General features: G+C 45.2%; 1 protein-coding gene across 2 annotated transcripts; it reads right to left on the bottom strand.

Annotated features, from left to right (window-relative positions):
- Window positions 1-19,050: 19,050 nt before the first annotated feature.
- abhd5a (abhydrolase domain containing 5a) lies at window positions 19,051-65,913 on the bottom strand. Of its 2 annotated transcripts, none has more exons than XM_068032577.1 (7): window positions 65,542-65,913; window positions 49,607-49,692; window positions 45,221-45,593; window positions 31,514-31,668; window positions 28,909-29,023; window positions 27,497-27,683; window positions 19,051-23,048 (listed from the first exon to the last, which is right to left on the bottom strand). In XM_068032577.1, the coding sequence occupies exons 1-7, from the start codon at window positions 65,613-65,615 to the stop codon at window positions 22,959-22,961; spliced, it is 1,080 nt and encodes a 359-aa protein (XP_067888678.1). In that variant the 5' UTR covers window positions 65,616-65,913; the 3' UTR covers window positions 19,051-22,958. The 2 variants fall into 2 exon arrangements, with proteins under 2 accessions (XP_067888678.1, XP_067888679.1); XM_068032578.1 differs by having other exon boundaries at window positions 49,607-49,687; window positions 65,542-65,593.
- Between the last annotated feature and the right edge of the window lie 6,176 nt (window positions 65,914-72,089).

The following is a 72,089-nucleotide window of genomic DNA, read 5'->3' as shown; positions in this document are numbered from 1 at the left end:
CTCGAATGAAATGCACCGTTTTTCTTCAAATTACATTTCATTCCCCTGGGTGTGGAGGTGTCAGGCAAACCCCTCCCCCCCACCCCCCCACCTGCCGTGACTGAGGCACACATGATTTCACCACATGAACATTAAAACTTAAAATTTCAAGCCCCTGAGTAGAAAGACATTTGCATAATAACCAACAGTGTTGGAACAATGGGGATCCAGTCGTTGCTTCCCCAATACACAGAAGTGGTCAGACCAGTTTTAGTGACATGACTCACTGACTGTTGGAGTTTTTGAATTTGAACTCAGAAAGCTGTGTTCTCCCGGGTGGAACAGATCCTCCTTTCCAGTCCTGCCTGCCTCTATCTTTTTCCCACAGAACTGAATCTTGTGAAAACACGTGAACCTCAAAGAGAGAAAAGTCTCCTAAGTGAACAAGGTTTAAGAAGAACACTGGGCCCCGACGAACAGTAAGACTACCTACAATCAAGTGAGCTCGAAGCACTCTTCTGATATTGCCTCAAACCCCTCTCTACTATATTTTCCTCTGCTCTTTTCTGCCCTTATTTGCATGTGTGTGTCGCGTGTGCGTGCTAGCGTGGGTGTGTCATATATCCATGGAAATGAATCATATTAGAGTTTAAGTTTAAGTTTTAATAAAATTTCATCTTTCTTCTTTAAACCTCAGAAAGCCTGTGTGAATTGGTTTCTTTGTCTTATAATTGGAAAGCTGTGAACAAGGATTCACAAAGGGGGAGCTCAAAACACAGTGTGTTTAAAATTAAACCCTGTTACAATAAGACCAGGTAAAGACAGCAAAAGACCCCGAGACACATTTCTCACCTGGTCGTAACAAGAAGAAAGAAGAGAACAAACAGAACAAGAACACAAGGCTGACCAGGAGACAGATAAATTGGCTGCACTGTAGGTTTCTCAGACTACCAGTCATCAGGCAATATCAAATTGATCAAGCCTTTAAGTAAATGCCTTAGACACCGTGAATAACAGTTGCTTTTGTATGTGCTTCATCGCCTTGCCAAATTAAACGTCGCCTAACCATCTCCTTGAATGCCATAGTTTCTCTCCCCAACAATATTAATCTGTCTCATACAAAAAGGACTTCTGGTATCAATCAATCAAAATTTTATTAACCCTCATAGTGCACAATATGGGTGCAATCATTGTGCTTTTAGCCCTGGCACACCCTTGGGAACAGTGCATGGTGTATCCTCTCCTTTCTAACTCTGTGCATCTTCCAAATGAGAAACTGTTCATTCTCACTATTCTTCTTACACCCATGTTCCAAAGCTGACAGCAGGCAACGCAGAGGTTTTTGATGACCTTTCAAATGGTCTCTAGCCATGCTGAGAGATAACAGATAGCTCTTTGCTGTCCTGAGGATTTTCACCCTGTAACTGTAAGTAGTCTGACATTTCAGCAAAGCGTCTATTTTTATTAATCTAACACTTTGTGTAGGTGAGATATTACAACTTAGAAAACAGACTGGAGGCTCTTTCATCAGTCCTATCAAGAATTCACTGACAAAAAAATACATAAATAAGAGAGAACATTTCAGCCAACAATATTACAACGTTGGCCTCATGAATCTGCCTCTTGTTATTTCCACAGAGCATCACACTCTCCGCTTCATTGCTCAGTTATTATATTCCATTTCAATTTCAATTTGGATGATTCTTTGCACTTTTGGAATGTCATTCCCATCGCTGAATCCCTCACTATCAACATCCTGGGGGGTTACCATTGACCAGAAACTGAACTGGAGTAGCCATATAAATACTGTGGCAACAAGAGCAGGTCAGAAGCTAGGAATCCTGCGGCGAGTAACTCACCTCCTGACTCCCCAAAGCCTGTCCACCATCTGCAAGGCACAAGTCAGGAGTGTGATAGAATATTCTCCACTTGCCTGGATGGGTGCAGCTCCAACAACACTCAAGAAGCTCGACACCATCCAGGACAAAGCAGCCCACTTGATTTGCATCCCATCCACAAACATTCACTCCCTCCACCACCGGCGCACAGTGGCAGCAGTGTGTACAAGATACATTGCAGCAACTCACCAAGGTTCCTTCGACAACACCTTCCAAACCCACAACCTCTACCACCTAGAAGGACAAGGGCAGCAGATGCATGGGAACATCACCACCTGCAAGTTCCCCTCCAAGTCACACACCATCCTGACTTGGAACTATATCGCCGTTCCTTCACTGTCGCTGGGTCAAAATCCTGGAACTCCCTTCCTAACAGCACTGGGGGTGTACCTGCACCACATGGACTGCAGCGGTTCAAAGAGGCAGCTCACCACCACCTTCTCAAGGGCAATTAGGGATGGGCAATAAATGCCGGCCTGGCCAGCGACGCCCACATCCCATGAAAGCATAAATTAACAAAAAGCCCGAGCCTCAGTGGTTAGCGCTCCTGCCTCAGATTTAGATAAGCCATGGGCTTGAGACCCGCTCCAAAGATTTAAGCACAAAAATCCGGGCTGACACTCCCAGGGCAGTACTTAGGGAGTGCTGCACTGTCGGAGATGCTGTCTTTCGGGTGAGGCGTTGAACCGAAGCATCATCTGACCTCTTAGGTGGACATAAAAGATCCAGCGGACACAATTTTGATGGAAGAGCAGGGAAGTTCTCCCCGGTGTCCTGAGTCAATATTTATCCCTCATCCAACCCCTAACAAACAGATTATCTGGTCCTTTCTATGTTACTGTTCGTGGATATTTGTTTTGTGGTGCAATTCTGCCCTGTGTGAGGAATTAACCTTCTGCTACCTCTCCAAGTTCCTTGGCACCACAATTTACATTCTTATTCATGGTAAATGCTGGTTTCCATGGTAATTACAAAATTGCATCAACACATATAAACCTTGAGATTATAAGAAGTATTTAGGCACCAGCAAGGGCCGATAAAAATGTGTTTATTGACAGAATCCTGTTAAAAAGATGCCTGCGAAATAATTTCCATCTGCTCCACTTAATGATTTTATTTTTGCAATTTATTCCACTTAAGAGACTCCCAAATCAGGGCGAATATACCAAGTGAAACTCTCTATTAGTATTCGGCACAAAGTGCAGTTCTGTCTTTAATAGAGTTTCCTACACTGTTTTTATTTAATTCTTTACACTGTTGTCGGGTTTGTCTTAAGGTGACAAGAAATTGGAGGGGGTGATGCATAGATTCAGTAGAAAGATACCAGGGCTGAAAGGATTAAAATGAAAGAAGGTTGCATAGACCAGGCATGTATTCCCTCAAGTAGAGAAGATTAAGAAGCTGAAGGGAGTCAGTATTGGATGGTTTCTAGCTCATGTTTAAAGATAATTAAAGGATTTGATAGGGTGGGTAGAGAGAAACAATTTTTTCTGATGGGAGAGTCCAGAATAAGGAGCCCTAACTTTAAAGTTAGAGCCAGGCCGTTCAGGGGGTGATGTCAGGAAGCACTTCTTCACACAAAGGCTAGTGGAAATCTGGAACACTCTCCCCACAAAGCTGTAGAGGTTAATTGTTGGGTCATAAAACTGCCCCGACCATTTTTGTAGTGGCCTGAACTCCAGGGCAGATCAGACACAGGCTTTAGCTCTGCTAAACTGATCTTCCTTGAGTCTTCTTTAGGCCTATAAAATGGGCACAGCGATGTTAAATGTAGACCCACCCCCCCTACCCCTCACTGAACCCTGTCTTTAAAAACCTCATAGTGCCGCTGGCTCGTGTGAGTCCGTGCCAGTGTTAAAAAGGTTACCTCCATCCTGGCAGCTCACACCCCTAACTTCACTGTTCCAAAGATAGTGGCCTCCCCTTGGTGCATTTCTTGTAGAGGAGCCTCCAAGGCATCACCATCAAAAGAGGGGGTTATATACAATTTACAGCACAGAAACAGGCCATGCAGCCCATCTGGTCTGTGCTGGTGTTTGTGTTCCAAATGAGCCTCCTCCCAGCCCTCTTTATCTCACCCTATCAACACATCCTTCTATTCCTTTCTCCCTCGTGTACTATCGAGCTTCCCCTTAAATGCATCAATGTTAGTCACTCAACCGCTCCTTGTGTTAGTGAGTTCCATGCTCTAACCACTCTGTGGAAGGAAGTTTCTCCTGAATTCCCTATTGGATTTATTAACGATGACTTTATATTTATGGACCCTAGTTCTAGTCTCCCCACAAGTGGAAACATCTTCTCTACATCTACCCTATCAAACCCTTGCATTATTTTAAAGACCTCCATTAGCTCACCCCGCAGTCTTCTCTTTTCTGGAAGTTCAGTCTTTCCTGCTAGCTATAGCATCTCAATTCCGATATCATTCTAGTAAATCTTTTTTGCATCTTCTCCAGTGCAGCTATATCCTTTTTTTAATAATATGGAGACCAGAAATGTTCACAATACATTTGTTAAGTGTAATCTAACTAAGCTTCAATACAAGTTTAACATAACTTTTCTGCTTTTCTGTGCTATCCCTTCAGAAATGAACCCCAATGTTTGGTTTACTTTTTTTATGGTCTTGTTAACCTGCATCACTACTTTTCGGGATTTTCATATGTACTCCTAGATCCCTCCACTCCTTTGCCCATTATAGACATCTAATCTCTATATCTCTGCTTGCAGACCTTATTTGGCACCGCACACTTCTCAAATCTTTTACCCAGCAAGCTCTGCTTATTCCATTGCAAAGAAAACTTCAAAAAAAATGTCTTCCTCTTCCTTCAAGTGCTGGTGCTACACCAGATTTCCCACCCGTTTGCCTTAACTGTGCCACCTGGTCTCCCTGAACTCATTAACAATTGTTGGGGAGCGTGTTAAAATTAGGAGGTGGAGCTAATCTTAAAAGATTAGACAAGGCCAGTCCTGTGTACTCACAGCTAGAATATGATGGAAACTGTAGCATAGAGATTATGTTACTGGACTCATCGTCTAGAGGCCTGGACTAATAATCCAGTGATACGAGTTCAAATTCCAACATGGGAAGCTGGGGAATTTAAATTCAGTTCATAAATAAATTTGGAATGAAAAGCTAGTATCAGTAATGATGAACATGAAACTACCAGGTTGTTGTAAAAACCTATTTAATTCAGTAGTGTTCTTTAGGGAAGGAAATCTGCCATCCTTACCTGGTCTGGCCTACATTTGAGTCCATACCCTCAGCAATGTGATTGACTCTTCTCTGCAAAGACCTAGCAAGCCACTCAGTTGTATTCAAAAAGGCAGCTCATCACCATCTTCTCAAGGGCAATTAGGGATGGGTAATAAATGCTGGCCTTGCCAGTGACGCCCACATCCAATGAATAAAGATTTGTAACTGATCGTTACCCAATCACACCCAAACGGATGCTGCTTTTCGGGCCAAAATGCAAAATAAATAATTTACAGTAATTGGAAAGCGTTGAACACTTTTGCATCAGTACAGTGCACAATGACTATGACTTGTCCCTCTTTACCTCCGTTTCATCATCTGAGCACTGCTTATCCAACTGTGTGGTCAGCCAGTTTGTTATTTGGCTTGAGTTCCACAGTATTATCTCTGGATGCAGAGGGAGAAACGTTCTGCACTTTGCTGCAGTAGAATTTAGGAACTACACCTCCTTGCTTGCAATATTCTGAAAGGCAGCTGAGAAAATCTCCAACCATTAAGTGTCTGCTGTGGTGCAATGGGTAGCACTCTTGTCTCAGAGTCCAGAAGGTTGTGGGTTTGAGCCCTAGGCTAGGGTTGTGTGGATATAATCCAGGCTGACACACCCAGTGCAGTAGTGAAAGAATGCTGCTCTCTTTTTTTTTGATGAGACCTTAAACTAGTTGGGTATAAAAGATCCCATGGCCCTATTTTGAGAGGGGAGTTCTCTCCGGTGTCCTGGCCAGTAATTATCACACAACCAATAGCACAAAAACAGATTATCTGGTCATTATCACATTGCTACTTGTAGGAGGTTGCTGTGCACAAATTGCCTGTCATATTTCCTGATGATGTGAAAGGTGCTATGTAAATATAAGTCTTTATTTGCTGAAGTAGAACTCAGGAATCACAATTCGGATCAAACTGGATATTGGTGGGGGAATGACTAGGCGGAGCACTGTTTCTTAAAATTCATTCTCGGGATGTTGGTGTCGCTGGCAAGGCCAGCACTTTATTGTCCATCTGCCTGTTGCCCCTGGATAGTGGACCTTCTTCTTAAACCTCTGCAGTCCAGTGTGGAGATGCTGCCCATCCCATCAGCATCTGTTCCAATATCTTTACCCATCAAACAGGCTGACAACCATCAGGTGAGCTTTAGTGACATTCATTGAGTGGAATGGGACTATATTCTCTGGAGTTTAGAAGAATGAGAGGTGGTCTCACTGAAGAGTATAACATTCTTAGAAGGCTTTACAGGGTAGATGCTGGATTCTCCTGGCTGGAGAATCGAGAACATGGGGGTCACAGTCTCAGGATAAAGGGTTGGCCATTTAGGACTGAGAAGAGGAGAAATTTCTTCACTCAGAGGCAATATTCCCTCTGTGCTGTGTGGCCGAAAGTTCCGGCACAGGCCGTGCCCAAGTGGGCCTCTTTAAGTTACTGTGTGTGTGCAGCCACGGAATAAAACTTAAAGGGCCACACACTTAAATCACCCACACGCTCCCAAAAAGAGTTAGAGGGCACGTTGTTCAGAGGGTTGCGAATCTTTGGAGGTTTCTGCCCCAGAGAGGCGTGGGTGCTCAGTCCTTGAGTATATTCAAAACTGAGATTGATAGAACTTTGGACACTAAGTGAATCAAGGGATATTGGGGATAGGGCTGGAAGGTGGAGTTGCATTGGAAGTCCAGCCATTATCTTATTGAATGGGAGTGCAGGCTCAAACAGTCATAAGGCCTATTGCTCCTATTTCTTACGTTCCTTAAAACAATCAGTAAATAGTTACTTGCTACTACCAAAGATCAGATAGCCTGGTTTCTGCTTCTCCCTTTCAGGCAGTAATCTTTATGTGTTCCATCCCATAAATGATATTTTAGCTTCCCTGCCAGCAGAGGCTAATAACCTAATACTTCCTGCGGAGACTCTCAGCTGCATTAGTTGCAGATGTCTGATTGATTTTTAAACAAAGAGCCAGATCTCCCTAGACAGCCTCCTGGCCTGTCACTTACGTGAAGGATTATCTTGGAACTGAAAAAGTGCTCCGCACTGCATTTTGAGGATTACTAATGGGCCACAGCTATTACCCAGAGCTACTAGGAGTAACATACATGACTGCAAAAGAAAGAACTTGCATTTCTATAGCGGCTTTCACAACCTCAGGATGTCCCAAGATCCTTTCAAAAATGGTGCCGACCACAATGCAGGTGTTAACAGGTCAGTGATACTCCTGACTCCTATTTTGAGGCTGTTACACGACCCCATTTGTGCCAAGTGAAGGGGAGTCAAAATCTGGGCATGGTGTAAAGTTACCAGCAATGTACACCAATTTTTTTTTTTGGAGATTGCAGGTGCTTTGTTTAAGCGCGTGGCCCCTTTAATTTGTTTTTGCACAGCCGCACACGCATGGTCACTTGTGGGGCTGACTTGTGCATGCCCTTTGCGGGGACTTTTGGGATGCTGTGCGGCCGTGCAGCTGACAGGGAACATTAGTTGCCAGCTGCGGTTGGACATAATCATGGAGAGTTCATTACATAACCTCCTCTCCCCAAATGCCTCATCCCCACTCTCTCGTCATTGGTCATCTATTGTGGCATTACATGACCTTCCCAATTGGAAGACTGTCCTGTTAGCCGATTGGACAGTTCTTGACTGTAGGTCAATCAGCCTTTTTTATAACTACTAAATGAAAGTGTCAAAAGAAAACGTTTTTTGAAATACCCTTATTATTTTTCTCCTGGGTTGTCTAGGCGATTAATCTTCAATTCCTGGGTATTGCTGGAGAGTTGGCAAGTTTAATGTGGAGCTAGAGAGGAGGGAGTGAGTGGGTGATGGTGTGTGCAGTGAGGATGATGGCAGCAGGCTACCCATCTCCTTCTGGTAGAGCCTTCAGCTGTTCGGAAAATGCTTGGGCAGGAGGAAGTTAGTGCAGAGTACATCAGCTGTGGCTCAGTTGGTAACCTTTGGGGCCAATGGTTCTGGGTTTAGGTCCCACTCCAGGGCTTGGCCACAAAAATCCAGGCTAATGCTTGCAGTGCAGTACTGAGGGAGTGCTGCACGGTCGGAGGTGCTGTCTTTCAAATGAGATGTTAAACAAAGGCCCTGTCTTCGCTCTTGGTTGGATGTAAAAGATCCCATGGCACTATTCTGACGAAGAGCAGGGAGGTACTCCCCAGTGGCCTGGCCACTATATATCCCTCAGTCAACATCGCAAAAAACAAAGGAGCTGGTCATTATCACATTGCTGTTTGTGGTATCTTGCTGCGCACAAAATTGGCTGCCACATTTCCTACAAAAAGTACTTCATTGGTACGTTCAGTGGTCGTGAAAGGTGCTATATAAATGCAGCACTTTCTTTTCTTCGAGTCTTCTTGCTCAGTCCTGATGCCCAATCAGTGCCTGCACCTGCAGATGACCCTGAAAATGCACCCTTTACATTTCCAAAAGTAAAAGTCAGATGCAACAGAGAAGGTGGTTTGGGGTGTGGGGGAGGGGGAGAAGTTGACAGCAAGAAACAGTAATGTAAAAGAGCAGAAAACTATGAGTGAAACTGGAATTGAATAAATGAGGACAACTGAAATGATAGCAGATAAAGCATAACTGCATTACAGTATGATTGGGTAAAGTGGGAATGGGGAATGATATTAAGTCAATGTGGTTTCGATTTGAGAGGCAGTAATCTTTATTACAGGGAATCATCTTTATGGGAAACAATAGCAATCTCAGAAGCTAATGCAGATAGCCACAAATGAACTAAAATGATATGAATATACAATTTGCAGCACAACTATCCAATAAAGATGGAAGTGGATTCATATGGCTCTTTTGTTGGTCTATGAATGCGTTTTGAAATTTCTAATATTAATCTGTGTATAATATTTTATTGATCATATTACTATTTAAATAAGAAAAAAATAGCTTTGCCTTTTAGTTGTGAAGGATATGACATTTTTGTAAGCCATTGAAGCATAACTTCATTTTATTCCCAAACTCATTATTTTTGCCACATCAAAAATATTTAATCAGAGTCGAGCTTTTCCATAAGTGGCTCTGTTCCGGGCCACACATTTAGGCTTGGCACAATTAGACCAAATGCTCTTTCTTCCTGAGCACTAAACATACCCTGGAACCTGGCTCCAGATCAAATGGTAGTTTGGCTCCAGCACAGGTTCCAATACCCTTTCACTTTCTTAAAAATCTTCAATGGGGCTGGCATTCTGATGAGCAGCAGAGTGAAGATAGACAGGGTTTACTTCAAGGGGGCTGGAATGCAAAGGGGTGGAATTTATAGTACAGTCGCATGGAGCTCTGGTTAGATCCCCATCTGGAGAGTAACTGCATCAGTTCTGGGCACGGCAACTCAGGAAGGATATATTGGAGGGGGAGCAGCACAGATTCACCAGAATGATACTGGGTTAAAATGGTTACATTAAGAGACAGGTTGCATAGACTTGTATTCCATTGAGTTTAGAAGATTAAGGGGAGATCTAATTGAGGTGTTTAAGTTGATTAAAGGAGTAGATAGAGAGAAACTATTTCCTCTGGCGGGGGGGGGGGTGGAGGGAGTCCAGAACAAGGGGGCCCAACTTCAAAATCAGAGTTAGAGCGTTCAAGGGGTGATATCAGGAAGCACTTCTTCACACAAAGGGGAGTGGAAATCTGGAACTCTCCCCAAAAAAGCCACTGAGGTTGGGGATCAATTGAAAATGTGAATACTGAGATTGAAAGATTTTTGTTTGGTAAGGATACTAAGAGCTATGAAACCAAGGTGAGTAAATGGAGTTGAGATATAAATCAGCCATGATGAAATTCAATGGTGGAACAGGCTGAAGGGGATGAATGGCCTGTTCCTGTTTCTATGGGGGGGTGGGGGGGGGGGGCATGGCCAGCCACTTTATTCTAGGTTCCATAGTTTGTAACCAAAAGGTCAACTGAATAAATACCAGTTCCAGTTAGCACTAGTGATAATATTAACAATGAGGGAGGTCTTGTGCTCAAAACATTCACAGGCACAGAACTACCCACACAGTGATTTAAATACAAATATTGTATTGAACTGCCTAAAAAAGCTGGAGTGCTTAACATGCTGGCTCCTATGGTACTGGTAAAAAGAAAATAAAGGCTTGCAATTGTATAACGCCTGTCACAACCTCTGGACATTCCAAAGCATTTTACAGCCAATGAATTATTTTTGAAGTATATAGTCACCATTGTAATGTAGGAAACACGGCAGCCTATTTGCACACAGCAAGCTCCCACAAATAGCAGCATGGTAATGACCAGATAATTTCTTTTTTAGTAATGCTGGTTGAGAGATAAATATTGGCCAGGGCACCAGGGAGAACTCCCCTGCCTTGCTTGGAAATAGTGGCCATGGGATCTTTTACAGCCACCTGAGAGGGCAGACATGACCTGGGTTAAATATCTTATCTGAAAGACGGCAGCTCTGACAGTGCAGCACACCCTCAGTAATGTACTGATGTGTCGGCCTTGATTTTGTGCATAATTATCTGGAATGGGATTAGAATGCACAATCATCTGACTCAGGCAAGAGTGTTAACATGGCTGAAGAAGGGTCACTGACCTGAAACGTCAACTCTGCTTCTCGCTCCACAGATGCTGCCAGACCTGCTGAGTATTTCCAGCATTTCTTGTTTTTATTTCAGAGTTCCAGCATCCGCAGTGTTTTGCTTTTATGTTAACATGGCTGGCACTGGTATATGGTTAATGCTATTTGCCTGATATAGAGTGGGTGCCTGCAATAAGCATGGATGATATGAGTAGTGCAGACTATATTAGCACTAGGCAGCAGTGAGCATTCTGTTGGGTTTTTTGCTTCCTTTATAAGTCTTCCATTAAAAGAGGCTTCTCCTGCATTAAATATTCTATGATTTTAAAAAAGCCTATGATTGACACATATGTTCAAGTCTTTGTTAGCTGTGATGCATGATATAAGATAAGAAATAAGAGCTGGAGTAGGCCATTCAGCCCTTCAAGTCTACTGCACCAGTCAATAAGATTATGGTTGATCTTCTACCTTTCCATACTATCCCCATCAAGATTGGCGCAGGCTTGGAGGGCTGAATGGCCTGTTCCTGTGCTGTACTGTTCTTTGTTCATATCCTGTGATTCCTTGACTACACAAGAATCTATCAATCTCAGTCTTGAATATACTCAACGATGGAGCATCCACAACCCTCTGGGGTAGAGAATTCCAAAGGTTCACAACCCTTTAAATGAAGAAATTTCTCCTCATCTCAGTCCGAAGTGGCCAACCCCTTATTCTGTGACTAGATTTCCCAGCCAGTGGAACCATCCTCCCAGCATCTTATGAATCGTACCAGTCTTGAAAGCTCAAATTGTCCCAATGGTTCTGAGCGTGCCCATTTCCAGAGGGGCCCAGAGACAGACGAGAAGTCAATTTTCAAAGCCTGACTAAGCATTTATAAGTCACTGAAGTGGCATCCTTACTGAAAGACGTACAAGTAATGCAGAATGCTCTTATTCTCAAATCCCACGTCCGACTTGGGGATTTCAGTTTAAAGTTTCTCGAGTCGGTTTCATTTTTTAAAAGAAGTTGAGGTTATTAAAATGACAGAACAATGAAAAGAAAAAAGCGCTGGTTATAATTATTTGTGGCATCATGAAAGTACAGAAATCTTGTCATTTGGGAAGAATTTTCAATGTGATATGTCATTCCCAAATCAACTTGCACAGTTGTTAAAGCTACAGAGAGGAGAAATTCGATTGTCTCTTATGGATTTTTTTTTTCCCTTGAAAGGTTTGTGTTCTGCAATGTTCTAATGGATTGTTTGTGCCTAACATCATGGGTGCAATAGCAATGTTCAAAATTCAGAGTCCAAATCTTCTACTGGGACTTGGTAAAAGCAAATTCAGATATCAACCTTCAAATTCAGGCATAGAACTCCATATTGTAGGTTCTGCTGATGGGGTTAGATGAAGAACATAGGGATGAGGCTCATGTGGACATAAACACCAGCATGGCCTATTTGGGCTGAACAGCCTGTTACTGTGCTCTACAATCAATGTAATATTTAGGATTGGTTCTGCAAATTAAGGCATGGTAAACTACTTCTTTATATTCCCTATGACCCACAGCCTCCTACCCGCATCCAACCCCATTTCTTTGGCATCTGGATAAAGCTCTCTCCAAAATCCCTTCAGCTGCACATTCAAACTACCAACTGCCCAGACTTCAGGTTTCCATTTGCCACAATAGTCCTGCAGCCGTCAATTGACTCAACCATTCCCTCACCTCCACTTTGTCTCCAGTAAAATCATTATGCTTTCCCACCTTGGTCATGCTCCCTGGCAACGCCCTCATCTTCGCCCCCTCAATTCCAAGTAGCCACCGACTTCAGCATCACTTGTACACAGCTGGTTTAGCCATCTGTGGGTGGATCTGCTGGACCATCTCAAGTATTATCAGGGCTCACCCACCTTTGCTAAAATCATCCACTGCTCCAGGCTCATCCTGGACAGCAAAGAAATCTCTGTGTCTTTCGGGTTTATTTTGCTCCTATCATCCCTCATGCCCCCTTCCAGCTCATCTTGTCCATGAGACCTACCTCCTTTCCCTTGATTCTATTCAGTGCAGACTGCCCAACTTCCCTTCCTGGCATCCATGCTAGCTGACATTAGAAATGGTTCCCTTCCCTTTCAGAACTGCTGTCATCACACCTTTTTTTTTAGAACATTCTCTCTTCAAACACCCATCCTCAACCCCTCTGTCCTTGAAAACTGCAGCATCATCTCCAGTGTCCACCCATCTTCCCCACAACTCCATATTTGGATCTGTCCAATCAGGATTCCGCCCTTGCCTCAGCACTAAAACAGTCCTGATCAAAGCCTCAAATGACATCCTCATGCGACTTGTGGTGCATGTATTTTGTTTTCATGGGTTGTGGGCATCAATGGTAAGGACAGCATTTGATGGCCATCCATCATTGCCCTTAACAACTGAGTGGCTTGCCATGCCATTTCAGAGGAAAGTTAAGAGTCAACCACATCGCTGTGGATCTGGAGTCACATGTCGGCCAGACCAGGTAAGGATGGTCGATTTCCTTACCTAAGGTACATTAGTGAACCAGATGGGTTTTTACAACGATCGATGATTGTTTCATGGCATCATTACCGAGACTAGCTTCCAATTCCAGATTTTTATTAATGAATTGAATTTATTAATTATTTGTATTTAAATTCCACCAGCTGCTGTGGTGGGATTTGAACCCATGTTCCCAGGGTATTAGCCTGGGTCTCTGAATTATTAGTTCAGTGAGATTACTACTACACCACCGTCTCCTCTCACACCACTGTTTTCCCTCCTCAATGTCTGCAGCCTTTGACACAGTCAACCACATCATTCTCCAATGCCTCTCCTCTATTGGCCATCTCTATGGGGCTTCCTTAAAGCACTGGAGAAGTACCACCAGAAGTGCCTCCTCAAGATCCCCCAAATACAATGGCAAGAAAGGCAGTCAAACAGTAGCGTCCTCTCCCAAGCCAACCTGCCAGGATCAGGGCACTAATCACTCAAAACCAGCTCCGCTGGGCGGGACTTGTCGTTCACATGCCTGACATGAGACTTCTAAGCCAGCTGTTCTACTCAAAACTTAGTCACAGCGGGAGACTCCCAGGAGGACAGTGGAAATGCTTTAGAGATATCCTCAAAGCATCCCTGAAGAAATCAAACATCCCCGTTGACTTTTGGAAGTCCCTGGCTCGTAACCATCCTAGTTGAAGAAAGCTTATTCGGGAAGACGTCGGACACCTCCAGGGTCTTCGTCAGGAACATGCAGAGGCCCTCGAGGTATCAGAGGGAGCGCACAAACCTTCAAACTACTCATTTACCTGACCCTTCAAATGCCTCCTGCCCCTCGTGTGGCAGAATCTGCTGATCACACATTGGACTTATCAGCCATCTCAGAACCCACCAAACAGGAGTGGAAGCAAGTCATCCTTGATGCTGAGGGACTGCCTAATTAGAAGAAGCTTCCTTGCTTCCACTACCTATCCAATCACAGCCACAGCATCTGCAGCAATGGTTTCTCTTCCCACTCCCTGTTACCTCCGGAATCCCCAAGGGTTTTTCCTTGGTCCCCTCCTCTTTCTCATTTACAGGCTGTCACTTGGCAGCATCATCCAAATACATGGGGTCAGGATCTACATTTACCTCTCTCGAACCCTCTACCGCCTCTGTACTGTCCACATATCCACTCTTTGCCCCACTATTGGTGGCTGTGCCTACGTCCATCCAGGCCCTGTGTTCTGGAATTCCCTTCCTAAGCCTCCCCACCTCTCTCCTCCTTTAAGATGCTCCTTAAAACCTACTTCTTTGACCAAGCTCTTGGTCACCGCTCCTAACATCTCCTTCTGTGACTCAGCATCCATTTCTATCTGATTATGTCTCTGTGAGATGCCTTGGGATGTTTTTCTTAGTTAAAAGCATTATCAAAACTCAAGTAGATGCAGCTGGAGCTGCAAATTTGAAGTGGATTCGAAAATTCAGGCATAGAACTGTGAATTCCACTGCCAGTATTCCCAGTAGGAATCACATGAACAAAATAATGATCAGTAATTTCAACGTACAAGTACCCCCATACTTATTAAAACTAGCACTACTGTGATAGTTCAGAAATTACAAAACATCAATCATCCTGTGATTTTTCCCTGCTCAGAAATGGAAGACCTCTTTAACCAGGGTTAAGCAGGAAGCAGGGATGTCTTACTGCAATTATACACGGCCTTGGTGAGGCCACACCTGGAATATTGTGTGCAGTTTTGGTCTCCTTATCTGAGGAAGGATGTTCTTGCTATAGAGGGAGTGCAGCGAAGGTTTACCAGACTGATTCCTGGGATAGCGGGACTGACGTATAAGGAGAGATTGAGTCGGTTAGGACTATATTCGCTGGAGTTCAGAAGAGTGAGGGGGGGATCTCATAGAAACCTATACAATTCTAACAGGACTTGACAGGGTAGATGCAGGAAGGATGTTCCCTATGGTGGGGTAGTCCAGAACCAGGGGTCATAGTGTAAGGATATGGGGCAAACCTTTCAGGACTGAGATGAGGAGAAATTTCTTCACCCAGAGAGTGGTGAGCCTGTGGAATCCGCTACCACAGAAAGCAGTTGAGGCAAAAACATTGTATGTTTTCAAGAAGGAGTTAGATATAGCTCTTGGGTCTAAAGGGATCAAAGGATATGATCATAATGAATGGCAGAGCAGGCCTGAAGGACTGAATGGCCTACTCCTGCTCCTACTTTCTATGTTCCTATGTAACCAATAATATGACATTGCTTCAGTCTGTTGGGGAGAATAATCAAAGACGGATAGAGTGTAGGTGCTAAGAGGCGATAATGAATTTGTACATTGATCTAGTGGGATGGCCTACATCTAATCCGCGCAGGTGTTGGCCCCACTGCTAAACTCTTGTGGAACCATAAAACTGGCTTTCGGCCACTATATACATTCATATGGCTGGGGAAGCAGTTATAGTTCGATGTCAAAGTTAACAATCCATTCAATGGCTTCAGCTGATGCAGTGCGAATGGTTGTGATGTGACCAGGAATGGATCTCTCAGGGAAAAGAGTTCAATATGTGGGCGCTGGTCTGACTGGGATGGCCAGTCACAATTTGAGCTGGTCACAAGTGGCCACATCCTCCCTGGCCTGTCCTCAGGCAGTTGAGGGTTGTCCAGATTTTTCACGGGAGGTCAAAACCTGGTACTTCGCCACTTCGGTCAGTTACCAGGTTGTGGTTAGTAATGTTAGCAGTCAACCAGGAGGTGCACCATCGAGAGGTGGGGCTATCATTGGTTTGGAGGGCATGGAGTGTGTTCCAGTAGGGGCTATGAGATTTCCGGCGAGCGCGTGGAGTTTTTTTTGAGGTCCAGTATCAATGGGAGTGCTTCGCTAACTGTCAGACAGTGGTATTCTTTGAGGAGAATGTTTTCCCTGCAGACATCAGGAGGTTCAATGTGTGCTAGCACAGGAAGACACTGGAGCTGTGTTGGTCTCAACATTCCAGAAATAATCCCCATGATTTTAGGCCACTTAAATATGCTAATACAATGCCCAACGCCCGATGAAGGAGCCCTCGACAAAATGCGTTGCAGATGAGCAGGGCAGTGGTCAGACCTGCGCTGAAGGTTCTGTAGCAGTCCCTGTGGACGCCAAACAAAGGTGAGGTTTTAAAATTTAAAACAAAATAAACCTTTCTGTGGAACCAGGAGAAGCAGATTCCCCCTCTCCCCCAGCCTGACTACAGAGTCCTGGTGATTAGCCCCACATTGTCTGATCCAGCACCCCCTCCTGAAACTTAATCATGATACAGATGAGGCTCAATTGTGGGCCTGCCTCAGGCCTCTCTGTAAGGGTTGAACACAGGCCCAAGTTAATTTTTACAGTGTGCATGTCTTTGGAAGAGGGTACAGCAAAAGACACTGAGGTGAGGCACCTGATCTACAAGGCAAAGTAAGACAGCTGATCGATAAGACTAACTGCTCACTTTGTCAGCTAGGAAAGAAAGAGAGAGAGCTTATTTAAGTACTCAGGGACAACCTAATAACGGGCGAAAGGTTTCCTCTGTGCTGGATGAATAAAAATAAATTATGAAGCAATTTACAACGGATGTGGGTTACTGCATGTAATGTTCTGCAGAAATCTTCACTCAAAATATGTTTGATATTCTCACTGACTCTACAAAGTGGCACAAATTCAAGGTAAACATAGAACGGGCCTATTGGCCTGCATTATAGAGTCTTAAAAAAAGTGGTTGCAGAGATAGTGGATGCATTCTTTATAATCTTCCAAAATTCCATAGATTCTGGAAAACCGTGAATGTAACACCTCTATTCAAGATAGGCGGGAGGCAGAAGACAGGAAACTAACAACCAGTTAACCTAGTATGTCATTGGGAAAATGCCAAAATCCATTATTAAGGAGGTAGTAGCAGGACATTTAGAAAATTATAAAGCAATCAAGCAGAGTCAATATGGTTTCATGAAAGGGAAATCATATTTGACAAATTTATTAGAGTTCTTTGAGGATGTAACAAGCAGGGTGGATAAAGAGGAACCAGTAGATGCAGTGTATTTGGATTTCCAAAAGGCATTCAATAAGGTGTCACATTTAAGGTGACTACACAAAAGGTCATGGTATAATATATTAGCGTGGATAGAGGATTGGCTAACCAACAGGAAACAGAGAGTTGGGATAAATGGGGCATTTTCATATTGGCAAATTGTAACTAGTGGAGTGCTGCAGGGATCAGTGCTGGGGTCTCAACTATTTACAATCTACATTAATGACTGGGATGATGAGACTGAGTGTATTGTAGCCAAATATGCGAACGATACAAAGATAGGTAGGAAAGCAACTTGTGAGGAGGACATAAAGAGTCTGCATTGAGATATAGATAGGTTACATGAGTGGGTAAAAATTTGGCAGAAGGAGTATAATATGGGAAAATGTGAGGTTGTCCACTTTGGCAGGAAGAATAGAAAAAGCAGAATATATTTACATGGACAGAGACTGCGGAATGCTGTGGTATAGAAGGATCTGGGTGTCCTTGTACATGAATCACAAAAAGTTAGCATGCAGGTACAGCAAGTAATTAGGAAGGCAAATGGGAAGGAGCATAAAAGTAGGGGAGTCTTGCTACAACTGTACAGGGCATTGGTGAGACCACACCTAGAGTACTATGTACAGTTTGGATCCCTTAGGGAGGGATATACTTGTATTGGAAGCAGTTCAGAGAAGTTTCACTAGGCTGGATCCTGGGATGAAGGGGTTGTCTTATGAAAAAAGGTTGAGCATGTTGGGCCTATACTTATTGGAGTTTAAAAGAATGACAGGTGAACTATAAAAGATTCTAAGGGTACTCTACAAGCTGAGAGGATGTTTCCCTTCATGGGAAAATCTAGAACTGGGAGCACAGTTCCAAAATAAGGGTCTCCCTTTTAATACAGAGATGAGGAATTTCTTCTCTCAGAGGGTCATTAATCTTTAGAAAGCTGTTCCCCTGAGACCAGTGGAGTCTGGGTCATTGAATATATTCAAGGCTGAGTTAGACAGATTTTTGATCGACAGGGGAGTCAAGGGTTATTGGGCGGCAGGCAGGAAAGTGGAGTTAAGGCCGCAATCAGATCAGCCATGATCTTATTGAATGGCAGAGCAGTCTTGAGGGGCCTCTTCCTGCTCCTACTTCTTATGTTCTTAGAGAGCAGGAAGTCATTCGGCTCAATGTGCCTATGCCAGCTCTTTGAAAAAGCTTTCCAATTAATCTCATTCCCCGCAGCCCCACAATCTTTTTCCTTTTTAAGTATTTATCCAATTTCTTATTGAAAGTTACTACTGAATCTGCTTCCATCACCCTTTCGGGCAGCACATTCAAAATCACAACTCGCTCCGTAAAAAAATGTTTCTTCATTTCCCCCTCTGGTTCTTTTGCCAATTAGCTTAAATCTGTGTCCTTTGGTTACTGACCCTCCTGCCAGTGGAAACCGTTTATATAGCTCAGATTTAATTATTTTACACACAGGGTGATGAATGTGTATAATGGACTGCCCAGGAACTGGATAATGGAAAATTCAACAGGCAACTGTAAGACTACTTGGCAAGGCAAGTGATCGAGAGATACAGTACACAATATTTTCTGGACTTGATTGGGCTGAAGGATCGCCAATAGTTCTTTCCAGATCTGGACATTCCTATGTCTAAGTCATTCTAGGAAGAGCAACTGCTGGCAGTAGTAGAGCTTAATAAGAGTATGTGTATTATTCAAAGTAACTTGCAGATAGGAATTACCCACTTGTTATTGCACCAACAGTGGCTACAAAACAAGTGGAACAACTTGGGTGGAACATGGGGAATCAATTCACGAGACGGTAAGGGACAGCTAATCATTTAGTGAAATACTGCTCCATAAGACATTATTGATCATTGAATCTTTTATTATCAACATCCTGGGGGTTACCACTGTCAAAAAACTTAACTGGAACAGCCACATAAATATTGTGGCTACAAGAGCAGGTCACAGGCTAGGAATTCTACAGCAAGTCATCTCCTGACTCCCCAAAGCATGCCCACCATCTACAAGGCACATGTCAGGAGTATGATGGAATATTCCCCACTTGCCTGGATGAGTGCAGCTACAACAACACTCAAGAAGCTCGACACCGTCCAGGACAAAGCAGTCTGCTTGATCAGCACCCCATTCACTCCCTTCACCACCATGCACTATGGCTGCAGTGTGTGCCATATACAAGATACACTGTGGCAACTCACCAAGGCTCCTTCAACAGCACCTTCCAAACCCACGACCTCTGCCACCTAGAACAAGGACAGCAGGCATACGGGAACACCAGCACCTGCAAGTTTCCCTCCAAGTCACACACCATGCTGACTTGGAACTACATAGCCGATCCTTCACTGTAGCTGGGTCAAAATCTTGGAAATCCCTCCCACCAGCACTGTGAGTGTACCTACATCACATGGAGAGCAGAGTTTCAAGAAGGCAGCTCACCACCACCTTCTCAAAGGCAATTAGGATGGGCAATAAATGTCGGCCTTGCCAACAACGCCCACATCCCATGAATACATAAAGAAATGCGTTCAAACATCAGCCGTTTCCAAAAGAGTTGCCCAGATTGGTGAATGTTTTAAGCTCATCCTAAACAGAAGACCCAGGCCTAGAAATTGCTCCCATTTCAAACCCATGAGACGGGCACAGAAAGGGCCAATAGTAATGCGCCATACCTTGATACGCTTCAAAAATGTATCAGATTGAATGATTTTTCAGGTGTCCTTGGCAGCAGCCTAAAAATGGCTTTACGATTTTTACATATTTAATGAGGGGCTTAACACCTGTTTGAGGACCCCTTTCCTGCAACTGGGCTGCCCTGAGCACAGCCGATGGCAGGCTTTTTTATTCGTTTGGGGGAAGTGGGCGTCGCTGGATAGGCCAGCATTTATTGCCCTTCCCTAATTGCCCTTGAGAAGGTGGTGGTGAGCTGCCTTCTTGAACCACTGCAGCCTTTGGGGATTAGGTACACCAACAGTGCTGTTAGGAAGGAAGTTCCAGGATTTTGGCCCAGCGACAGTGAAGGAACAGTGATATAGTTCCAAGTGGTGTTCCCATGCATCTGCTGCCCTTGTTCGAGGTGGTAGAGGTCATGGGTTTGGAAGGTGCTATCGAAGGAGCCTTGGTGAGTTGCTGCAGTGGAGGGAGTGAATGTTGAAGATGGTGGATGGGGTGCCAATCAGGTGTACATACGACCTGATTGGTGCTCCTTAAAGGGGCCACTGGAAGTCACTGCCAACAAAAAAGGTAAACTTTTTTTTTAAACTCTTACAGGAATATATATAGTCAGAATGTTGCTCCCAGCTCCATAGCAGCTCCCAAAGGCCATTCCCACTCCTTCCCAGGATCTACCTGAGAGCAGCTGCTGGGCTGACAATGGCCTGAAACTAACAGCTGGTCACCATCGCAATGCCTGGCGGATGTGCAGCAGCCGCCCACGGATCACATCATCTGGTTTCAATGAAACCTGAGTTCCAAGTTCGATTCTGATGCAGGGATCTTTCCCCGTGACTGGTTCACTCTCAAATCTCCACTCCATCTCCACCCCAGGTTTTAGGAACACGTGCAAAATGATACTTAATCTTAAAAAAGGAAGCACAAAGTGGCAGATAACATATTAATGCTACAACCTCTTGAAAATATAACTGCAACAATATGAGGTAACTATTTCAATGTGAAGGCTCGATCCTAAGCAGGTTAATAAGGAATTGGGGATTTCCTGCAATCGGTTGAACAAACATCTTTGAAGGTTTAATAAGGAATATGTCTAAAACAGCTGTCTAAGCATATGTAGACATGATGGTTCTGCAACGGAATGAAGTCTCTGCCCTTGAAGTTTCATTCTCTTTCACTGAATCTCAATTTGGGGTGTGACCCCTCTATGACAGCACACGTACCTACAAGGGTTAGAATAAAAATCTTTGCACTCAAAATAACACAAAACATTTTGCATAATGCATTACTTTTTGAAGTGACTATTACTCACCCAACACAAAAATCATACCATGAACCCTTTTGTAAAATTTAAGAGTTGGCTTACAATCTACAGGGTTTATTTGGTGCATGTGTGTCTCTTTCCAGCCCTCCTTGTCACGCCCACACTATAGCAATATCCTCTCCTAGTCCCAATTAGCTAACAGCAATGAGTGTAAGAAAGCAGAGTTAACCACTGATCATTGCCTATGGATTAGCTTGCAGCAATATGAGTGCTGCTACTGAAAATGTCAGTTGCTTGAACTATCTTCATTTCCCATTTTATACTAAGGTGATGTGCATTGCTGCAATCCTTGTATAATTGAATGCTCTGTTCTGATTACTGATCCAGTGCTAAAGTGTCGATAATGTCAATTACAGTAACAACTAATCAAAGTATTGATACAACCTGATTCTTGCTGTGACTTCTCTGAGGGAGGGGACTGAGCAGCAATGGGTAACTACAATTTTAAACTAAAGGTAGAAAGATATACAATGACAGAGCAATTTATCAGAATGTTTCACATATTAAATTACTTTCTGGAGTGCAGTGACTAATTATGTGAGCAAACAATGGAGAAAATTAATAGAACACTAGTGTGAAACATCTTTAAAAATAATCTGTCTTATAAGGTGTATTTAAGTGTCAATTTAAATAATAAAATTCGTTCAACAGCTTTTACATTTTCAATCAAAACAAAAATCTTTGTTCATAATCACTGTGCTAAAATCTTACAAGCACCTTATTAAATAGTTATGACAGATCAGGATTAATATTGCACAATTAAATACTTTCATGGTAATCAAAAATAAAACTTGGCACAGCAATACTAAAAAGGTTCAAAGAGTTTTTTTTAAGAAAGACAGAAGGTATTGACATAAATCTTAACTTAAATTTCTAAGTTTCAGAAAGGATTCTTCATTAAATTTGGCTTCTGGTGCTAAACTAATGTAGTTTATATTGACTTTCCTGTTTGTATTTATTACATTAAAATTCAGAGGTTAGTTAACAGTACTGCAGAAATTCAACATTGAATGGCTGTTAATATACAGTACTGATTGTTAACGTACAGTATTGCAGATTCCATGTACTGAATGTTAATGTACAGTACTGTCTGATTGTTAAATGTACAGTACTGCAGATTCCCAGTATTGTGATTGTTAATGTACAGTACTGCAGATTCCCAGTGCTGTCTCATTGTTAATGTAGAGTACTGCAGATTCCCAGTATAGTGATTGTTAATGTACAGTACTGCAGATTCCCAGTGCTGTTTGATTGTTAATGCACAATACTGCAGATTCCCAGTGCTGTCAGATTGTTAATGTAGAGTATTGCAGATTCCCAGTATAGTGATTGTTAATGTACAGTACTGCAGATTCCTAGTGCTGTTTGATTGTTAATGCACAATACTGCAGATTCCCAGTATTGATTGTTAATGTACAGTACTGCAGATTCCCAGTGCTGTTTGATTGTTAATGCACAATACTGCAGATTCCCAGTGGTGTCAGATTGTTAATGAACAATACTGCAGATTCCCAGTATTGATTGTTAATGTACAGTACTGCAGATTCCCAGTGCTGTTTGATTGTTAATGCACAGTACTGCAGTTTCCCAGTGCTGTCAGATTGTTAATGTACAGTACTGCAGATTCCCAGTATTGATTGTCAATGTACATTACTGCAGATGCCCAATGCTATTTGATTGTTAATGTACAGTACTGCAGATTCCCAGTGCTGTCTGATTGTTAATGTACAGTACTGCAGATTCCCAGTGCTGTCTGATTATTAGTCTACAGTACTGCAGATTTTCAGTACTGTTTGATTGAAGTCTTCTGGCTGATCAGCATACACATAATGGCCAGCACCTCTAATAGCCTACAAAGCAAGAAAAAAATATGTTAATGTTGACAAAGTATGTTGAACAATTTCCAGCATTGACATTTAATACAATTTTACATAAAGGTTGGTATCACTTTTTAAAAAAATCTATTCTTGCCCTAGATTATGTGACGTCTTAGATCACTCTCACGGGTGAATCTCAACCCTCCAAAGCTTTCACAGTCCAACTATCCTTTGAGTTATTTGTAAGTGTTTATCTGGCAGTGCTACAAAAAATCAGCAAGCCCTGCTTGTTAATTGCTTTTACACACTGGACTGTCTTGTTCCTCTATAAGATTACAGTTCAGTCTTAGAAGAGATAAAGCATCCCAGAAGCCCTAATTTGAAGTATTAAAATGCAAAACAAATAATCGAACAGCGATCAAATACAGTTTTGTATTTATTGAACATCTTTCTTCCGACTCCTTGAGTAGATAAAATTCAAGATCACAATTCTAGGAGCCGAACTAAGTTTTTGTAGATAACTTTCAAATACATGAAGTATTTATCTTTTCTGTTAGAAATATCAGCCTGTCTCTTCCGAGACTTACAACGTCTTGACTTCCTCATGATTTTTAAGCAGTCTTCTCATGTGATTATCCATTTTCTCTCTACAAAGACTTGCTCTTCTCTAGCACTTCAGGACGTCCCAAACCACTTTCCAGCCAATGAGGGTCTTTGTGAATTGCAGTCACTGTTGTAATGTAGGAAGCACAGCAGCCAATGCCCACAGCAAGCTCCCACAAACAGCACTGTGATAATAACCAGATAATCTGTTTTTAGTGATGTTGATTGAGGGATAAATATCAGTCAGGACTCCAGAGATAACTCTTCTGCTCTTTTTTGAAATAGTGCCATGGGATCTTTTATATCCACCTGAGGGGGCAGACGGGGCCTCAGTTTAATGTCTCATCCAAAAGACGGCATCTCTGACAGTGCTGCACTTATTCGGCACTGCACTGGTACTGTCGGCCTAGATCTTATGCTCAAGTCCCTGGAGTGGGACTTGAACCCACAATCTTCTGACTCAAGAGGAGAGAGTGCTACGCCTGAGCTACAGCTGATATAGTGTAAGAAATTCAATGAAAAGAAACACATAATTCTTTAAAAGTGATTTACAGAGTTTAGTTTAGAGCTGCAGCCATTTCATTATTTCGTTCACTCAAGGAGTCAGATAGAAGAATGTTTATTGTAAGTGTCTAACTATATTTTATGATTATTACTTATTTTAAAATAAATTCACTTAGTGTTGTAAACTTAACCTATGGTCTGAGGTGATGCTCAATCACTCTCAAAGACTGCAGTGAGATCTAATGCACAGGATGTCTGCTAGCTAAGAGCAATTACTAGGCTTGGTTTGCTAATAGTTTCCTAGACACATTACCAAAAGCTTACCTGTATCACAAGCTAAGAATGGATGCTCATAAACATATGGTAAATTGGGGTTTGCCCAAGGGAGTGATTTAAAATACAAAATCTGAAATGAACTACAGTAAAGTAGTTTGAAAAGATCTAAAAACATCTCAGATTCAAATAGTGTACTTCAGATATTGATTATGGCAAAAGCAGGGAGGAATTTAAAACCATCACCATCACTGGAGAAAAAGTACTAGGAAAACTAATGGGACTAAAGGCTGATAAGACCCCTGGACGTGATGGCCTGCATCCTCGAGTCTTAAAAGAAGTGGCTGCAGAGATAGTAGATGCATTCGTTGTAATTGTCCAAAATTCTCTAGATCCTGGAAAGGTCCCAGTGGATTGCAATACTACAAATGTAACACCTTTACTCAAGAAAGGAGACAGAAAGCAGGAAACTATAGGCCAGTTATTCTAACATCTGTCACTGTGAAAATGCTAGAATTCATTATTAAGGAAGCAGTGGCAGGACATTTAGAAAATCATTACACAATCAAGCAGAATCAACACAGTTTGTGAAAAAAAATAGTGTTTGACAAATTTACTAGAGCTCTTTGAGCATGCAACGAGCAGGGTGGATAATGGGGAACCTGTAGATGTAATGTATTCGGATTTCCAAAAGGCATTTGATAAAGTACCACATAAAAGGTTACTGCACAAGATAAGAGCTCACGGTATTGGGGGTGATATATTAGTATGGATAGAGGATTGCCTAACTAACAGGAAAGAGTCAGGATCAACGGGTCACTTTCGGGTTGGCAAAGTGAAATTAGTGGAGTGCACAGGGATCAGTGATGGGGCCTCAACCATTTAGAATCTATATTAATGGCTTTAATGACGGGACCGAGTGTATTGTAGCCAAATTTGCTGAAGATACAAAGATAGGTAGGAAAGCAAGTTGTGAGGAGGACGCAAAGAGTCTGCAAAGGGATGTAGAGAGGGTGGCAGATGGAGTATAATGTGAGAAAATGTGAGGTTATTCACTTTGATAGGAAGAATAGTAAGGCAAAATATGATTTAAATAGAGAGACTGCGATACAGAGGGATCTGGGTATCCTCTTAGAAGAATCACAAAAGGTTAGCATGCAGGTTGAGAAAGTAATTAGGAAGACAAATGGAATGTTGTCTTTTATTGCAAAGCAGATGGAGTTTAGAAGTGGGGAAGTCTTGCTGCAGCTGTACAGGGCATTGGTGACACCACACCTAGAGTACTGCATGCAGTTTTGGTTTCCTTATTTAAGGAGGGATATACTTGCATTGGAGGCAGTTTAGAGAAGTTTCACTAGGTTGGATCCTGGGATGAAGGTGTTTTCTTATGAAGAAAGGTTGAGCAAGTTGGGCCTAAACTCACAGGAGTTCAGAAGAATGAGAGGTGAGTTTATTGAAACATACACAATTTTGAGGGGGCTTAACAGGGTAGATGCTGAGAGGATGTTTCACCTCATGGGGGAATCTAGAACTAGGGGGCACAGTTTCAAAATAAGGGGTTTCCCATTTAAGTCAGAGTTGAGGAGGAATTTTCTCTGAGGGTCGTGAACCTTTGGAATTCTCTATCCTAAAGAGCTGTGGCAGCTGAGACACTGAATATATTCAAGGCTGAGGGAGACTGATTTCTGAACTACAGGGGAGTCAAGGGTAATGGCAAACAGGTGGGAAAGTGGAGTTGAGGCCAAGATCAGATCAGCCATGATCGTTTTGAATGGTGGAGCAGGCTATTACTTATATTCTTATGTACCTCATGTACAAACAAGAAATGTGTCCTTAAAAATAATGTATTAATTCACACTCTGGGAAAACCAACTGGGGTTAAAACAAGACTTGAGAAGTTCAGACCAGAGTTTTAAACAAAAGGACTTTTAGAATTGGCAGATGATTCTAATTAGTAACTGGAACTAAAATGTTCAGATGGCTAAGGTCGCTTCGCTAGGCGGCAATGTATTTTAGACAGATAAGGTATACATGAGAGTATTCCTCAGGAAGGCAGTTTGTAACGAAAACTATGTATGGTGATAGAATTGAAGTACTTCATTATAGTCTAACAAGTCTAAGAGAGAAATTGTAAAACATCAAACAATCAGGCTGTCCTTGGATGGCTGATTAAAACTTGACCATCAAAAGTTTCTAACATGCGTCTGTCCAAATGAATGACACTTAAAAAACAAATTATCGCGACAAATCGATCACTTTGGTTACCTGAACAAATAGTTTGGATAAAGGATGTTGCTTTGTAAAATTAAGTAAAATTTTACAAACTGGTTTTCTCACCCCAAAAAGAGACGGTCAAGAGAGATATAGAAGTTACAGTAGACGATGGAGAAGTCAGAAGAAATCACGAGGAATTTGGCAAAGCTCAGATTAGTCTATGAAGAAAGTCTTCTATGTGAGATAAGTCAAGAGTGAGACTTCAAAAAATTCAAGAAGTTCAGTCAGATTTTAATCACTTGTACATAAGAGTGAAGTCTCTGAAAACAGACAGGCTGAAGTCAGCATCCTTGTGTGTGTACATGAAGGGTGAGATGAGATGAACAGATCAGAGAATAGGGTACAGAGGTCAGTCTTTCTCCTAAAGAAATCAAGCAAAGAGACATAAAATTTCTACATGGTAATTTTGCAAGGCTTGCACCTAGCGGAGTGCCAAACAAACCAAGTTTCTGCACAAAAAAACAAAAGAAATGAAGACAAATGGGCCAGAGGTGGCTTAAAAAAACTACCGGGACATGAATTCCCATTTATTTCCCAATCCTTGGATGTCTAATTGTTAAGAACATTGGAAAGTGGTGTCCTGGACGATGCTCCCACAATTTACTGTTTTATGAAAGCCTGTTACAGGTGGAAGCTTTCTGTGCTTGCCCTCTCCACCCCACTCCCCGGAAACTACAAAAAAATGGATGTCAACTACAAATTTCACACATCTCCATACCCTTTTCCAGTCTGAACTTCGGTGAACTGGTGCACATAGGCCTAACAAGCTCTCAAACTGGCCCTAGCGTGTGTAAATCTTGAAAGAAAATCCAGTACCATTTACTTACTATTATGTTGACTGAGGATTTTGGTCTTAGCGCTTTGATCTGTTTTCCGGAGTAGCCATCTATGCAAGAGCGTGCTCCATAAATTGCTGTGATGGAGATGTCCTCTTGTATCTGATTAATCCTCAGTAGCATTGGTTGTTTAGCCCAACCATAAGGTATGGTCATGTTCTTGAAAGCAATTTCACCACTAAAAATATAGGGAAATAGAAAACTTTTTCGGGTGCTCCTGCAATTTTCTTTCCATTCTCTTACGTAACCCCATTCAGCTGGGGTGGATTGCAAATTCTACAGCACTTTATAATAGCCATTGCGTGATCAAGAGGAATTTGAATGGGGTGTCAAGTTCTACAGATTTAACCCACTTCTGAGATGTAACAATTTAATGCAGAGAGAGCTCTAACAGTTCAGTCAGTATTTGAACAAAAAATTGTTGAAACTTAACCAATTGAGTAAAGTACATCAGAGTGATTGAGTTTCTTAAGTTGCTCTTGTAATGATACTGAAACTTAATTTCACTATTTTCTCTTTGATATAGTCTTCTTATTTGAGATCTGAACAACAAATTTCAGCTGCCAAAATTTTGCAGGCAGTGGCAAAGCAAAGACAATCGCAACTGAGCTTGAAGAACACTGCCCACAAAGATCTAGCAATCTCTGTGGCATAGATTTTCCCTTTCTCAACGTTAATCTGAATCTGGCACCGAGTCAAGGGATCTCCAGATAACCAGAAACAGTGATGTCACCAAGCAGGGTGGACAGCCAATCAGATTGAAGTATTCTCGCAGACAACATAACAGGAAGTTAAACACACTGATTATCCTTCATTTTGTAAAATAAATTTTACAGAGAGTGAAATAAAGGTTGAGACATATACATTAGAAGCTGAAATATCAAAGTAAAAAAAAACTTGAGAATTTTTTTTATAGCAATGAAAAAAATTGGCATAATACAAATATGAAATTAGTTTTCCAGGGCCAGAACGGTTCTTCAGCAATTCTTGTGTCTTAGTACACCATTAAAAACCCAATTACACCTCATTAACAAGGAGTAACTTTTCCAGGGGTTTTAACGGTGATATTCGTGTAAAAGGGGAAGTTCTGGTCAGTTCAGTGATTTCTACATGATTGCCATCTGTGGGGACTTCACAGCACAACCTGTGGAAAAACATAGAATCACTGACAGCAACTTCTGGATTTCCATGTTTAACTGCGCATGTGTGGACTCCAGGAGAGTCTCTGAAGAGTGACAATGGTGAATGCAAACAGTGTTACGGACATGATGGGCCGAATGGACTCCTGTGCTGTAACCATTCTATGATTCTAAGTTCAAAATATATGCCAGGAATCTCTGGGAAACTATCATGCTGGGAAAAAATTGAACTAAGAAAGCAGCACAGCTCAGTTCAGTGCTTACCTGGGAGTTTGTGCATTGCAGTGATAAATGTACTCGGTGACAGTATTTTCATCTTCGCACACCGAGGAGAACTTTTGCTTGAAGTCAGGCCTTAATCGCTGAACCAAAATTGGACCTGTGATAAATGCAAGTAACATTTCATCACTGAAATAAGTTTCATTGCCAGGTACAGTTTCTACATTTTCACAGCTAAATGAAGTAAGTTGAAACCAGTTGAGGCCCAAGGACACTCGGGCGGACTCCCCTGCTCTTTTTCGAAATAGTGCCCACGGGATCTTTTACACCCACCTGAGAGAGTGGACAGGGCTTCAGTTTAACATCTCACCTAAAAGACAGCGCCTCCGACAATGCAGCTCTCACTCAGCACTGCACTGTAGTGTCAGCCTGGATTATTGTGATCAGGTCGCTGGAGTGGGACTTGAACCCACCAACCTTCTGACTCAGAGGTGAGAGTGCTACCTGCTGAGCCTCGGCTGACACCCATACAGCAGATTAACTAGTCATTCGTGCGACTTAGGGCTGTCACGTTAGCCTACAAAAACAGCAACTACACTTAAAAAAGGCGATGAAACATTTCTGGACACCCGGAGGCTGCAAAAGACGCCATATAAATAAAAGTTCTTTTCCTTTGTGTAACTGTATTTATTGTAAGAGCCTTTGAATAACAACAGTACAATTGGTAACTGAAGGGGTGAAATTGGTGCCCTGCCAATAGCCTGATTGCTCAAGGCAACTGAGGCACAGGATTAAAGAGGTGCCAGGATGACGAGGGGCAAGCCAGAGTCAGCAATAGCAGACAGCAGCCACTGGCCTGATGCTATTCCACCATGGAAGGGTGGGACCTAAGTGGGCAAAACACCATTTTGCTTGGTTAGAGGCTGTGGAGGGGTGTGGGGATGTATTAAACAGTGAGGCACATGCTACAGGCACAGGAACACCCAAATCACCTTTTCCATAAGTAAAAGGATGGAGAGAGAGATTTGGGGAAGACAGTAGGTCAGGCACCAGGGATCCCCACAGACATAAAGACACACGTTATGGCAGGGAGAAAAGCAAGCAGTTATGATCTCAAAGAGCAGGAGGATCCACAGGATGAGAAAACCTGGGCAGCTGGGGACACAGCAGCTCTGCTACAGTTGACAGATGAGGCCTCAACGCAGCTCAGGAATGCATCAGGCAAGCAGAGGATGGATTACACATTTTTCAATATCCCATAAGCAACACCAGGGAGATCTACTAAAACAGTCTGATATCTGCCATGTGTCTGTCCCCATCACTGCAGTTGTCCAACGTACGTCACACATGTAAATTGTTGCGTTATCCTTGCACCTGATTGGCTCACGCTCATGAAAGAGCAATGAATCACAACGGGTAGAGGGCATACCAATGAAAATTACAACAGAAAATTAAGAGGTATCAAACAAATGGTACAAAAACTACCAAACACAAACCTGCAGAAAACAAACAGTTCTCAATAAAACAAGCAAGAAAAAAACTAATATAAAATAAAATACTAGGAGCACTAAAACCCTGACAAGCTACATGTAGTGTGGGCAGCATGGCTAAACTCTACTTGAGAGAGAAGATTAAGCGGTAATCTGATCGAGGAGTTTAAAATTATAAAAAGGATTCTTCTTCTTCTTTGGCCTCCTTGTCTCGGGAGACAATGGATAAGCGCCTGGAGGTGGTCAGTGGTTTGTGGAGCAGCGCCTGGAGTGGAAAAGGATTCAATAGGGTAAATAAAGGAAAACTATTTCCTCTGGTGGGAGGAATCTAAAACAAGGGGGCATAACCTTAAAATTAGAGCTAGACCGTTCAGGGTTTCTTCACACAAACGGGTAGTAAAAATCTGGAACTATCTTAGCTAAAAGGCTGTGGATGCTGGCCAACAGTTGAGATTTTCAGGATTGAGGTTGATGGATTATTGTTGGGTAAAGGTATCAAGGGATAGGGATTTAAGGCGGTTAGATGAAGTTGAGGTACAGATCAGCCAGGATCTTGGTGAATGGTGGAACAGGCTCAAGGGCTGAATGGCCTCCTCCCATTCCAATATAACTTTTCACAAGGAGGTAAAATGGGTTGAGTAGAATCCCTGGAAAGGAGGATCGTATGGAATCAGTGGAACAGGCCTCATAGGTTGAAACTTTTTTCTAAATCTCTAGGTTGTCAGGTAAACAATCTGAAAACAGCAAAGTAAAATACATCAACACAACAAAAACAAGAAATGCTGGAATCACTCAGCAGGTCTGGCAGCATCTGTGGAAAGAGAAGCAGAGTTAACGTTTCGGGTCAGTGACCCTTCTTCGGAACTCCAGCATTTCTTGTTTTTGTTTCAGATTTCCAGCATCCGCAGTATTTTGCTTTTATTAAAGTAAAATACATGACAGTTTCTACCATTATAGAAATCTAAACGCTTAGCATTCATTTCAGCTACACATTGTGAGGCATAATTTCTATTATGAAAGTTAAAACATATTTACTCGTGTCCAGCTGCATGTGCTAGTTCTTCTGAAACACTGTTCACCAATACTAGTGTATGACTGAGAGTGGATCTGTTGGTATAATATACTTCTGACTGAAACAGAATATATTGACTCGTCCTTACCAAAGGGCCCAGCCAACCTAAGACCCGCCAATGGGTTGAACGGGCTCAGGATTGCACCCAGGGCTTTTATCCAGATCGGCATTGGTCGCTCCTGTTCTGTGTGGTTACGTTGCTCTGGAAATCCCCATGGCTCAACTAGAATGAGGTGCTTTACCCTGAACAAAGCAAATGCATTCACTGTTATATGTCTCTGTGATAGCCACTTAAAAGGCTGGTTAAGCCACAGCTGGAGTACCGTGTACAGTTCTGGTCACCACACTATAGGAAGGATGTGATTGTATTGGAGAGGGTGCAGAGTAGATTCACCAGGATGTTGCCTGGGCTGGAGCATTTCAGCTATGGAGACTGGATAGGCTGGGGTTGTTTTCCTTACAGCAGAGAAGGCTGAGGGGGGACCTGATTGAGGTATACAAAATTATGAGGGGCATTGATGGGATAGATAGGAAGAAACTTTTTCCCTTAGTGGAGGGGTCAATAACCAGGGGGCATAGATTTAAGGTAAGGGACAGGAGGTTTAGAGGGGAGTTGAGGAAAATGTTTTCACCCAGAGGGTGGTTGAAATCTGGAACACACTGCCTGAAGGGGTGGTGGAGGCAGGAACCCTCACAACATTTAAGAAATATTTAGATGAGCACTTGAAATGCCATAGTATACAAGGCTACGGGCCAAGTACAGAAAAATGGGATTAGATTGGATGGGTGCTTGGTGGTCGGCACAGACACGTTGGGCTGAAGGGCCTGTTTCTGTGCTGTATAACTCTATGACTCTAAAAGTTGATCTTAATTAAAGTATCTAAAATGATTTTCCTGATAAAAGACTTGCATTTCTACAGTGCCTGTCACAACCTCAGGAATTCCCAAAGCTCTTTACAGTCAATGAAGTATTTTTTGAAGTGCAGTTACTGTTGTAATATAGGATTAATCCGGCAGCTTATTTGTAGACAGCAAGCTCCCACAAACAGCAATGTGATCATGACCAGATAATCTGTTTATAGTGATGTTAGTTGAGGGATAAATATTGGCCAGGGCACTGGAGAGAATTCCACTATTCTCCTTCAAAACATCTGAGAGATCAGACGGGGCCTCAGTTTAACATCTGATCTGAATGACGGCACTTCTGACAGCGCAGCACTCCCTCAGTACTGCACTGGAGTGTCAGCCTGGATTTTGTGTTCCAATCTCTGGAGTGGGACTTGAACCCACACTCTTCTGACAGAGGCAACAGTGCTACCACTGAACCACAGCTATCTAAGGACATTGAAGCCTCTATAGTAGTAGTGTGAAAATTCAGAAGAGGTAATTCCACAGCTACAGAAAGAGGAAGAAAAGAATGAGGAAATTAAAGAACATAAAAATTAACATTTTCAAAAAAAACTTATAATTTCAGCCATTATTAAAGATAAATTTTGTCTGATAATTTCAATTCAGCTATATTATCTGAAGTTGAACTCAGAGATATAGATCTTTATCAGAATAGAAAAACGTGGCTAAAAATTGTTGTAAATGGGTGGAGGCTGCAATCTGTAATGTCCATAAGTTCAATGTGATATCATTGTTATATGACATATCAGTTTCGTTGCGCTTGATACAGTTGACCTCAGCGCTCAGGAAGAAACACAGGAAGTGGGAGAGAGAAACATAGAAGGGAGAGAAACATATAGAAATGGAAGTGAGAAATACAAGGAGCTGGGTGAGACACAGAAACAGGAACAGAGTAGGAATTTTGAAAAGCAGAAAGAGAAAAACGACAGGGAGAAATAGAAATCAGAAAGAACCAGGAAAGAGGGATAGGGGGAGAGAAACAACGGTGAGAGAGACACAGAAAGGTTAGGGCGTAACAGAGATACTGGGGGGGGAAACAGAGAAAGCGGCAGAGAAATGACGAGAAGCACAAGGAAAGAGGGTGGATAAAAGTAAAGAGTAAAAGAGAGAGAAAGCTCTGTTGATGGTATAAGAATTGGTTTTTGAGACCTGGAGCCAATTTTAACCTATCTGGCCAGTCAAGAATCTGACGGGATTGGGTGCAATGTTGGTTTTATACCCTACCCGATTTTACTCTCAATTCAAGTCAATGAGTAATACTGGGCAGATGTAAAATCAGCGTTCCACCTGATCCCATGGATTTCCCACCTGGGTGAGTTCGATTAAAACTCACTCCAAAGTCTCAGAACCTCTCTCAGCCAAATGCTAGGCTTTACTAACCCTCCCCAGTCATTTTCTTTGATTGGGGTGAATCCCTGACGGGTTGGGAGAACCAGCAAGAGCGTGGTTTTTCTTTCTTCAATGTTAAATTTGTCATTGTGTATATTATGTTAGAAGTTTCGTTTCGAGGGGCATATGCAGGGGGTCAGTGGGAAAGGATGGTGAGCGCTGAAAGCAGCTCAAGATACGCTGTCCAGCATTTAACTGATTGGACGTGTACTTTTTGCTCATGCGTCATTGGTGCTCGTTCATCAGTACATCTTTGTTGGCTGCCTGCAGTGCAACTAGGGCAGTAATGATCACTGTTCAGAGATCACTGATACATTCTGTTACTTGAATGCAATGGACATTTCACCATTATGAAGTATCATCAGACTTAAACAAACAAAAATCTATCTGTTTCAGTCTTGAAAGCTCCAACTGCCTTCACAAGCACAGACTTTTGGGATTGTGAGATTCCAGATTTCTATCAACCATTGTGTGGAAAAAGTACTTCCCAATTTTGCTCCTGAATGGCCTCCCTCTAATTTTAAGGGTGCAAATGGGAAATGGTGTAGAGGTAGAAGCTGGTGCTCTTGGAAATGATAGGATTTTTTTTTTTATTCATTCATGGGATGTGGGCGTCACTGGCCAGGCCAGCATTTATTGCCCATCCCTAATTGCCCTTGAGAAGGTGGTGGTGAGCTGCCTTCTTGAACCGCTGCAGTTCATGTGGGGTAGGTACACCCACAGTGCTGCTAGAAAGGGAGTTCCAAGATTTTGACCCAGCGACAGTGAAGGAACGGCGATATAGTTCCAAGTCAGGATGGTGTGTGACTTGGAGGGGAACTTGCAGGTGGTGGTGTGCCCATGTATTTGCTGCCCTTCTAGTTGGTAGAGGCCGCGGGTTTGGAAGAATGTGGGATTTAAAGCTTAGCTCTGGGTTAACAAGGAATCAAGACTGCAATTAGTCAGTTTCACCTCTAAAGAATGGTTAGTAAGAGAGGGATGGAGTGAATGGAGAGGGAGCAGAGTTTATGGTGGGGACCAAAGATGAAAGCTTGTAACTTCCCAGTGTTCAGATGCAGGAAGTTGTGACTCCTGCAGAATCTGATGCCAGACAAGCAATTGGGCAGTACTGAAGCAGTCAAGGGGGTCAAGAGAGATGGTGGAGAGGTAGAGCTGGGTATCATCAATGTACACGTGGACCTGTGTCTGCTGTCGCTGAGAGGCATCAAATGGATGAATAAGAGGCCAAGCATAGAAGCTTGGGGGACCTCACTGGGGTGGTGTGTGTGAGAGAGAGAGAAAGAAAGAGAAAGAAAAGCCATTGCTAGAGATGCACTGATAGGTAGGACTAATATTTGTAATACTAATTATCCACAACTTTACAAAACTTAAGATTAAGTATATTTGTTCTTCCCTCCCGAGCCTCTCATTCTCACTTATTTACACTATAATTTTCTGTTTGATCATGGTGGATGGGAAGATTTAGTTCATATGCAAGTTATGCTCGCTTCCTCAATCCTCTAAGCTACATTTTGTGTGGTTATTTACCATGATTATACAAGATATGTTTCTCCCCCTTATTTCTCACAGTGGATTTCGAGGAACTCCATAATATCATTAGTAGCATCCCCAATACTGAACACCTGTCCCTGCTGGGGGATTTTACTGCCAGGGTTGGGGCCGACCATGACTCATGGCCCTCCTGCTATGGGCGCTATGGCAATGGAAGGATGAATGAGAATGGACAGAGACTGCTGGAGTTGTGTACCTATCATAACCTCTGCATCACCAACTCGTTCTTTCATACTAAACCCTGTCACCAGGTTTCTTGGAGGCACCCAAGATCACGTCATTGGCACCAGCTGGACCTCATCGTCACGAGGCGAGCCTCTTTAAACAGCGTTCAAATCACACGCAGCTTCCACAGTGCGGACTGCGACACCGACCACTCCCTGGAGTGCAGCAAGGTTAGACTCAAACCAAAGAAGCTGCATCACTCCAAGCAGAAGGGCCACCCGCGCATCAACACTAGCGGAATACCTCATCCACAGCTGTTACATAGGTTTCTAAATTCACTTGAAAAAGCCCATCAGAACACTCCTACAGGGGATGCAGAGACCAAGTGGGCCCACATCAGAGACGCCATCTATGACTCAGCAATGACCACCTACGGCAAACGTGTGAAGCGGAATGTAGACTGGTTTCAATCTCATAATGAAGAGCTGGAACCTGACATAGCCGCTAAGCGCATTGCACTGCTGGACTACAAGAAAGCCCCCAGCGAGTTAACATCCGTAGCACTTAAAGCAGCCAGAAGTGCTGCACAAAGAACAGCCAGGCACTGCACAAATGACGACTGGCAACACCTATGCAGTCATATTTAGCTGGCCTCTGACACCGGAAACATCACAGGAATGTATGACGGCATTAAGAGAGCTCTTGGGCCAACCATCAAGAAGATCGCCCCCCTCAAAACTAAATCAGGGGACACAATCACTGACCAACACAAGCAAATGAACCGCTGGGTGGAGCACTACCGAGAACTGTACTCCAGGCAAAATGTTGTCACTGAGACCACCCTCAATGCAGCCCAGTCTCTGCTAGTCATGGACGAGCTGGACGTACAGCCAACAAAATCGGAACTGTGATGCCATTGATTCTCTAGCCAGCGGAGAAGCCCCTGGGAAGGAGGGCATTACCCCTGGAATAATCAAGAGTGCCAAGCCTGCTATACTTTCAGCACTCTATGAACTGCTTTGCCTGTGCTGAGACGAGTGAGCAGTACCACAGGACATGCGTGATGCCAATATCATCACCCTCTATAAGAACAAGGGTGACCGCGGTGACTGCAACAACTACCGTGGAATCTCCCTGCTCAACATAGTGAGGAAAGTCTTGGCTCGAGTGGCTTTAAACAGGCTCCAGAAGCTGGCTGAGCGTCTCTACCCTGAGGCACAGTGCGGCTTTCGAGCAGAGAGATTGACCATTGACATGCTGTTCTCCCTTCGCCAGCTATAGGAGAAATGCCGTGAACAACAGATGCTCCTCTACGTTGCTTTCATTGATCTCACCAAAGTCTTTGACCTCGTCAGCAGATGTGGTCTCTTCAGACTACTAGAAAAGATCCGATGTCCATCAAAGCTACTAAGTATCATCACCTCACTCCATGACAATATGAAAGGCACAATTCAGCATAGCGAAGCCTCATCAGACCCCTTTCCTATCCTGAGTGGCGTGAAACAGGGCTGTGTTCTCGCACCTACACTGTTTGGGATCGTCTTCTCCCTGCTGCTCTCACATGCATTCAAGTCTTCAGAAGAAGGAATTTTCCTCCACCCAGGATCTGGTGGCAGGTTGTTCAACCTTGCCCATCTAAGAGCAAAGACCAAAGTACGGAAAGTCCTCATCAGGGAACTCCTCTTTGCTGACGATGCTGCATTAACATCTCACACAGAAGAGTGTCTGCAGAGACTCATCGACAGGATTGCGGCTGCCTGCAACGAATTTGGCCTAACCATCAGCCTCAAGAAAACGAACATCATGGGACAGGACGTCAGAAATGCTCCATCCAACAATATTGGCGACCATGCTCTGGAAGTAGTCCAAAGGTTCACCTACCTAGGCTCGACTATCACCAGTAACCTGTTGGATGGCCAACAGTTGTAATCTATCTGGGAAAACACGAGGTTGGGAATTAACGGCTCTCCATCTCTTCCACCTCCCCCCACACAAAAAAAAGCAACGAAAAGTCTCTCGATGCAGAATTCAACAAGCGCATGGGAAAGGCTTCCACTGCTATGTCCAGACTGGCCAAGAGGGTGTGGGAAAATGGCACACTGACACGGAACACAAAAGTCCGAGTGTATCAAGCCTGTGTCCTCAGTACCTTGCTCTACGGCAGTGAGGCCTGGACAACGTATGTCAGCCAAGAGCGACATCTCAATTCATTCCATCTTCGCTGCCTCCGGAGAATCCTTGGCATCAGGTGGCAGGACCGTATCTCCAACACAGAAGTCCTCGAGGCGGCCAACACCCCCAGCATATACATCCTACTGAGCCAGTGGCGCCTGAGATGGCTTGGCCTTGTGAGCCGCATGGAAGATGGCAGGATCCCCAAGGACACATTGTACAGCGAGCTCGTCACTGGTATCAGACCCACCGGTCGTCCATGTCTCTGCTTTAAAGACGTCTGCAAATGCGACATGAAGTCCTGTGACATTGATCACAAGTCGTGGGAGTCAGTTGCCAGCGATCGCCAGAGCTGGCGGGCAGCCATAAAGGCGGGGCTAAAGTGTGGCGAGTCAAAGAGACTTAGCAGTTGGCAGGAAAAATGACAGAAGCGCAAGGGGAGAGCCAACTGTGTAACAGCCCCGACAACCAATTTTATCTGCAGCACCTGTGGAAGAGTCTGTCACTCCAGAATTGGCCTTTATAGCGACTCCAGGCGCTGCTTCACAAACCACTGACCACCTCCAGGCGCTTACCCCTTTTCTCTCAAGACAAGGAGGCCAAAGAAGAAGAAGGATTTGTAATTCCTCCTGAAGCTCACTGCCCAGGATGTTTTTGCTGGGAACAAACAGAACCTTGAACAGATCGACTGATCATTCAGTGTGTCCAGGCCTGGCTAACAGACTGTAGCAATAATGATATCAGCATTGATGCACCCTGTAAATATTCCCCTCCAGCCTCACATTAGCTCCGCTCTGTGAAATAAATGGGGAAAAGCCCTCATCCTAAACAGCAGCATTTTTAGCATTGAACTTTACAAAACAGCTAAAGAAAAATGATTTTTTTAAATCTTTAATGCATTTTTCTAACCCTCACAGTTGATGGTTGTTATTTTGAATCTCAGTTCCAAGTTCACCTCGCACTCTTGAACAGGTTTGTCAGGTAATCAACAGCTAGGGTGCCAGTGATAGAGCTTCACAACGAGATGGAAAAACTGGCACCTGAATAATAACCATTGAAGGCTTATCATGAACAACACTGACCAAGACTGCAGGAGAGTCTGCTGTCCACTGACCGAGACTGCAGGGGAGTCTGCTGTCCACTGACCGAGACTGCAGGGGAGTCTGCTGTCCACTGACCGAGACTGCAGGGGAGTCTGCTGTCCACTGACCGAGACGGCAGGGGAGTCTGCTGTCCACTGACCGAGACGGCAGGGGAGTCTGCTGTCCACTGACCGAGACTGCAGGGGAGTCTGCTGTCCACTGACCGAGACTGCAGGGGAGTCTGCTGTCCACTGACCGAGACTGCAGGGGAGTCTGCTGTCCACTGACCGAGACGGCAGGGGAGTCTGCTGTCCACTGACCGAGACGGCAGGGGAGTCTGCTGTCCACTGACCCAGACTGCAGGGGAGTCTGCTGTCCACTGACCCAGACTGCAGGACAGTCTGCTGTCCACTGACCGAGACTGCAGAGAGTCTGCTGTCCACTGACCGAGACTGCAGAGAGTCTGCTGTCCACTGACCGAGACTGCAGAGAGTCTGCTGTCCACTGACCGAGACTGCAGAGAGTCTGCTGTCCACTGACCGAGACTGCAGAGAGTCTGCTGTCCACTGACCGAGACTGCAGAGAGTCTGCTGTCCACTGACCGAGACTGCAGAGAGTCTGCTGTCCACTGACCGAGACTGCAGAGAGTCTGCTGTCCACTGACCGAGACTGCAGAGAGTCTGCTGTCCACTGACCGAGACTGCAGAGAGTCTGCTGTCCACTGACCGAGACTGCAGAGAGTCTGCTGTCCACTGACCGAGACTGCAGAGAGTCTGCTGTCCACTGACCGAGACTGCAGAGAGTCTGCTGTCCACTGACCGAGACTGCAGAGAGTCTGCTGTCCACTGACCGAGACTGCAGAGAGTCTGCTGTCCACTGACCGAGACTGCAGAGAGTCTGCTGTCCACTGACCGAGACTGCAGAGAGTCTGCTGTCCACTGACCGAGACTGCAGAGAGTCTGCTGTCCACTGACCGAGACTGCAGAGAGTCTGCTGTCCACTGACCGAGACTGCAGAGAGTCTGCTGTCCACTGACCGAGACTGCAGAGAGTCTGCTGTCCACTGACCGAGACTGCAGAGAGTCTGCTGTCCACTGACCGAGACTGCAGAGAGTCTGCTGTCCACTGACCGAGACTGCAGAGAGTCTGCTGTCCACTGACCGAGACTGCAGAGAGTCTGCTGTCCACTGACCGAGACTGCAGAGAGTCTGCTGTCCACTGACCGAGACTGCAGAGAGTCTGCTGTCCACTGACCGAGACTGCAGAGAGTCTGCTGTCCACTGACCGAGACTGCAGAGAGTCTGCTGTCCACTGACCGAGACTGCAGAGAGTCTGCTGTCCACTGACCGAGACTGCAGAGAGTCTGCTGTCCACTGACCGAGACTGCAGAGAGTCTGCTGTCCACTGACCGAGACTGCAGAGAGTCTGCTGTCCACTGACCGAGACTGCAGAGAGTCTGCTGTCCACTGACCGAGACTGCAGAGAGTCTGCTGTCCACTGACCGAGACTGCAGAGAGTCTGCTGTCCACTGACCGAGACTGCAGAGAGTCTGCTGTCCACTGACCGAGACTGCAGAGAGTCTGCTGTCCACTGACCGAGACTGCAGAGAGTCTGCTGTCCACTGACCGAGACTGCAGAGAGTCTGCTGTCCACTGACCGAGACTGCAGAGAGTCTGCTGTCCACTGACCGAGACTGCAGAGAGTCTGCTGTCCACTGACCGAGACTGCAGAGAGTCTGCTGTCCACTGACCGAGACTGCAGAGAGTCTGCTGTCCACTGACCGAGACTGCAGAGAGTCTGCTGTCCACTGACCGAGACTGCAGAGAGTCTGCTGTCCACTGACCGAGACTGCAGAGAGTCTGCTGTCCACTGACCGAGACTGCAGAGAGTCTGCTGTCCACTGACCGAGACTGCAGAGAGTCTGCTGTCCACTGACCGAGACTGCAGAGAGTCTGCTGTCCACTGACCGAGACTGCAGAGAGTCTGCTGTCCACTGACCGAGACTGCAGAGAGTCTGCTGTCCACTGACCGAGACTGCAGAGAGTCTGCTGTCCACTGACCGAGACTGCAGAGAGTCTGCTGTCCACTGACCGAGACTGCAGAGAGTCTGCTGTCCACTGACCGAGACTGCAGAGAGTCTGCTGTCCACTGACCGAGACTGCAGAGAGTCTGCTGTCCACTGACCGAGACTGCAGAGAGTCTGCTGTCCACTGACCGAGACTGCAGAGAGTCTGCTGTCCACTGACCGAGACTGCAGAGAGTCTGCTGTCCACTGACCGAGACTGCAGAGAGTCTGCTGTCCACTGACCGAGACTGCAGAGAGTCTGCTGTCCACTGACCGAGACTGCAGAGAGTCTGCTGTCCACTGACCGAGACTGCAGAGAGTCTGCTGTCCACTGACCGAGACTGCAGAGAGTCTGCTGTCCACTGACCGAGACTGCAGAGAGTCTGCTGTCCACTGACCGAGACTGCAGAGAGTCTGCTGTCCACTGACCGAGACTGCAGAGTCTGCTGTCCACTGACCGAGACTGCAGAGAGTCTGCTGTCCACTGACCGAGACTGCAGAGAGTCTGCTGTCCACTGACCGAGACTGCAGAGAGTCTGCTGTCCACTGACCGAGACTGCAGAGAGTCTGCTGTCCACTGACCGAGACTGCAGAGAGTCTGCTGTCCACTGACCGAGACTGCAGAGAGTCTGCTGTCCACTGACCGAGACTGCAGAGAGTCTGCTGTCCACTGACCGAGACTGCAGAGAGTCTGCTGTCCACTGACCGAGACTGCAGAGAGTCTGCTGTCCACTGACCGAGACTGCAGAGAGTCTGCTGTCCACTGACCGAGACTGCAGAGAGTCTGCTGTCCACTGACCGAGACTGCAGAGAGTCTGCTGTCCACTGACCGAGACTGCAGAGAGTCTGCTGTCCACTGACCGAGACTGCAGAGAGTCTGCTGTCCACTGACCGAGACTGCAGAGAGTCTGCTGTCCACTGACCGAGACTGCAGAGAGTCTGCTGTCCACTGACCGAGACTGCAGAGAGTCTGCTGTCCACTGACCGAGACTGCAGAGAGTCTGCTGTCCACTGACCGAGACTGCAGAGAGTCTGCTGTCCACTGACCGAGACTGCAGAGAGTCTGCTGTCCACTGACCGAGACTGCAGAGAGTCTGCTGTCCACTGACCGAGACTGCAGAGAGTCTGCTGTCCACTGACCGAGACTGCAGAGAGTCTGCTGTCCACTGACCGAGACTGCAGGACAGTCTGCTGTCCACTGACCGAGACTGCAGGACAGTCTGCTGTAAACCAGCTAAGACTGCAGGAGACTCTGCTGTCCACTGACTGAGACTGCAGGACGGTCTGCTGTCCACTGACCCAGACTGCAGGAGGGTCTGCTGTCCACTGACCCAGACTGCAGGAGGGTCTGCTGTCCACTGACCCAGACTGCAGGAGAGTCTGCTGTCCACTGACCCAGACTGCAGGAGAGTCTGCTGTCCACTGACCCAGACTGCAGGAGAGTCTGCTGTCCACTGACCCAGACTGCAGGAGAGTCTGCTGTCCACTGACCCAGACTGAAGGAGAGTCTGCTGTCCACTGACCCAGACTGCAGGTGAGTCTGCTGTCCACTGACCCAGACTGCAGGAGAGTCTGCTGTCCACTGACCCAGACTGCAGGAGAGTCTGCTGTCCACTGACCCAGACTGCAGGAGAGTCTGCTGTCCACTGACCCAGACTGCAGGAGAGTCTGCTGTCCACTGACCCAGACTGCAGGAGAGTCTGCTGTCCACTGACCCAGACTGCAGGAGAGTCTGCTGTCCACTGACCCAGACTGCAGGAGAGTCTGCTGTCCACTGACCCAGACTGCAGGAGAGTCCGCTGTCCACTGACCCAGACTGCAGGAGAGTCCGCTGTCCACTGACCCAGACTGCAGGAGAGTCCGCTGTCCACTGACCCAGACTGCAGGAGAGTCCGCTGTCCACTGACCCAGACTGCAGGACAGTCTGCTGTCCACTGACCCAGACTGCAGGACAGTCTGCTGTCCACTGACCCAGACTGCAGGAGAGTCTGCTGTCCACTGACCAAGACTGCAGGAGAGTCTGCTGTCCACTGACCCAGACTGCAGGAGAGTCTGCTGTCCACTGACCCAGACTGCAGGAGAGTCTGCTGTCCACTGACCCAGACTGCAGGAGAGTCTGCTGTCCACTGACCAAGACTGCAGGAGAGTCTGCTGTCCACTGACCAAGACTGCAGGAGAGTCTGCTGTCCACTGACCCAGACTGCAGGAGAGTCTGCTGTAAACTGTACTGAGACTGCAGGAGAGTCTGCTGTCCACGGACCGAGACTGCAGAAGAGTCTGCTGTCCACTGACCGAGACTGCAGAAGAGTCTGCTGTCCACTGACCGAGTCTGCTGTCCACTGACCGAGACTGCAGGAGAGTCTGCTGTCCACTGACCGAGACTGCAGAAGAGTCTGCTGTCCACTGACCGAGACTGCAGAAGAGTCTGCTGTCCACTGACCGAGACTGCAGAAGAGTCTGCTGTCCACTGACCGAGACTGCAGAAGAGTCTGCTGTCCACTGACCGAGACTGCAGAAGAGTCTGCTGTCCACTGACCGAGACTGCAGAAGAGTCTGCTGTCCACTGACCGAGACTGCAGAAGAGTCTGCTGTCCACTGACCGAGACTGCAGAAGAGTCTGCTGTCCACTGACCGAGACTGCAGAAGAGTCTGCTGTCCACTGACCGAGACTGCAGAAGAGTCTGCTGTCCACTGACCGAGACTGCAGAAGAGTCTGCTGTCCACTGACCGAGACTGCAGAAGAGTCTGCTGTCCACTGACCGAGACTGCAGAAGAGTCTGCTGTCCACTGACCGAGACTGCAGAAGAGTCTGCTGTCCACTGACCGAGACTGCAGAAGAGTCTGCTGTCCACTGACCGAGACTGCAGAAGAGTCTGCTGTCCACTGACCGAGTCTGCTGTAAATTATACTGAGACTGCAGGAGAGTCTGCTGTCCACTGACCGAGTCTGCTGTAAACTATACTGAGACTGCAGGAGAGTCTGCTGTCCACTGACCGAGTCTGCTGTCCACTGACCGAGACTGCAGGAGAGTCTGCTGTCCACTGACCGAGTCTGCTGTAAACTGTACTGAGACTGCAGGAGAGTCTGCTGTCCACTGACCGAGTCTGCTGTAAACTATACTGAGACTGCAGGAGAGTCTGCTGTCCACTGACCGAGACTGCAGGAGTGTCTGCTGTCCACTGACCGAGACTGCTGTAAACTGTACTGAGACTGGAGGAGAGTCTGCTGTCCACTGACCGAGTCTGCTGTAAACTGTACTGAGACTGGAGGAGAGTCTGCTGTCCACTGACCGAGTCTGCTGTAAACTGTACTGAGACTGCAGGAGAGTCTGCTGTCCACTGACGGAGACTGCAGGAGAATCTGCTGTCCACTGACCGAGACTACAGGTGAGTCTGCTGTCCACTGATCGAGACTGCAGAAGAATCTGCTGGAAACTGACCGAGACTGCAGGAGAGTCTGCTGTAAACTGACTGAGACTGCAGGAGAATCTGCTGTCCACTGACCGAGACTACAGGTGAGTCTGCTGTCCGCTGACCGAGACAGCAGGAGAGTCTGCTGTCCACTGACCGAGACTGCAGGAGAGTCTGCTGTCCACTGACCGAGACTGCAGGTGAGTCTGCTGTAAACTGACCGAGACTGCAGGAGAGTCTGCTGTCCACTGACCGAGACTGCAGGTGAGTCTGCTGTCCACTGACCGAGACAGCAGGAGAGTCTGCTGTAAACTGACCGAGACTGCAGGAGAGTCTGCTGTCCACTGACCGAGACAGCAGGAGCGTCTGCTGTAAACTGACCGAGACTGCAGGGGAGTCTGCTGTCCACTGACCGAGACTGCAGGAGAGTCTGCTGTCCACTGACCGAGATTGCAGGTGAGTCTGCTGTAAACTGATTGAGACTGCAGGTGAGTCTGCTGTAAACTGACCGAGACTGCTGTAAACTGTATTGAGACTGCAGAAGAGTCTGCTGTAAACTGACTGAGACTGCAGGAGTATCTGATGTCCACTGACCGAGACTGCAGGAGAGTCTGCTGTCCACTGACCGAGACTGCAGGTGAGTCTGCTGTAAACTGATTGAGACTGCAGGTGAGTCTGCTGTAAACTGACCGAGACTGCTGTAAACTGTACTGAGACTGCAGAAGAGTCTGCTGTAAACTGACTGAGACTGCAGGAGTATCTGATGTCCACTGACCGAGACTGCAGGAGAGTCTGCTGTAAACTGTACTGAGACTGCAGGAGAGTCTGCTGTAAACTGACAAGAGACTGCAGGGGAATGTACATCCCATTCTCTTGGCAGAAGTAACTTGTTTTTGATTAGTGGCAATCATGGGCAGAAAATATACATCAACCTTTGGAGTGGTGGCAATAACTAGCAACTAATGATTTATCAAAACTACTTACTGAAACCAAATTTGCCTCTTCCTGCTAAGTCTTCAGAAGTGTTACTTCTACAAAATGTGTTCTACTTACCTTTCTGGATATTTAATTGTGTAGGATGCAGCCAAATAGCCTCCAAGGTTATGTCCCAATAAAATCATTTTCTCCATTCCCACCTTTGCCCTCCATTCCTCTATAGACTCCACAAACTGTGTTTCTGCCAGTACTGAATCAGTGCTGAAATGTGGCCTACTACTTTGACCAAATCCCACGAGGTCAAAAGCATATACAGTGCGTTGTAGGCAAAGTGCATCAAAGTTCAAAGTCCAAAGTGCAACTCCCCCTCCAAATCCATGAATCAGAACAAGTGGAGTTTTGTTATGAGTATCCTGACTGAATATTAGGGTCCATACTTTGTTGCCACTTGGTAGTGAAACATATTCTTTCGTAATGTTACTTCTGACACCTGCAAAATATAAATTAGTTAAAATCAATTTGATGTGATTTCTTTTCACTTTCTGAACTTAACACATTAGGCTGATGAATCAGCAGTTCAACTTAAATTTAAAGATTTAGCTGGACCTGAAATTTAATTGGACCAGCCACATAAGTACCATGACTGCAAGAGCAGGTCAGAGGCTGGAAATTCAGCGGCAGCCTGCCCACCACCTATAAGGTACAAGTCAGGAGTATGATGGAATACTTTCCACTTGCCTGGATGAGTGCAGCTCCAACAGCACTCAGGAAGCCCAACAACATCAAGGACAAAGCAGCCCACTTGATTGGCACCTCATCCACCACCTTCAACATTCTCTCACTCCACCACTGCCACACTGGCAGCAGTGTGTACCATCTACAAGATGCACTGCAGCAACTCATCAAGGCTACTTCAACAGCACTTCCAAACCCATGACCTCTACCATGTAGAAGAACAGGGGCAGCATGTGCACGAAAACACTACCATTTCCAGGTTCTCCTTTTAGTCACCGTTCCTTCACTATCGTTGGGTCAAAATCCTGGAACTCCCTTCCTAACAGCAGTATGGGTTTCCCTGCACCACATGGACTGCAATGATTCAAGAAGACAGCTCACCACCACCTTGTCAAAAGCAATTAGGGACAGGCAATAAATGCTGCCTAAGCAGTGATGCTCACATCCTGTGAATAAATAAAAAAATCTAATTTAGTCGGCTCAAAACCCATTAAGGCCAAAGCTCTTTTGCAGCCTGGGTTGTTCAGACAATGGATTGAATATGTGCTGATGGATACATTTTACCTAGTGCATCCAATATGCAGCCATCGTTTTTGGAAAGTACCCTGGGTGTATCGCGCCATGCCCTTGGCATTTCATTATTTTTTTTAGTGTGGAAAGTACTGAATTCATTCACGTGCAGGGAATTTCCTGCATCTGAATCCTAGATGTATCTGAAACTCTCAAAGCTGATTTAAATTGAGTGAGAGGAAGATAAAACAAACTAGACTAGTTATCAAAGGAAAATTCTGGTGAGCCAAGGAGTTTGTAATATCGAAGGCAAAAACTGCACTGGAGCCTACAACTTCAGAGGCAGCAGGAGTAGGCCCCACAGCCCCTTGAGCCTGCTCCGCCATTCAATAAGATCATGGCTGATCTTCTACCTCAACCCTACTTTACTGTCCTATCCCAAATCCCTTGATTCCCTAAGTGCCCAAGAATATATCGATCTCAGTCTTAAAGAAACTCAACAACTGAGCATCCACAGCCCACTGGGTGGAAAATTCCAAAGATTCACAACCCTCTGAGTGAAGACATTTTTCCTCATCTCAGTCCTAAATGGTTGTCCCCTTATCCTGAGACACTGCCCCCTACTTCTAGACTCTCCAGCCAGGGGAAATGGCCTCTCTGCATCTACTCTGTCACGCCTTCTAAGAATTTTATATTTTTCCATGAGATCACCTCTCATTCTTCGAAACACTGGAGAATATATTCCCATTCTACTCAATAGGCGACAGTGCAATGACAATGTTTGGATGTCAAACATGGGTCATTTTCTGGTTGGCAAGATGTAACGAGTGGTGTGCCGTAGTCATCAGTGCTGGGGCCTCAACTTTTTACAATTTATATAAATGACTTAGATGAAGGGACTGAAGGTATGGTTGCTAAATTTGCTGATGACACAAAGATAGGTAGGAAAGTAAGTTGTGAAGAGGACATAAGGAGGCTACAAAGGTATATAGATATGTTAAGTGAGTGGACAAAGATCTGGCAAATGGAGTATAATGTGGGAAAATGTGAAATTGTCCTTTTTGGCAAGAACAGAAAAGTATATTATCTAAATGGTGAGAGATTGCAGAGTTCTGAGATGCAGAGGGATCTGGGAGTCCTAGTGCATGAATCGCAAAAGGTTAGTATTCAGGGTACTGCAAGTACTTGCTAAATGTGCAGTAAGTAATTAGGAAATCTATTAGAATGTTATCATTTATTGCAAGGGGAATCGAAATCAAAAGTAGGGAGATTATGCTTCAATTACACAGGGCATTGGTGAGACCACATCTGGAGTACTGTGTACAGTACTGGTCTCCTTATTTAAGGAAGGACGTAAATGCATTGGAAGCAGTTCAGAGAAGGTTTACTGGACTAATACCTGGAATGGACGGGCTGTCTTAAGAGGAAAGGCTGAACAGGCTAGGCTTGTATACGCTGGAATTTACAAGAGTAAGAGGCGACTTGATTGAAACATATAAGATCCTGAGGGGTCTTGACAGGGTGGATGTGGAAAGGATGTTTCCTCTTGTGGGAGAATCTGGAACTAGAGGTCACTGTTTAAAAATAAGGGGTCGCCCATTTAAGACAGAGATGAGGTGAAATTTTTTCTCTGAGGGTTGAGAGTCTTTGAAATTCCCTTCCTCAACAGGAAGTGGAAGCAAAGTCTTTGAATATTTTTAAGGCAGAGGTAGATAGATTCTTGATAAGCAAGGGGATGAAAAGTTATCGGGAGCAGGCGGGAATGTGGAGTCAAGGTTACAATCAGTTCAACCATGATCTTATTGAATGGCGGAGCTGGCTCGAGGGGCCAAGTGGCCTACTCCAAATCCTTGTTCGTATGTATGTATTTGGAAATAACTTTTGAGGTTTAGCTGCCACAAAACAATTGGTCCTCATCCTTCTCCCCTCCCCTTTCTGAATAAAAGGTCCTTAAGTACAGTTTTTAGTGTAGGCAGAACTGTATGCGGCAAAGACAATTCCTCAACCAAGACAATGTACTTGTACTCTTGCTCTAGGTGAAACTCCACAACATGAGAGGGAGCAAACAAGACTAAGCCAGCAAAACGTCAATATAACTATCCATTCCCTATCTCCACCACTTAACCATTGCCAGTTAGTCTGCACCGATGACATTTCCATTGATGTATCAGGGCAGCACAGTGGTTTGCACCGCAGCCTCACAGCTCCAGCAACCCGGGTTCGGTTCTGAGTACTGCCTGTGCGGAGTTTGCAAGTTCTCCCTGTGACTGCATAGGTTTCCTCCGGGTGGTCCGGTTTCCTCCCACATGCCAAAGACTTGCAGGTTGATAGGTAACTTGGCCATTGTAAAAATTGCCCCTAGTGTAGGTAGGTGGGAGGAGAATTGAGGGAAGGTGGGGATGTGAGAGGGAAAATGGGAGTAACGTAGGATTAGTATAAATGTTGATGGTCGGCGCGGACTTGGTGGGCCAAAGGGCCTGTTTTGGTGCGGTATCTCTCTATGACTCTACAGTAACCATTATATACGGAAGACTATTTGCTTCAATTCTGCACTTATCAAACTTATATCTGTCTATTGTCAGCCCAAATGATGAACATCGCATTAATTTTAATATTGGTGGTCTCTCCCATATAACTCTCCTCTCAATCGAGACGTATCACAAAAACATAGAAGTGGGCCATTAGGCCCATCGAGCCTACTCCACCATTCTGTTACCTATAGCATGTCTATCTTTTTAAATACAATTCCACTCTCTTCTCCCTTACTTTCCAAATAAGTATCTATCTCCCTTTGATATACCTCAATTAATCCTGGATTGATGACTTTCTGGGGCAATGTGGAAGAAGTCTTCCCAGATTAATTGTTCACCAGCTTATCTCAAATCCTAACATTCTGTCACCTGCTTGTGGATTCCCCAAGTGGAGAGTGGAGTCATTTCCCATCTATTGCATCAAATGTTTTTTGAACACCTCAATCACATCAGTCTTAACATCCTCCCCTGCAGGGAATGACCCCAAGTTTATCCAGCCCGCTCAGACCCTTTGTTCCAAGTATCAATCTGGTGAATGGATTCTCAACCATCTTGCTCTGCCAGTATATCCATCCTATGGTAGGATGGCCAAATGAGGCCTGACCAGCACTCTGTATATATGCAGTTGCACTTTTATATTTTAGATCTTCTGTGATGCAAATCCAGGACTGAGCAAAAACTATAAAGAAAATTCAATATTCAGGAGAGTTAAACAATCTCTCCTTACCCTGCAGCATCTTATTTTCAGCATCCTTTAGAAGGGACAAAGATGTAGGACACCAAGTAGGCAGCCAACTAAGGAGCCATCCTAACCTAGGAAAAGAAAAGAGTTAAACATTGAGAAACATATGCACCATCAGACACGCAACAGCAATTCTGCGAGATAACATTTACCACTGAGCAAAGTGCTTCTTGAGAACACACACTCATTTCAGACAGGACTAATAATCTCATTACTGTGCCTCAGATGAATGAAATATAGAGCTTATCAAACGATACTGACTGTCAAGTCTTCCAAAATTTAGAGAAAATACAACAAGTATGAAACCCTGACACAGGTGCATCACCAGCTTCCTCTAGAAGGCAAGAATGTGTGACCATGTCAAATACTTGCAGTTCCATAAGCACAGAGACCCTGGCCTTCTCAATTTCTGTCACTATGACTGAGCAGGCCAGCTCCCAGGAATTGTGACTTGGAACTTGGTATCCTGCACAATCCTATTCATTCCCCTTCCTAACAATTTATCAGATCTGCACCAAAGGTTGACAGGAGTCTGGAAACACATCAAATTCAGCCTAGAAGGCAGGAGTCTTCCTAAAAATCCTTCAAGGCTAGTTGGCACTCTACGCAAAGTGGAGCAGCAAGAAACTCAAAACAACCACAAGAAAGGTAACAGAGGCTGGGGCAACCTCTGCATAAGGGCCCTTCCAATAGCTAGCAGGTAAATTCAACCCGCATCCAAAGTGAAAGGCATCGCTGCTTCCAGACACCAAGCAATTCCAACGGCAGAGTGATTAAAATCAGAGATGCAAAAAAGGCCAGAATTAGATGAACGCAGATATCTCAGAGCAGTGGGGCTGGGGGAGATGACAGAGATTGGGGGTGGGTGAGGCCATGGGAGGACATTAAAACAAGCGTGACAATTTTACAATCAAGGTGCTGCTTAACTGGGAACCAATGCAAGTCAGTGAGTACAGGGGTAATGGGCTGAATGGGACCTGGGGCAAGTAAGGACACAGGATGGCTGTTATTAACTTCTTCCTCCTCTGTGTACATAGGCAGCAGAGGCTTGCATGACGTCACATTTAAGTGATAGGCAGGCCAGGACTGTGTTGGAATAGTCAAGCCTAGGCGTAACAAAGGCACGAAGGAGCTTTTCAGCAGCAGATGAGCTGAAGCACTCTCTAGGATATTACTGTCCACTATTTATGGGTGGACATTCAGTCTCTGCTCTCTGGGATATTACTGTCCATTATATACGGGTGCACGTTCAGTCCCTGCTCTCTGAGATAATACTCTCCATTATATATGGCTGGACATTCAGTCCCTGCTCTCTGGGATATTACTGTCCATTATATATGGGTGGACATTCAGTCCCCACTCTCTGGGATATTACTGTCCAATATTTATGGATGGACATTCAGTCCCTGCTCTCTGGGATATTACTGTCCATTACATAAGGGTGGACGTTCAGTCGCTGCTCTCTGAGATAATACTCTCCATTATATATGGCTGGACATTCAGTCCCTGCTCTCTGGGATATTACTGTCCATTATATACGGGTGGACATTCAGTCCCTGCTCTCTGGGATATTACTGTCCATTATATCCGGGTGGACATTCAGTCCCTGCTCTCTGGGATATTACTGTCCATTATATACGGGTGGACATTCAGTCCCTGCTCTCTGGGATATTACTGTCCATTATATACGGGTGGACATTCAGTCCCTGCTCTCTGGGATATTACTGTCCATTATATACGGGTGGACATTCAGTCCCTGCTCTCTGGGATATTACTGTCCATTATATACGGGTGGACATTCAGTCCCTGCTCTCTGGGATATTACTGTCCATTATATACGGGTGGACATTCAGTCCCTGCTCTCTGGGATATTACTGTCCATTATATATGGGTGGACATTCAGTCCCTGCTCTCTGGGATATTACTGTCCATTATATACGGGTGGACATTCAGTCCCTGCTCTCTGGGATATTACTGTCCATTATATACGGGTGGACATTCAGTCCCTGCTCTCTGGGATATTACTGTCCAATATATATGGGTGGACATTCAGTCCCTGCTCTCTGGGATATGACTGTCCATTATATATGGGTGGACATTCAGTCCCTGCTCTCTGGGATATTACTGTCCATTATATATGGGTGGACATTCAGTCCCTGCTCTCTGGGATATGACTGTCCATTATATATGGGTGGACATTCAGTCCCTGCTCTCTGGGATATGACTGTCCATTATATATGGGTGGACATTCAGTCCCTGCTCTCTGGGATATGACTGTCCAATATTTATGGGTGGACATTCAGTCCCTGCTCTCTGGGATATTACTGTCCATTATATACGGGTGGACATTCAGTCCCTGCTCTCTGGGATATTACTGTCCATTATATCCGGGTGGACATTCAGTCCCTGCTCTCTGGGATATTACTGTCCATTATATACGGGTGGACATTCAGTCCCTGCTCTCTGGGATATTACTGTCCATTATATACGGGTGGACATTCAGTCCCTGCTCTCTGGGATATTACTGTCCATTATATATGGATGGACATTCAGTCCCTGCTCTCTGGGATATTACTGTCCATTATATACGGGTGGACATTCAGTCCCTGCTCTCTGGGATATTACTGTCCATTATATACGGGTGGACATTCAGTCCCTGCTCTCTGGGATATTACTGTCCATTATATATGGATGGACATTCAGTCCCTGCTCTCTGGGATATTACTGTCCATTATATATGGATGGACATTCAGTCCCTGCTCTCTGGGATATTACTGTCCATTATATCCGGGTGGACATTCAGTCCCTGCTCTCTGGGATATTACTGTCCATTATATCCGGGTGGACATTCAGTCCCTGCTCTCTGGGATATTACTGTCCATCATATATGGATGGACATTCAGTCCCTGCTCTCTGGGATATTACTGTCCATTATATACGGGTGGACATTCAGTCCCTGCTCTCTGGGATATTACTGTCCATTATATACGGGTGGACATTCAGTCCCTGCTCTCTGGGATATTACTGTCCATTATATACGGGTGGACATGCAGTCCCTGCTCTCTGGGATATTACTGTCCATTATATACGGGTGGACATTCAGTCCCTGCTCTCTGGGATATTACTGTCCATTATATACGGGTGGACATTCAGTCCCTGCTCTCTGGGATATTACTGTCCATTATATACGGGTGGACATTCAGTCCCTGCTCTCTGGGATATTACTGTCCATTACATACGGGTGGACATTCAGTCCCTGCTCTCTGGGATATTACTGTCCATTATATACGGGTGGACATTCAGTCCCTGCTCTCTGGGATATTACTGTCCATTATATACGGGTGGACATTCAGTCCCTGCTCTCTGGGATATTACTGTCCATTATATACGGGTGGACATTCAGTCCCTGCTCTCTGGGATATTACTGTCCATTATATACGGGTGGACATTCAGTCCCTGCTCTCTGGGATATTACTGTCCATTACATACGGGTGGACATTCAGTCCCTGCTCTCTGGGATATTACTGTCCATTATATACGGGTGGACATTCAGTCCCTGCTCTCTGGGATATTACTGTCCATTATATCCGGGTGGACATTCAGTCCCTGCTCTCTGGGATATTACTGTCCATTATATACGGGTGGACATTCAGTCCCTGCTCTCTGGGATATTACTGTCCATTATATCCGGGTGGACATTCAGTCCCTGGTCTCTGGGATATTACTGTCCATTATATCCGGGTGGACATTCAGTCCCTGCTCTCTGGGATATTACTGTCCATTATATACGGGTGGACATTCAGTCCCTGCTCTCTGGGATATTACTGTCCATTATATACGGGTGGACATTCAGTCCCTGCTCTCTGGGATATTACTGTCCATTATATCCGGGTGGACATTCAGTCCCTGCTCTCTGGGATATTACTGTCCATTATATACGGGTGGACATTCAGTCCCTGCTCTCTGGGATATTACTGTCCACTATATACGGGTGGACATTCAGTCCCTGCTCTCTGGGATATTACTGTCCATTATATACGGGTGGACATTCAGTCCCTGCTCTCTGGGATATTACTGTCCATTATATCCGGGTGGACATTCAGTCCCTGCTCTCTGGGATATTACTGTCCATTATATATGAATGGACATTCAGTCCCTGCTCTCTGGGATATTACTGTCCATTATATCCGGGTGGACATTCAGTCCCTGCTCTCTGGGATATTACTGTCCATTATATATGGATGGACATTCAGTCCCTGCTCTCTGGGATATTACTGTCCATTATATCCGGGTGGACATTCAGTCCCTGCTCTCTGGGATATTACTGTCCATTATATATGGGTGGACATTCGGTCCCTGCTCTCTGGGATATTACTGTCCATTATATCCGGGTGGACATTCAGTCCCTGCTCTCTGGGATATTACTGTCCATTATATATGGGTGGACATTCGGTCCCTGCTCTCTGGGATATTACTGTCCATTATATACAGGTGGACATTCAGTCCCTGCTCTCTGGGATATTACTGTCCATTATATCCGGGTAGACATTCAGTCCCTGCTCTCTGGGATATTACTGTCCATGATATATGGGTGGACATTCAGTCCCTGCTCTCTGGGATATTACTGTCCATTATATCCGGGTAGACATTCAGTCCCTGCTCTCTGGGATATTACTGTCCATGATATATGGGTGGACATTCAGTCCCTGCTCTCTGGGATATTACTGTCCATGATATATGGGTGGACATTCAGTCCCTGCTCTCTGGGATATTACTGTCCATTATATACAGGTGGACATTCAGTCCCTGCTCTCTGGGATATTACTGTCTATTATATCCGGGTAGACATTCAGTCCCTGCTCTCTGGGATATTACTGTCCATGATATATGGGTGGACATTCAGTCCCTGCTCTCTGGGATATTACTGTCCATGATATATGGGTGGACATTCAGTCCCTGCTCTCTGGGATATTACTGTCCATTATATACAGGTGGACATTCAGTCCCTGCTCTCTGGGATATTACTGTCCATTATATCCGGGTAGACATTCAGTCCCTGCTCTCTGGGATATTACTGTCCATTATATATGGGTGGACATTCAGTCCCTGCTCTCTGGGATATTACTGTCCATTATATCCGGGTGGACATTCAGTCCCTGCTCTCTGGGATATTACTGTCCATGATATATGGGTGGACATTCAGTCCCTGCTCTCTGGGATATTACTGTCCATTATATACGGGTGGACATTCAGTCCCTGCTCTCTGGGATATTACTGTCCATTATATACGGGTGGACATTCAGTCCCTGCTCTCTGGGATATTACTGTCCATTATATACGGGTGGACATTCAGTCCCTGCTCTCTGGGATATTACTGTCCATTATATACGGGTGGACATTCAGTCCCTGCTCTCTGGGATATTACTGTCCATTATATATGGGTGGACATTCAGTCCCTGCTCTCTGGGATATTACTGTCCATTATATACGGGTGGACATTCAGTCCCTGCTCTCTGGGATATTACTGTCCATTATATACGGGTGGACATTCAGTCCCTGCTCTCTGGGATATTACTGTCCATTATATACGGGTGGACATTCAGTCCCTGCTCTCTGGGATATTACTGTCCATTATATACGGGTGGACATTCAGTCCCTGCTCTCTGGGATATTACTGTCCATTATATATGGGTGGACATTCAGTCCCTGCTCTCTGGGATATTACTGTCCATTATATACGGGTGGACATTCAGTCCCTGCTCTCTGGGATATTACTGTCCATTATATCCGGGTGGACATTCAGTCCCTGCTCTCTGGGATATTACTGTCCATTATATACGGGTGGACATTCGGTCCCTGCTCTCTGGGATATTACTGTCCATTATATATGGGTGGACATTCAGTCCCTGCTCTCTGGGATATTACTGTCCATTATATCCGGGTGGACATTCAGTCCCTGCTCTCTGGGATATTACTGTCCATGATATATGGGTGGACATTCAGTCCTGCTCTCTGGGATATTACTGACCATGATATATGGGTGGACATTCAGTCCCTGCTCTCTGGGATATTACTGTCCATTATATACGGGTGGACATTCAGTCCCTGCTCTCTGGGATATTACTGTCCATTATATCCGGGTGGACATTCAGTCCCTGCTCTCTGGGATATTACTGTCCATTATATATGGGTGGACATTCAGTCCCTGCTCTCTGGGATATTACTGTCCATTATATCCGGGTGGACATTCAGTCCCTGCTCTCTGGGATATTACTGTCCATGATATATGGGTGGACATTCAGTCCTGCTCTCTGGGATATTACTGACCATGATATATGGGTGGACATTCAGTCCCTGTTCTCTGGGATATTACTGTCCATTATATACGGGTGGACATTCAGTCCCTGCTCTCTGGGATATTACTGTCCATTATATCCGGGTGGACATTCAGTCCCTGCTCTCTGGGATATTACTGTCCATTATATCCGGGTGGACATTCAGTCCCTGCTCTCTGGGATATTACTGTCCATGATATATGGGTGGACATTCAGTCCCTGCTCTCTGGGATATTACTGTCCATTATATATAATGGACAATATGAAAGGCACAATTCAACATGGTGGCTCCTCATCAGAGCCCTTTCCTATCCTGAGTGGTGTGAAACAGGGCTGTGTTCTCGCACCCACACTTTTTGGGAATTTCTTCTCCCTGCTGCTTTCACATGCGTTCAAATCCTCTGAAGAAGGAATTTTCCTCCACACAAGATCAGGGGGCAGGTTGTTCAACCTTGCCCGTCTAAGAGCGAAGTCCAAAGTACGGAAAGTCCTCATCAGAGAACTCCTCTTTGCTGACGATGCTGCTTTAACATCTCACACTGAAGAATGCCTGCAGAGTCTCATCGACAGGTTTGCGTCTGCCTGCAATGAATTTGGCCTAACCATCAGCCTCAAGAAAACGAACATCATGGGGCAGGATGTCAGAAACGCTCCATCCATCAATATTGGCGACCACGCTCTGGAAGTGGTTCAAGAGTTCACCTACCTAGGCTCAACTATCACCAGTAACCTGTCTCTAGATGCAGAAATCAACAAGCGCATGGGTAAGGCTTCCACTGCTATGTTCAGACTGGCCAAGAGAGTGTGGGAAAATGGCGCACTGACACGGAACACAAAAGTCCGAGTGTATCAGGCCTGTGTCCTCAGTACCTTGCTCTACGGCAGCGAGGCCTGGACAACGTATGCCAGCCAAGAGCGACGTCTCAATTCATTCCATCTTCGCTGCCTTCGGAGAATACTTGGCATCAGGTGGCAGGACTATATCTCCAACACAGAAGTCCTTGAAGCGGCCAACATCCCCAGCTTATACACACTACTGAGTCAGCGGCGCTTGAGATGGCTTGGCCATGTGAGCCGCATGGAAGATGGCAGGATCCCCAAAGACACATTGTACAGCGAGCTCGCCACTGGTATCAGACCCACCGGCCGTCCATGTCTCCGTTATAAAGACGTCTGCAAACGCGACATGAAATCGTGTGACATTGATCACAAGTCGTGGGAGTCAGTTGCCAGCATTCGCCAGAGCTGGCGGGCAGCCATAAAGACAGGGCTAAATTGTGGCGAGTCGAAGAGACTTAGTAGTTGGCAGGACAAAAGACAGAGGCGCAAGGGGAGAGCCAACTGTGCAACAGCCCCAACAAACAAATTTCTCTGCAGCACCTGTGGAAGAGCCTGTCACTCCAGAATTGGCCTTTATAGCCACTCCAGGCGCTGCTTCACAAACCACTGACCACCTCCAGGCGCGTATCCATTGTCTCTCGAGATAAGGAGGCCCAAAAGAAAAAAGAAATATCCGGGTGGACATTCAGTCCCTGCTCTCTGGGATATTACTGTCCATTATATACGGGTGGACATTCAGTCCCTGCTCTCTGGGATATTACTGTCCATTATATCCGGGTGGACATTCAGTCCCTGCTCTCTGGGATATTACTGTCTATGATATATGGGTGGACATTCAGTCCTGCTCTCTGGGATATTACTGTCCATTATATACGGGTGGACATTCAGTCCCTGTTCTCTGGGATATTACTGTCCATTATATATGGGTGGACATTCAGTCCCTGTTCTCTGGGATATTACTGTCCATTATATACGGGTGGACATTCAGTCCCTGTTCTCTGGGATATTACTGTCCATTATATATGGGTGGACATTCAGTCCCTGCTCGCTGGGATATTACTGTCCATTATATATGGGTGGACATTCAGTCCCTGCTCTCTGGGATATTACTGTCCAATATTTATGGGTGGACATTCAGTCCCTGCTCTCTGGGATATTACTGTCCATTATATACGGGTGGACATTCAGTCCCTGCTCTCTGGGATATTACTGTCCATTATATACGGGTGGACATTCAGTCCCTGCTCTCTGGGATATTACTGTCCATTATATACGGGTGGACATTCAGTCCCTGCTCTCTGGGATATTACTGTCCATTATATACGGGTGGACATTCAGTCCCTGCTCTCTGGGATATTACTGTCCATTATATCCGGGTGGACATTCAGTCCCTGCTCTCTGGGATATTACTGTCCATTATATCCGGGTGGACATTCAGTCCCTGCTCTCTGGGATATTACTGTCCATTATATACGGGTGGACATTCAGTCCCTGCTCTCTGGGATATTACTGTCCATTATATACGGGTGGACATTCAGTCCCTGTTCTCTGGGATATTACTGTCCATTATATACGGGTGGACATTCAGTCCCTGCTCTCTGGGATATTACTGTCCATTATATCCGGGTGGACATTCAGTCCCTGCTCTCTGGGATATTACTGTCCATTATATCCGGGTGGACATTCAGTCCCTGCTCTCTGGGATATTACTGTCCATTATATCCGGGTGGACATTCAGTCCCTGCTCTCTGGGATATTACTGTCCATGATATATGGGTGGACATTCAGTCCCTGCTCTCTGGGATATTACTGTCCATTATATCCGGGTGGACATTCAGTCCCTGCTCTCTGGGATATTACTGTCCATTATATCCGGGTGGACATTCAGTCCCTGCTCTCTGGGATATTACTGTCCATTATATCTGGGTGGACATTCAGTCCCTGCTCTCTGGGATATTACTGTCCATTATATCCGGGTGGACATTCAGTCCCTGCTCTCTGGGATATTACTGTCCATTATATCCGGGTGGACATTCAGTCCCTGCTCTCTGGGATATTACTGTCCATTATATCCGGGTGGACATTCAGTCCCTGCTCTCTGGGATATTACTGTCCATTATATCCGGGTGGACATTCAGTCCCTGCTCTCTGGGATATGACTGTCCATTATATCCGGGTAGACATTCAGTCCCTGCTCTCTGGGATATTACTGTCCATGATATATGGGTGGACATTCAGTCCCTGCTCTCTGGGATATTACTGTCCATTATATCCGGGTGGACATTCAGTCCCTGCTCTCTGGGATATTACTGTCCATTATATATGGGTGGACATTCAGTCCCTGCTCTCTGGGATATTACTGTCCATTATATCCGGGTGGACATTCAGTCCCTGCTCTCTGGGATATTAATGTCCATTATATCCGGGTGGACATTCAGTCCCTGCTCTCTGGGATATGACTGTCCATTATATCCGGGTGGACATTCAGTCCCTGCTCTCTGGGATATTACTGTCCATTATATACGGGTGGACATTCAGTCCCTGCTCTCTGGGATATTAATGTCCATTATATCCGGGTGGACATTCAGTCCCTGCTCTCTGGGATATTACTGTCCATTATATATGGGTGGACATTCAGTCCCTGCTCTCTGGGATATTACTGTCCATTATATCCGGGTGGACATTCAGTCCCTGCTCTCTGGGATATTAATGTCCATTATATCCGGGTGGACATTCAGTCCCTGCTCTCTGGGATATTACTGTCCATTATATCCGGGTGGACATTCAGTCCCTGCTCTCTGGGATATTACTGTCCATTATATACGGGTGGACATTCACTCCCTGCTCTCTGGGATATTACTGTCCATTATATCCGGGTGGACATTCAGTCCCTGCTCTCTGGGATATTACTGTCCATTATATACGGGTGGACATTCAGTCCCTGCTCTCTGGGATATTACTGCCCATTATATACGGGTGGACATTCAGTCCCTGCTCTCTGGGATATTACTGTCCATTATATACGGGTGGACATTCAGTCCCTGCTCTCTGGGATATTACTGTCCATTATATACGGGTGGACATTCAGTCCCTGCTCTCTGGGATATTACTGTCCATTATATATGGATGGACATTCAGTCCCTGCTCTCTGGGATATTACTGTCCATTATATCCGGGTGGACATTCAGTCCCTGCTCTCTGGGATATTACTGTCCATTATATACGGGTGGACATTCAGTCCCTGCTCTCTGGGATATTACTGTCCATTATATATGGATGGACATTCAGTCCCTGCTCTCTGGGATATTACTGTCCATTATATCCGGGTGGACATGCAGTCCCTGCTCTCTGGGATATTACTGTCCATTATATACGGGTGGACATTCAGTCCCTGCTCTCTGGGATATTACTGTCCATTATATATGGATGGACATTCAGTCCCTGCTCTCTGGGATATTACTGTCCATTATATCCGGGTGGACATTCGGTCCCTGTTCTCTGGGATATTACTGTCCATTATATACGGGTGGACATTCAGTCCCTGCTCTCTGGGATATTACTGTCCATTATATCCGGGTGGACATTCAGTCCCTGCTCTCTGGGATATTACTGTCCATTATATCCGGGTGGACATTCAGTCCCTGTTCTCTGGGATATTACTGTCCATTATATACGGGTGGACATTCAGTCCCTGCTCTCTGGGATATTACTGTCCATTATATACGGGTGGACATTCAGTCCCTGCTCTCTGGGATATTACTGTCCATTATATATGGATGGACATTCAGTCCCTGCTCTCTGGGATATTACTGTCCATTATATCCGGGTGGACATTCAGTCCCTGCTCTCTGGGATATTACTGTCCATTATATACGGGTGGACATTCAGTCCCTGCTCTCTGGGATATTACTGTCCATTATATCCGGGTGGACATTCAGTCCCTGCTCTCTGGGATATTACTGTCCATTATATCCGGGTGGACATTCAGTCCCTGTTCTCTGGGATATTACTGTCCATTATATACGGGTGGACATTCAGTCCCTGCTCTCTGGGATATTACTGTCCATTATATCCGGGTGGACATTCAGTCCCTGCTCTCTGGGATATTACTGTCCATTATATCCGGGTGGACATTCAGTCCCTGTTCTCTGGGATATTACTGTCCATTATATCCGGGTGGACATTCAGTCCCTGCTCTCTGGGATATTACTGTCCATTATATCCGGGTGGACATTCAGTCCCTGCTCTCTGGGATATTACTGTCCATTATATACGGGTGGACATTCAGTCCCTGCTCTCTGGGATATTACTGTCCATTATATCCGGGTGGACATTCAGTCCCTGCTCTCTGGGATATTACTGTCCATTATATACGGGTGGACATTCAGTCCCTGCTCTCTGGGATATTACTGTCCATTATATACGGGTGGACATTCAGTCCCTGTTCTCTGGGATATTACTGTCCATTATATCCGGGTGGACATTCAGTCCCTGTTCTCTGGGATATTACTGTCCATTATATCCGGGTGGACATTCAGTCCCTGCTCTCTGGGATATTACTGTCCATTATATCCGGGTGGACATTCAGTCCCTGCTCTCTGGGATATTACTGTCCATTATATCCGGGTGGACATTCAGTCCCTGCTCTCTGGGATATTACTGTCCATTATATCCGGGTGGACATTCAGTCCCTGCTCTCTGGGATATTACTGTCCATTATATCCGGGTGGACATTCAGTCCCTGTTCTCTGGGATATTACTGTCCATTATATCCGGGTGGACATTCAGTCCCTGCTCTCTGGGATATTACTGTCCATTATATCCGGGTGGACATTCAGTCCCTGCTCTCTGGGATATTACTGTCCATTATATACGGGTGGACATTCAGTCCCTGCTCTCTGGGATATTACTGTCCATTATATCCGGGTGGACATTCAGTCCCTGCTCTCTGGGATATTACTGTCCATTATATACGGGTGGACATTCAGTCCCTGCTCTCTGGGATATTACTGTCCATTATATACGGGTGGACATTCAGTCCCTGTTCTCTGGGATATTACTGTCCATTATATCCGGGTGGACATTCAGTCCCTGTTCTCTGGGATATTACTGTCCATTATATCCGGGTGGACATTCAGTCCCTGCTCTCTGGGATATTACTGTCCATTATATCCGGGTGGACATTCAGTCCCTGCTCTCTGGGATATTACTGTCCATTATATCCGGGTGGACATTCAGTCCCTGCTCTCTGGGATATTACTGTCCATTATATCCGGGTGGACATTCAGTCCCTGTTCTCTGGGATATTACTGTCCATTATATCCGGGTGGACATTCAGTCCCTGCTCTCTGGGATATTACTGTCCATTATATCCGGGTGGACATTCAGTCCCTGCTCTCTGGGATATTACTGTCCATTATATACGGGTGGACATTCAGTCCCTGTTCTCTGGGATATTACTGTCCATTATATCCGGGTGGACATTCAGTCCCTGTTCTCTGGGATATTACTGTCCATTAAATACGGGTGGACATTCAGTCCCTGCTCTCTGGGATATTACTGTCCATTATATCCGGGTGGACATTCAGTCCCTGCTCTCTGGGATATTACTGTCCATTATATCCGGGTGGACATTCAGTCCCTGCTCTCTGGGATATTACTGTCCATTATATCCGGGTGGACATTCAGTCCCTGCTCTCTGGGATATTACTGTCCATTATATACGGGTGGACATTCAGTCCCTGCTCTCTGGGATATTACTGTCCATTATATCCGGGTGGACATTCAGTCCCTGCTCTCTGGGATATTACTGTCCATTATATCCGGGTGGACATTCAGTCCCTGCTCTCTGGGATATTACTGTCCATTATATCCGGGTGGACATTCAGTCCCTGCTCTCTGGGATATTACTGTCCATTATATACGGGTGGACATTCAGTCCCTGCTCTCTGGGATATTACTGTCCATTATATCCGGGTGGACATTCAGTCCCTGCTCTCTGGGATATTACTGTCCATTATATCCGGGTGGACATTCAGTCCCTGCTCTCTGGGATATTACTGTCCATTATATACGGGTGGACATTCAGTCCCTGCTCTCTGGGATATTACTGTCCATTATATCCGGGTGGACATTCAGTCCCTGCTCTCTGGGATATTACTGTCCATTATATACGGGTGGACATTCAGTCCCTGCTCTCTGGGATATTACTGTCTATTATATCCGGGTGGACATTCAGTCCCTGCTCTCTGGGATATTACTGTCCATTATATACGGGTGGACATTCAGTCCCTGCTCTCTGGGATATTACTGTCCATTATATCCGGGTGGACATTCAGTCCCTGCTCTCTGGGATATTACTGTCCATTATATCCGGGTGGACATTCAGTCCCTGCTCTCTGGGATATTACTGTCCATTATATCCGGGTGGACATTCAGTCCCTGCTCTCTGGGATATTACTGTCCATTATATCCGGGTGGACATTCAGTCCCTGCTCTCTGGGATATTACTGTCCATTATATCCGGGTGGACATTCAGTCCCTGCTCTCTGGGATATTACTGTCCATTATATCCGGGTGGACATTCAGTCCCTGCTCTCTGGGATATTACTGTCCATTATATCCGGGTGGACATTCAGTCCCTGCTCTCTGGGATATTACTGTCCATTATATCCGGGTGGACATTCAGTCCCTGCTCTCTGGGATATTACTGTCCATTATATACGGGTGGACATTCAGTCCCTGCTCTCTGGGATATTACTGTCCATTATATACGGGTGGACATTCAGTCCCTGCTCTCTGGGATATTACTGTCCATTATATACGGGTGGACATTCAGTCCCTGCACTCTGGGATATTACTGTCCATTATATACGGGTGGACATTCAGTCCCTGCTCTCTGGGATATTACTGTCCATTATATACGGGTGGACATTCAGTCCCTGCTCTCTGGGATATTACTGTCCATTATATACGGGTGGACATTCAGTCCCTGCTCTCTGGGATATTACTGTCCATTATATACGGGTGGACATTCAGTCCCTGCTCTCTGGGATATTACTGTCCATTATATCCGGGTGGACATTCAGTCCCTGCTCTCTGGGATATTACTGTCCATTATATACGGGTGGACATTCAGTCCCTGCTCTCTGGGATATTACTGTCCATTATATACGGGTGGACATTCAGTCCCTGCTCTCTGGGATATTACTGTCCATTATATACGGGTGGACATTCAGTCCCTGCTCTCTGGGATATTACTGTCCATTATATCCGGGTGGACATTCAGTCCCTGCTCTCTGGGATATTACTGTCCATTATATATGGGTGGACATTCAGTCCCTGCTCTCTGGGATATTACTGTCCATTATATACGGGTGGACATTCAGTCCCTGCTCTCTGGGATATTACTGTCCATTATATACGGGTGGACATTCAGTCCCTGCTCTCTGGGATATTACTGTCCATTATATACGGGTGGACATTCAGTCCCTGCTCTCTGGGATATTACTGTCCATTATATCCGGGTGGACATTCAGTCCCTGCTCTCTGGGATATTACTGTCCATTATATATGGGTGGACATTCAGTCCCTGCTCTCTGGGATATTACTGTCCATTATATACGGGTGGACATTCAGTCCCTGCTCTCTGGGATATTACTGTCCATTATATACGGGTGGACATTCAGTCCCTGCTCTCTGGGATATTACTGTCCATTATATACGGGTGGACATTCAGTCCCTGCTCTCTGGGATATTACTGTCCATTATATACGGGTGGACATTCAGTCCCTGCTCTCTGGGATATTACTGTCCATTATATACAGGTGGACATTCAGTCCCTGCTCTCTGGGATATTACTGTCCATTATATACGGGTGGACATTCAGTCCCTGCTCTCTGGGATATTACTGTCCATTATATACGGGTGGACATTCAGTCCCTGCTCTCTGGGATATTACTGTCCATTATATACGGGTGGACATTCAGTCCCTGCTCTCTGGGATATTACTGTCCATTATATACGGGTGGACATTCAGTCCCTGCTCTCTGGGATATTACTGTCCATTATATATGGGTGGACATTCAGTCCCTGCTCTCTGGGATATTACTGTCCATTATATACGGGTGGACATTCAGTCCCTGCTCTCTGGGATATTACTGTCCATTATATATGGGTGGACATTCAGTCCCTGCTCTCTGGGATATTACTGTCCATTACATACGGGTGGACATTCAGTCCCTGCTCTCTGGGATATTACTGTCCATTATATACGGGTGGACATTCAGTCCCTGCTCTCTGGGATATTACTGTCCATTATATATGGGTGGACATTCAGTCCCTGCTCTCTGGGATATTACTGTCCATTACATACGGGTGGACATTCAGTCCCTGCTCTCTGGGATATTACTGTCCATTATATACGGGTGGACATTCAGTCCCTGCTCTCTGGGATATTACTGTCCATTATATATGGGTGGACATTCAGTCCCTGCTCTCTGGGATATTACTGTCCATTACATACGGGTGGACATTCAGTCCCTGCTCTCTGGGATATTACTGTCCATTATATACGGGTGGACATTCAGTCCCTGCTCTCTGGGATATTACTGTCCATTATATACGGGTGGACATTCAGTCCCTGCTCTCTGGGATATTACTGTCCATTATATCCGGGTGGACATTCAGTCCCTGCTCTCTGGGATATTACTGTCCATTGTCCGCTCTTCGACCAGTTTTACTCACAGTCCCGCTCCCGAAGATTCCGCCGCCATATTGACCCGGACAAAACGTTCCCACGTTCCATTCCGCAACGTCATCAGCAATGGGAGAAACAAGGAGACGAGGGCGGGACAGGAGCGGACGCTGGCGCTACCTGGGAGGACCCAGCGGCCATCTTCGTAATGGAGACTGGAGGTAATCGGCGGCGGGAAGCGGGCAGCAAGTGCGGACCGTCTTGTCAGTTAGAGGTCACGTCGATTTTTATTAAATAATTGTGTTTTTCCCCCTGTGAACAGAATGGGGATGGGCAGCTGGTACCGTTTTCTGCTGCGGGCTGTGTCAGCAAATGACAGTGTGGCTCCTTTTTCACCCTCACCCCTCCAATGTTTATTCTCATTATCTTTGAAGGTTTGTTATGCATTGTGAAATAGCAGGTTCCAAGCCCGGGCTTGGATAAGGGGCGGGGCGGTGACCAAGGTGCCGAACGTCATTGATGACGCATTTGATGTCTCTATAACGTCACCAATGTCCCTAACTGTCCACCCTTAGCTCAATGTCCTTTTTTTATTCATTCATGTGTTGTGGGCGTTGCTGGCCAGGCCAGCTTTTATTTCCCACCCCTAATTGCCCTTGAGAAGGTGGTGGTGAGCTCATTTTTTGAACCGCTGCAGTCCATGTGGGCTGGGTACACCCACAGTGCTGTTAGGAAGGGAGTTCCAGCATTTTTACCCAGTGACATCGAAGGATGATACAGTTCCAAGTCAGGATGGTGTGTAACTTGGATGGGAACTTGCAGGTGGTGGTGTTCCCATGCATCTGCTACCTTTCTCCTAGGTGGTAGAGGTCACGGGTTGGAAGATGCCGTCGAAAGAGGCCTGGAAAGTGGCTGCAGTGCCTCTTGTAGATGGTACACACTGCCGCCACTGTGTGCTGGTGTTGAAGGTGGTGGATGGGCTGCCAATCAAGCTGCTTGCTTTGTTCTGGAAGGTGTTGCACTTCTCAAGTGTTGTTGGAGCCGCACCCATCCAGGCAGGTGGAGAGTTTTCATTCACACTCCTGACTTGTGCCTTGTCGATGGTAGACAGATGGTGAGTTATTCGTTGCAGTATTCCCACCCTCTAGCCTTTGTCTAGCAAAAATCTGTCGATCTCTTATTTAAAATTATTAATTGAGCTAGCATCTATTGCTTTTTACATAATTCTTTCTTTCTTTCATTTGAAGATCTGATGAAGGATCCACACCTGGAACATAAACTCGTCTAATCTCTGCAGAAACTGACTGACCTGCTGAGCATTTCCGACATTTTCTATTCATTTCAGATTTGTAGGATCTGCATTTTTTTTTTAGTTTACCCCTTTCATCTTTCTGGCAGGTTGCCATGGTGAAATTAATGGATGCCTGGCCTGAGTCGTTTCCACAAATAAACTACTGCAATCTCTGGCCTGGCCAAGCACTCCATCTGTCACCTGTGAGGTGCATCTGGTCATTGCTTTTGGGAGATTTGACGGACATGTTCTGCTGTTCATAGAATCATGGAATCATACAGCACAGAAGGAGGCCATTTAGTCCATCATGCCTGTGCGAACTTTTTGAAAGAACAATCCAATTAGCACTGCAAACCTTTTTCCCTTCAAATATTTGTCCAATTCCCCTTTGAAAGTTACTATTGAATCTGCTTCCACAGCCCTTTCAGGTGGCGCATTCCAGATCATAGCAACTCGCTGCATAAAAAATGCTTTCTCATGCTGCCAATTATTTTAAATCTGTGTCCTCTGGTTAGGGAGCTTTTCTGCCACTGGAAACCGTTTTCCCTTATTTATTCTATCAAACAACATCTCTATCAGATTTCCTTTCATCCACCCCTGCTCTCATAACAACCTCAGCCTCTCCACATAACTGAAGTCCCTCGACCCTGGTAGCATTCCAGTAAATCTCCTGCAACTTCTCCAAAGCCTTGATATCCTTCCCATTATGCCCAGAACTGAACACACATACTCCAGCTGAGGCCTAAGCAGTGTTTTGTAAAGGTTCACCATTTGTTGATTCCAAAGAAAAAGTGGCAACAATTTCAAAGCAGTGATCACCTTGACCGGTATCCCTGTCTTCAAAGTTCTTTCAAGGTCTGGCTCCAGGGGACTGTGAAGTCCTGTTGCAGCTTCCCGGGGTAATTTATAATCCCTGCTAGGGACCTCCTTGGATCTGTCTAGGCAGAATCACTTTTCTCGAAACGCACAAGTGGCAGGATAAGGGTAGCTATGTCTTATCTTGAGTTATCAAGATGGGCTGAAAGACGCTACATTTTACAGAATTGTAGACTTGGGGATGATCTGATTGCAGTTTATAAAGTGATGAAGGAAATTGATTGTGTTCCAGTTGACAGCTTGCTCCAATTAAATCGGTTCGGGAGGAGCAAGGAGTCACAATTTTAAGTTGTACAAGGCCAGATCTAGGTTCAATAACAGGAGGTGGTTCCAGAACAGTGGATCTCTGGAACAGGGTGCCATCTTGTGCAGTTGACGCCGATTTGCTGAATTCTAGCTGGACCTGTTTCTTGCTGGGCTGGTGATTACCTTGTACAAAAGGTCGAAGCTGCAGGGAATTCGTGGCCAGAGTGACATCTTGAACTAGATTCCATCTCCGTGATGGGTCGAAGAGGGATTTCCTAGATAATGCTAGCCATGGCTCAGTGGGTAGCGCCCACACTGCAGAGTAAGATAGGCTGTGGGTTCAAGTCCCGCTCCAAAGACTTGAGCACAGAATCCAGGTCTACACTCCCAGCGCAGCACTGAGGGAGTGCTGCACTGTCGGAGGTGCTCTGTCTCGGTGAGAGGTTAAACTGAGGCCCCATCTGCCTTCTCAGATGGATGTAAAAGATCCCATTTCGCTATTTTGAAGAAGAGCAGGACGAGTTCTTCCTGGCACCCTGGCCAATATTTATCCCTCAACCAACATCACAAAATTACTTTCGCATTGCTGTTTGTGGGAGCTTGCTGTGTGCAAATTAGCTGCTGCGTTTCCTTCATTACAACAGTGACAACACCTCAAAAGTACTTAATTGGCTGTCAAGTGCTCTGTGACTTCCTGAGGTTGTACAAGATGCTTTAGAAATGCAAGTCTTTTTACATAAGGTATCACAGTCATGTGGGACAGGCTGGATGGACTAGAGGGTCTTTTCCTATCCGTCATTGTTTGCATGCCTTCAGCACCGGAGTTTGTGAAACACCCTGTCTTGACAATCTTCTCACCCCCTCCAAACCAGCAGAGAGCTCCCAGTCTGATATAGACAGATGGGTGTTACCAAGGCTCTGGACAGTTATGGTGCCATTGCCACCTGCCTTACAGCAGGAGATTTGGTGCAACTTTAACCAGATTTAAATTACTTCCACAGTAAAATGAAAGAAAGCAGCACAAAATGTCAAGATTTGCATACAATTGACTGGAATTTGTGTTGCACAGAGAAAGCACACGTCATGGTGCATGCTTATAATGTTGCAAACAATAGTAGCAAGTCTGAGGATTTGGAGTGTTTTAGAAACCAGCAAAGAGTCACCAAAAAGTTGATAAAGACGGAAAAAATAGAATATGAGAGTAAACTAGCCATCAATATAAAAACAGATTGTAAGTGCTTTTATAAGTACATAAAAAGGAAGAAAGTAGCTAAAGTAGACGTTGGTCCCTTAAAGGCAGAGACAGGGGAAATCATCATGGGAATGAGGAAATGTCAGGGGCATTGAACAAATATTTTGTGTCTGTCTTCACAGTAGAAGACACAAGTTCCATACCAGAAATAGGCAGTAACCTGGGGTCTAAAAAGAGTGAGGAAATTAAGGATATTGATATCAGCCAAGAAAAAGTATTGAAGAAACTTGAGGTACTAAAATCTGATAAGTCCCCGGGACTAGATGGTCCACATCCTAGGGTTCTAAAAGAGATAGCTGCAGAGATAGTGGATGCACTGGCTATGATTTTTCAGAATTCCTTAGATTCAGGAATGGTCCCGTCAGATTGGAAGTTGGCAAATGTTACGCTGCTTTTCAAGAAAGGAGGTAGAGAGAAAACGGGGAACTACAGGCCAGTTAGCCTAACATCAGTTGGGAAGATGCTGGAAACTATTATTAAAGAATTCTTAACAATGCACTTGAAAAAGCATAGTATGATTAGAACAAGTCAGCACGGTTTTACTAAAGGGAGATCCTATTTGACAAATTTATTAGAGTTCTGTATGGATGCAATTAGTAGGGTAGATAAAGGGGAACCAGTAGATGTAGTATACCTGGATTTTCAAAAGGCATTCGATAAGGTGCCACATAAAAAATTAGGCAAGATAAGGGCTCATGGTATCATAAAAGCAAAATACTGCGGATGCTGGAAATCTGAAATAAAAACAAGAAATGCTGGAACCACTCAGCAGGTCTGGCAGCATCTGTGGAAAGAGAAGCAGAGTTAACGTTTCGGGTCAGTGACCCGAAGAAGTTCCGAAGAAGGGTCACTGACCTGAAACGTTAACTCTGCTTCTCTTTCCACAGATGCTGCCAGACCTGCTGAGTGGTTCCAGCATTTCTTGTTTTTATTTAAGGGCTCATGGTGTTGGGGGTAATATATTAGCGTGAATAGAGGATTGGTCGACAGACAGGAAGCAGAGATTGGCCTTAAATGGGAGATTTTCAAGTTAACAGGCAGTGAATAGTGGCGTGCCGCAAGGATCAGTGCTGGGGCCTCAGCTATTTGCACTCTATATTAATGACTTGGATGAAGAGACAGAGAGTAATGTCTCTAAGTTTGCTGATAATACAAAGCTCAGTGGAAAGGTAAGCTGCGGGGAGGATGTAGAGAGGCTGCAAAGAGACATAGGCAGGTTAAGTGAGTGGGCAAAAAGATGGCAAATGGAGTATAATGTGGGGAAGTGTGAAGTTTTTCACTTTGCTCATAAAAATAGAAAAGCAGAATATTTTTTAAAAGATGTGAAACTGGTAAGTGTTGATGTTCAGAGAGACTTGGGGGTACTCGTACAAGGAACGCACAAAGTTAACATGCAGGTGCAGCAGGCTATTAAGAAGGCAAATGACATGTTGGCCTTTATTGCAAGGGGATTGGAGTACAAGAATAAAGAAGTTTTACTAAGATTGTACAGGGCTTTCGTGAGACCGCACCTGGAATAGTACGTGCAGTTTTGATCTCCATTTAAGAAAGGATATACTTGCACTGGAGGCAGTGCAGTGAAGATTTATTAAATTGGTCCCTGGGATGAGGGAGTTGTCCTATGATGAGAGGCTGAGTAAATTGGGCCAATATTCTCTGGAGTTTAGAAGAATGAGAGGCAATCTAATTGAGACAGAAGATTCTGAAAGAGCTTGATAGGGTAGAAGCTGAGAGATTGATCCCATTGGTCAGGGAATCTAGAACACGGGGTGACAGTCTCAGGATAAGGGGTCAATCATTCAGGACTGAGATGAGGAGAAATTACTTCACACAAATTGTAGTGAATGTTTGGAATTCTCTACCCCAGAGGGTTGTGGATGCTCCATCATTGAATACATTTAAGGCTGGGATAGATAGATTTTTCGTCTTGCAGGGAATCAAGGGATATGGGGAGTGGGCAGGAAAGTAGAATTGAAACCCAAGATCAGCCATGACCATATTGAATGTCGGAGCAGGCTCAATGGGCCATATGGTCTACTCCACCTATTTCTTGTGTGTTCTTGTGGTAATGCAGTAGCTGCCAGATGGTGGTGCTGTCGAGTTACTAGTTTCATTACAGTGGTGTGTGTTTGTGTGTGTGTGTTTGACTGGCTGACCATTTTCTCTTATGCATAATGACTCAGATTTTGCTGTAATAATAACGGTGAAGAGATCAGCGCTCGCTGCTATTACAGGGTAAATTTGACAGCGTTTTCAGGCATCCACGTGTGCGCAATTAAATGTGAAAATCCAGAAGTGGCTATCAGAGATACCCTGCTCCTCCACAGGGTACACTGTTTCAATCCTCACTGGGAGACTTGGCACTGACATCACTGCAATGGCATGAAATTGGGGTACTTGCCCACTAGTTCTGCACTAAAGAGGACTGAAAAAGTTACGGCTGGTGTCTTCAGGAGTAAGTGAGTTTTAAATAGCATGTTAAGTGATAATTACTGCACAACAATCTCTTTGGACCTGAAAATTTAATTTTACAAGTGTGGAATCTCATTCCTTCAGAAGAAAATTAATGCTGGAGATTTTAAAACATTTTTTTAGATTTTCGGTCCATCTCTTTTATCCCATTCTTAATCCCGTCTGTATTTTCCGATTTTATTTTGCTTTCTGCACATAATTTAAATCTAATTTATGTAATTGCTGCTTTTTACTTCCTGGTTTGGACTCTGCAGGTCTGAGTGAGGATTCTTCAATCTGATTGGTTGAAGAGCCTTGCTGTTGCTTGCCCCACACACAGATGGCCAGAGGATGCTGCATTGGATCAGACACCGAATTAGGGAAAATCTCCACTAGCAAGGGCGGCATAGTGACGCAGTGGTTAGCACCGCAGCCTCACAGCTCCAGCGCCCCGGGTTCGATTCTGGGTACTGCCTGTGCGG

The sequence above is a fragment of the Heterodontus francisci genome, chromosome 5 (assembly GCF_036365525.1).
Source record: "Heterodontus francisci isolate sHetFra1 chromosome 5, sHetFra1.hap1, whole genome shotgun sequence".
Lineage (NCBI taxonomy): Eukaryota > Metazoa > Chordata > Chondrichthyes > Heterodontiformes > Heterodontidae > Heterodontus > Heterodontus francisci.
This window is presented reverse-complemented; position numbering and strand designations above follow the sequence as displayed.

What these genes read in the sequence shown, in the direction of transcription:
- abhd5a (XM_068032577.1), bottom strand. Translation starts at nt 65,615, where the DNA reads ATGACGTTGCGGAATGGAACGTGGGAACGTTTTGTCCGGGTCAATATG. An exon ending in GAATCTTCGGGAGCGGGACT is followed by an intron (nt 49,693 to 65,541) that starts GTGAGTAAAACT and finishes TTCTTTTCCTAG; the next exon opens with GTTAGGATGGCTCCTTAGTT. An exon ending in AATCCTCAGTCAACATAATA is followed by an intron (nt 23,049 to 27,496) that starts GTAAGTAAATGG and finishes CTTGCTTTGTAG; the next exon opens with GCTATTAGAGGTGCTGGCCA.